Consider the following 72,089-nt stretch of genomic DNA (forward strand, 5'->3'; position numbering starts at 1 on the left):
TACGCACAGGGGTAAGAGGTAGGTGTTGGTGGGAAAGCAGAACAGATTTACGTCAACACACCATCTCCAGGCAAAAGCCTTCATTCCATCATCATATAAGAAACTAGTGCACACTTTTACTACATTAAAAGCCCTGTCTCCTAAAACACACACACACACACACACACACACACACACACACACACACACACAAATACCATCATATTTCTAAAATGTACACATTTCCAGATACTTCAACTAACTCACGATGGCTTAGTAACAACTTAGGCTAACAGAAATTCCAATCACTTCACACTCTGATTTTCTGGGTTATTTTGCCAGGAGCTTATCATGAAAAAAATATATACATGTATTTAAATAACCAGGTATTTTAATTACATAAGTATATAAAGCCTTAATGTTTCATTTAAAATATTTTTTATTGTTCCCCATATTGAAACCTTTGTAGCTCATGTTTCATGTTTGTTTACTACAAATGCCTAGATTCACATGAAAACCATTGAAAAATGACCTGTGGTCTTGAGTTTATATTTGGATTCTTTCTCTTAAGACTTTGCCTAAGTTATACTGGTATCAACCAGAGGCATTAGGAGAAACCCTTCAACTGGGATTGTATGCACACTGAAAAATATGTCACTAGAGATCAAGTTTAACTTTTTTCCTGAGGTTTACTGCCTATGGTTTTGGCTGTCCTAAACAGTAACATTTAGCTACCGATTCATGGCCCACAAGCAGAGATTGGAGGGCAACCCATTTCGAACAAAGGAGCTATACAGGGCATTGGTTCAGGAGACCCCTTAATGGCCCTAAAATGAGCCTAAACATACCTCCTGATATTCACTAAACAAGCATGGGCTCTTCTTTTCCACTTGTGAACAGCAAATGGGTTTAGCAATTGTGGCTATTATCTATTTAGAAAGTCATGAACAAAAATATTTGTCATCTTTCCCAGAAGAAAATGCTTGCATGATGCAATGAATGAGCATGTAATGCTAGCAAAATTCCTGGGAGACTTAGTTCTGTCTGAGCATTATGTTGTCTGTGTATCGTGGGATACCTTTCCAGCGTACCCAGCTAAATGAAGTTTGCGATAGACTGTTCTCACCACCTCACAGTTTCACTCCAGGGAAGTAGGATGCCACTTCCTCCCTTCCATTCCCAATCTCCAAGTCCAGAGCTCCTCAGAGATTTGGAAAAAACAAACAAACAAAACAAAACCTACAGACAACTCAATTCAAATGGGGATACCTAAAATTGTTCAATGTTATTCTGAATAGAGAATAAAGGGGTAGTAGAAAAACCCTTGGATAGTTGTCTCTCAGTTTCTCCAATTTTGTGCCTATTTTCAAAGGGCCCAAATTCTTTGCAGAGAAGGAAGTCAATCAGGATTTTGTTAAGTGCTTCAAGCAGGCATGTTCACTTTCCCTGGGAAAACTCAACTTCTTTAAGTATTTAATTCACCTTATCTCTCTATAGTGCCTAGAGCAGTGTTTTGCTCAATAAGCAGGTAGAGGGAGGATGAAGAACAGGGCTGATGGGTGAAATGCCGTTTCCCCTTCATTCATCCATATAGTGAAAACCTCTATGTGAGGCATCATCTGCAGCCCAAAGAGCATGGCGGAAAAGCTTGTCTACCCTCTGAAGGTAATAGGAAGACACATTCTCACAGAGTCCTGGAGAAATACAGAAGGATATTTATTAATTTCCAGGAGACCAGCTAAGGTCTTTTCTTTTAACAAGTAAACGTTTCTAAGATGCCACAACTCAAATGAGTGTCAGAACACCGCCAGGAGATTTCAAAGAATGCAAATGTATTTAATTTTTTGGTCTCAGAGAAGACAAAAATAAATAGATCAAGCAGGAGAATTTTACTGTTAATTCTATTGTAAAATAGTAACTTGATAACAAAGAAAAATGATCCTCTGGCCTGCTTCACCTTATTGAAAGAATGGAGGAATTTATTCATATAATCATCTTGAGGTAATCAATAGTTATAAAAAATACATCTTAACAAAGGGAAAGGGCCCAGCTGTTATTTAAATGTTGACAAGCATGCAGCCTCTAAGGGCAGGAGGTGAACAACCTCTCTGCTCACGAAGGACAAATAGACAATGTTACCAATAGATTTCATCTAATTGGATCTCCCCCTTTATTTTAATGGGAACAAGGGGTTATTAGAACTAGTATTTCTTGGGGCGCCTAGGTGGCTCAGTCGTTAAGTGCCTGCCTTTGGCTCAGGTCATCATCTCAGGGTCCTGGAACAAGTCCCGCATCAGGTTCCATTTCTCCCTCTCCTACTCCCCCACCCCACTTGTGTTTCCTCTCTTGCTGTCCCTTTCTGTCAAATAAATAAATCTTTTTTTAAAAAAATTAAAAAAAAAACAACAACAAAGAACTAGTATTTCTTTACTCACACAGTATCTACAGACTGCAGAGAACTGAAGAAGAGCTCAACAGAGAGCAGAACAACACTCCATGGAGAAAGAGCACTCTTTGCTAGTATTTGCTGTCACTAAGACAGATGTATAATCACGACACGTTAAAAATGGAGCACAACCATCAATGGTACACTTGGCAGAGGGGAAAATGCATTAAACAAATGGTGGGAGACTGCCACCAACATTCTGCCTACTTTGAACTTTCCTGAAATTTTGGACCAGTGCCTGAACTTGTGTTTTTAATTTTTAAGGTGCAGATAATTGGGTTTGCCCAGTACAGACGTGAGATCCAAACTTTACTTTGATTGCATCCCTTAGGGGTCTGCTGCTAAGTTTTGGTTGTGACGCAGAATTAAGTTCACAATTAAGTGTCAGAATCTCCCCACATTCCCATAATTCTTTACACAGTTACTCACCTGGCTGTTCCCTTCTGCTGCAGGAGGGGATGGGGCCATATCCTATGACTGGTTTAGAGCCTGAGCTCCTGGACAGGGCAGATATTTCACTTCAAGGGTATATGTTTCCTATTAGGGACACTCAATTTTTTGCTTTGAACCTCCCCTTACCTCTAGAATAGTTCTCTAGTTTCTAGATTTTACTCATGCTGATCTGGGTACAGTCCCGTTTTCACCTTTTCCATATGACTTTCCCCCAGCAATTCTCTCAAAAGCATCCATATTTCAAGAATGGATTTGGCACCCTTAAGGCATTTCTTACTGCCTTACATCACAGAGACCCACACACATGTATTAGCTTTAAACCCACTGAAGACAAGTCTTTGTTTTTTGAAAATTCTTAAAATCCTTACCACCTAGTAAATCTCTTAAACATGAAACAACATAATCAATGTTGGATACTCAGGGATTTCACTTTATAAAACATTTTTCAAAGTAATTTAGATTTCATTTCAAATACACTATATTAAACAGAACACACATTCTTCTCAAGTGCATGTGGGATATTCTCCATGATAGATCACATGTTAGGCCATAAAACAAGTTTCAATAAATATAAGAAGACTGAAATCATATCAGGCATCTTTTCTAACTGCAACTTTATGAAACCAGGAATCAATTACAAGGAGGAAAGTGGAAAAACCACAAGCATATGGAGACTAAACAACATGCTAATCTCCAACCAAATGGTCAATACAGAAATCAAAGAGGAAATTAAAAAGTACCTTAAGACAAATAAGAATGAAAATACAATGCTTCAAAATCTATGGGATGCAGTAAAAGCTGTTCTAAGAGGGAAGTTTATAGTGATACAGGCCTGCTTCAAGAAGTAAGAAAAATTTCAAATAAAGAATTTAACCTCACACCTAAAGGAACTAGAGAAAAGGACAAAGCCCAAAGTCAGTAGAAGGAAGGAAAGTTGGTTCTCTTATTACTATTTTTTAAGTACTCTCTACTCCTAACATGAGGCTCAAACTCACAACCCTGAGATCAAGAGTTATATGCTTGGGGCACCTGGGTGGCTCAGTCATTAAGGTCATGATCCCAGGATCCCGGGATCGAGCCCCACATCGGGCTCCCTGCTCAGTGGGAAGCCTGCTTCTCCCTCTCCCACTCCCCCTGTTTGTGTTCCCTCTCTCTCTGTCAAATAAATAGATAAAAATCTTAAAAAGTGGGGTTCCTGGGTGGCTCAGTAGGTTGGGCTTCTGCCTTCTACTCGGGTCATAGTCCCAGCGTCCTGGAATCGGGTCCTGCATCGGGCTCCCTGCTCAGCAGGGAGTCTGCTTCTCCCCCTGCTCCTTCTCTCTCTAAGAAATAAATAAAATTTTTTAAAAACATCTTTAAAAAAAGTTACATGCTCTACTGATTGAGCCAGCCAGGTACCCCAAAAATTGGTTCTTTAAAAAGATATAAATTTTTAGAAAAACTATCAAGAAGGACAGATGGCCCAAATAAATAAAAAAATGAAAGAGAATTTACAATCAATACTACAGAAATACAAAGGATCATAAAAGACTAGTATGAACAATTATACACGAACAAATTGGAGAACCTAGAAGAAATGAATTCCTAGAAATATAATCTGCCAAGACTAAATACATGAGAAAGAGAAAATCTAAACACACCAATTAGTAGTAATAAAATTGAATCAATAATCAGAAAAACTTATAAGTCAAAAAAAAAAACATTTAAAATTCTGGGACCAAAGGCTTCACAGATGAATTCTACCAAACATTTAAAGAATAATTATTACCTATTCTTCTCAAGTTATTCCTAAAAGCTGAAGAGGAAGTAATGCTTCCAAGCTCATTCCCAAGGCCAGCACTACCCTGATACTAAAACCAGACAAAAACACTACAAAAGAAAAAAAAATTACAGGCCAATATCCCTGATGAGCATTGATGCAGAAGTCCTCAACAAAATAGAGAAAATCCAATTAAAAATACATTAAAAGGATCATACACCATGATCAAGTGGGACTTATTTCAGGGATGCAAGGGTGGTTCAGTATCTGCAATCAATCAATATGATACACCACATTAACAAATAAAGGGTAAAAATTGTATGATCACCTCCAACAGATACAAAGAAAGATTTGACAAAATCCAACATCCATTAATGATAGAAACTCTCAACAGAGTGGATATAGAGGGAATGTACCTCAACATAATAAGGGCCATATATGCCATAGGAACAGTGAAAAGTTGAAAACTTTTAAGATTAGGAACAAAACAAGGATGCCCACCCCTGCCATTTTATTCAACACAGTACTGGAAGTTCTATTCACAGCAATTAGACAAGAAATAAAAGACACCTGCATTGGAAGAAGTAGAATGTCACTATTCACAGATGACATGGTGCTGTATATATAGAAAATCCTAAAGCCTCCATCCAAGAACTATTAAAATAAAGGAGTTTAGTGAAGTGGCAGGACGCATAATTAATATACAGAAAGCTGTTGCATTTTAGACACTAAAAACCTGCTATCAGAAAGAGAAATAAATAAAACAATCCCACTTGTAATTGCATCAAAAAGAATTAAAGACCTACGAGTAAATTTAATCAAAGAAGTGAGAGACCTCTGAAAAGCATAAGATGCTGATGAAATAAACTGAAGAGGATATTAATATGACATAAGGAAAGATATACTGTGCTCATGGATTGGAAGAATACTGTTAAAATGTCCATACTGCTCAAAGCAATCTACAAATTTAATGAAATTCCTATCAAAACATTAACAGCATTTTTCATAGAACTAGAATAAAGAATCCTAAAATTTGTGTGGAACAGCAATAGACCCTGAATAGCCAAAGCAATCTTCAGAAAGAACAAAACTGAAGGTATGATGCTTCTAGATTTCAAATTATACTGTAAGGTATAGTAGTCGAAGTAGGACAGTAGTGTCACAAAAACAGACACAGATCAGTGGAACACAGTAGAAAGCCCAGAAATAAACAGATGCTTATCCTGTCAATTAATCTACACCAAAGGAGGCAAGATATATATAATGAGGGAAAGTACAGTCTCTTCAATAAATGATTTTGGGGACACTGGAAAGCGACATGTAAAAGAATGAAACTAAAGCACTTACACCATATAAAAAATAAACTCAAGATGGATTAAAGGCTTAAATATAGACCCTGAAACTACAAATCTCCTCAATGAAAACATAGGCAGTAAGTTGACATTGGTCTTAGTGATTTTTTTTTTTTTTTTTTTTTTTTTGCATCTGTCTCCTCAGGCAAGGACAACAACAACAAAATAAACAAACGGGACTACATCCAGCTAAAAAAAAAAAAAAAAAAGTTTGCCTAGTGAAGGAAACCATCAACAAAATGAAAAGGCAACCTACTGAACAGGCTAAGATATTTGTAAGTCATGTATGTGATTAGAGCCTAATATCCAAAATATAAAGAACTCCTAAGATTCAATATCAACAAAACAATCCAATTAAAAAATGGGCCGAGGACCTAAATAGACATTTTTCCAAAGATGACGGACAGATGGCCAATAGGCACATGAAAAGGTACTTAACATTACTAAGCATCAGAAAAATGCAAATGAAAAACCACAAGGACAGACCACCTCATACCTGTTAGCATGCTAATATCAAAAAGACAAGGAGCAGAGGAGGGCAGCAGGGGGTGGCCCGATACTGCCAGGGAGAGCCCGTGGGTTGGCACTGGTGCAGAGAGAGCATCTGCCAGTAGCCCCACGAGTTCCCAGAGAACCAGCCCCCACGTGTGCGTGAGGCCCATGGTGCACATGATGCTGGGGGAGTAATGCACAGCCTCAACCAGTTGGGCGGGTGGCATCATGAGCAAGGTGTTCACCAAGGACCTGGACCCGTGCACCGAATGGCTGAAGAGCACCAGCAGCTGTCAGCGTCCCAGGTCAAGAGCCTCTGCCAGAAGGCTGAAGACACCCTGTCAAAAGAATGCTACGTACAAGAGCCTCGATGGCCAGTGATGGTCTGTGGAGACGTAGAGGGACAATTTCATGATCTCATGGAACTGTCTAGAATTGGTGGCAAATCACTGGTACAAACTACTTGTTTATGGGCGAGTATGTTGAACAGGGGATATTATTCAGTTGAACACTTATTCTGCTCGTAGCTCTTCCGGTTTGAACACATCACCATTCTCCAAGGAAATCATGAGAGTAGACAGATGACACAGGTATATGGTCTCTATGATGAGTGTTTAGCAAAATATAGAGATGAGTATGTTTGGAAATATTGTACAGATCTTTTTGACTGTCTTCCTTTCACTGCCTTGGTGGACGGGCAGCTAGTCTGTCTCCATGGTGGCCTCTCACCATCCATAGCTACACTGGATCACATCAGAGGGCTTGAGAGCCTGAAGTTCCTCATCAGGGTCCAGTGTGTGACTTGCTGTGTCAGATCCAGACGATCAGGGTGGTTGGGGGGTGTCTCCTCGAGGAGCTTGTTACACCTTTGGGCAAGACATTTCTGAAACATTTAATCATGCCAATGGCCTCGTACTGGTATCCAGAGCTCACCAGCTGGTGATGGACAGATGTAACTGGTGCCACGACCAGAACGTAGTAACGATTTTCACTGCTCTTAATTATTGTTATCATTTGTGGTATTCAAGCTGAAAGCATGGAACTTGAAGATACTCTAAAATGCTTTCTTGCAGTGTGACCCAGCACCCAGCAGAGGCGAGCCAATATTACTCACAGTACCCCAAGACCACTTCCTGTAATGAAATTTTAAACTTGTGTAGTGTTATCACAAACCTTATATTGACCTAATGGAAATGGGAAGAGCAACAGTAACTCCAAAGTGTCAGAGAATAGTTAACATTCAAAACACTTGTTTTCAGACGGACCATTAGGTGTGCCACATAAAAACACAAAGCCCTTTGTCAACAGCCATGACCACTTTAGAAACAACCGGTTTGTTGTATGCCAAAGCGATATTGCAGGTGAAGAAACCGGTTTCTGGCAGAGCGCTGTTTGTAGTTACTTTTGCTTTCTCTGAGAGACTGTGGACAATAAGACATAAACATTAACATCTCTTGAATACAGTTGAACTTCCATTTAGCTATTGGTTTACTCAGCAGGGCTGTAGGTAAGGATAGCAGCAAACCATTATTGGAGCTTAATGGACTTTTTCAAAAAGTAAGTACCAAGGCCTCCCCTCTACTTGGGAGTTTTGAAATCATCTTATTTTCAGGAAGTCAGAACCTGGTGAATTGTCTTCAACAGAACTGTTTTTGCCCCTCCTATAAGACAACATTCCTGCACAAGAGCACTGTGGTATGTTTCATAACAAGTAACAAGTGTTGGTGAGGATGTGGAGAAAAGGAAACCCTTGTGCACTGTGGGTGGGATTGTAAATTGATGCAGCCACAATAGAAAACAGTATAGAGTTTCCTCAAAAAATTAAAAACAGAACTACAATATGATCCAGCAATTCTACATCTAGGTATTTATCAAAAAAATGAAAACAAGAATTTGAAAGGACATGTGTACCGCTATGTTCACAGCACTATATGTAACAGCCAAGATATGGAAACAACCTAAATGTTCATCAGTGGGTGAATGGATAAGGAAGATGAGGTATTTATAGACAATGGATTACTATTCAGCTATAAAAACAATGAAATCTTGCCATTTGCAATACATGGATGGGACCTGGAGAGTTTTAATAATAAGTGAAATAAGTAAGACAGAGAATGACAAATATATGACTTCACTTGTGGAATCTGAAAAACAGAACAAATGACCAAACAAAACAAAAGGACTCAGATACAGAGAAACTGACGATTGCCAGGAGCGAGGAGGGGGGAGGGATGGACATAGTAGGCAAGAGAGATTAGAAAATAAGTAAGACATGCACGTGTAACATACAGCATAAGGAATATAGTCAATAACATCATAACTGTATGGTGACAGATGTGACTACACTTACTGTGGTGACCATTTTATAATGTAATGTATCTCGAATCACTATGCTATACACCTGGAACTAATACAATATTGTATGTCATTCTTCAATAAAAATAAAATACACTATGAACACTGACTTTATTAGTTCCTATGTCCACTGCTTTTATAAAAAGAATAATTATCTTCTAATGGTTTTCACAGTAGGTTTTGATTTTTGTGTACAGTTTCAATGCAACCTCATACAGGATTTGGAACCCCCTGAAAGACATCCAAATGCTATAGTCTTATGTGTATAAATAAAAATCACAGTGTTCTACATTTTACAATGTACACCATACAGTTGGTTCTGTATCTCAATTTTAAAGATATTAACTTAAGAGTTCTACATTTTTGCTCCAAATCTATAAATTATCTGGTTAATAAGAATCTAAACATCTCTCTCAAGTCTAGAGCAGGGTCTCTCAACCTTGGCATAATTAACATTTTGGAATAGATAATTGTTTTCTTTTGGGGGGGCGGGGCTCTCCTGTGCATGGTAGGATGTTAAGCAGCCCCCCTGGCCTCTGCCCCCTAGAAGCCAAGAGTGCCCTTCCATTACCCCCATTGGGACAAAAAAATGCCTCCACACATTGACCAGTGTCCCTGGGGAGAAAATTCCATTTCCTTGTGATTTCCAGATCAGTAGCAATGACATCACCTGTGAGCTTATTAAATATGCAAATCTTTATGTCCACCCTGACCTAGTGAACCAAAATCTCTTGGGTGGTACCCAGGAAAGTGCCACTTAACAAGCTCTCCAGATGATTTTCACGTGCATTTAAGTTTGAAATTCACAGAGGCCCAGGCCCAGTGAAAAAGGACAGGGCTTGGACTTCTGCATTTTTATCAAGTTCTGCAAATAATTCTGATACTGACTGGAGTTTAAGGGCTATTAAAGCAGAGTTACCACATTTGTTTGCCTATTAGAACAACTGGGTGGTTGGAAGGTGGGGCAGAGATTTTTGAAAGTCTTAAAGCTCAGGTCACATGCCAGACAGAATAAATCGGTCTTGGGGGGTGGGACACAAACAGCAAAACATGTGAAGCTCAAGTTTTGGCTTCACATTAGAATCACCTGGGGAGCTTTTGAAACTACTTGTGACTGGTCCCATTTTCCTTGAATTGAATCACAAGTCAAGTATCACATTCCCCCACCCCATACAATGTCCCAGATGATTCTAACGTGCATCAAAGATTGAGAACTACGGCTCTAAATTTGCATAACTATTGAGAGGCAGAATGATGTCATCAGGGATGCAGAACCTAGATTCCAATTCCCTGGGTTTGAACCCCAGGTTTACCTCTTCCTGTTTGATCTTGGGTAAGTTACTTAACCACACTAAGCTCTGATGTCCTCTTCTGTCAAATGGGGAAGGTAATGACACTTCTCTAGGGTGCCAGCAAAATTTCTAGTCATTTTTTAAAGCAAAATCTGATGATGAGATTAGACATTAAGAAATAGATCTCCTCAGAGGTAAGTACTTACGGGTAAATTTGGCATTCTTACTCTAAGCAAGACAAACCTGCTGGTATCCAGAGTTGTATTTCCAGCAAATAGGATTTGGCTAAAATTCTGGAAGTTGTGGATTTCAAAAATGCTATTTTAATATTGCCAGTCATCTGGCATCCATAAACAGAAGGCATGAGATGAAAACATCTTTGCACTGGTACTGCCTTTCATGGATTTGCAAAGCAACTGACCATGGCCTTTCTCAGGGAGACCCTTTGAGGCTATGTGATTAATGTAAGGTGCACTTACCCCAAAGTACCCCATTAATCTTCCCAGTTCCCTCTCTCCTACCCCCAGCAGTTCCCTGTACCTTGCCTCTTTCGAGTCTCTCCCATTTGCATGAACTTTTGGATGCAGAGCACAAGGTTGACATTTTGGCAGAGAATCATGACAGTCACTGAAGTCTTTCCATGGTAAATATAGTGCAGTAGAATCAGCATGTCCTAAAATATTTGTACAGATCTTCATGATTTTCTTCACTGTCTGCACAGAAAGTTTTACAGGTGTTAACAACTAATTGAAAAGTCAGAATTTATTTATAAAATGCCCATAAAAATATGTTGGCGTACGTGTGCAGGTCCTAAAAATCAAATTCAAATAAAATCAAGGCAAGTTCTGGTAAGAAGAGTCTGTGTCACCTTATAATTCTATTTTGGCTTGTTATTTTCGACAGATTCTGTGTCAGAGAACTTTAAGTCTGTGTCAGCAAGGCGTAGTAGAATCTGACAGAGGGATGTATAAACCCTGATGCACAACTTGCTGTTTGTGTCCTTGGATGAGTTCATCTCTCGGACCTGTCGTTTCCTTACCATTTTCCTGACAGAATTATTTTGAGTATTAAATAAGATGAAGAGAAGGTAACTCTGATGTCACTGCCCCCTCATCCTCTAGTTCCTGCTGGCAACAAATGGGTATGTTTAAGGCACAAGCAATAGCAGGTACAGACAAGTAGCCATCACAATGTTTCAAATTCTGGAATGTAATTCAAGCACTGAGGGGAAGGGAATCTTAATGATCCCAGTGAATCATCAAAGGATATAAAAATAACAACCCACATTGAGATTTTTTTTAATGGACAGATTTGTGTCACAGAAATTAAATCAAGTCTAATTTGCTACCAACCTTTGCTTCTGAGAAATATCAAGGCCCTCTCTAGGTGATAGGATTCAAATGGTCCTAACAAGAGCAAATGCCTATGGACACATTTCAACTCCAGAGGGCTCATCAGACCAGCCATGAGAGTCATTTCCATGGTGTCATGGTGCTTTGCTGAGTGCCTTTCTGTTAACTCAATGGTTAAGCAACAGATCCAGTTTTTAGTGTTTAGGAATAACATGGTGGGCTTAATGTTTGCTGTAAGCAAATACAGATGTTTGTTACAATTGCAGCTGAAACTTTTAAGAAGGAGTTCAAAACTTGAGCCTGCACTAGGATAAAAGAGATCAGAATCATGGTCATAAGTGTGTGGTCTTTAGACCAGCAGCTACAGTAACACCTGGGAATTTTAGAAATAGATATTCTTAGGTCCCACTCCACAGGAGTGGAGCTTAACAATCTGTTTCAATAAGCTGTCTAGATCATTCTGATGTTCATTTAAGTTTGAAAACGACTGCTCTAATGCAATGCTTCCTAAATCTTGGTGTTCATCACTAATAATCACCAGGAAATCTTGTTTAAAAACAAACAAGTCAATGGACGATCTCGTGCCAACCCTCCAGATTCTAATTCAGTTGGTTTGGGACCAGGGAATACATATATTAAAAAGATGCCTCTAGGTGATTCTATTGATTATCTGGGTTTGGAAACCACTTTATAAATTATTAGGTTTCAGGGGCTCACATTGAGGAGGGGAGAGAAGGAAAGGGGGGAGGGGAGAGAAGGAAAAGGGGGGAGGGGAGAGAAGGAAAAGGGGGAGGGGAGAGAAGGAAAGGGGGGAGGGGAGAGAAGGAAAGGGGGGAGGGGAGAGAAGGAAAGGGGGGAGGGGAGAGAAGGAAGGGGGAGGGGAGAGAAGGAAGGGGGGAGGGGAGCAAAGAACAGGAGGGGGGAGAAGGGGAGAGAGGATTAAATAGTTTTTCTTTAAGTCCAAATATACTGTCACTGAAATATCTTTATTTAATATTTTCAGAACTAGGCTTAAAGAACTTACATTAATGGCAAGGTGTTTAAACAAGGCCCAGTTTAAAAATTGTTCACTTTCTAATTTTTTACTGTAATTAATGATTAATTTCATCCTCACTAACTACAAGATTTGACTACATGATCCTTTTCTAACACACTTGAAATGTTTATCTTGGAGTCAGACCCTTTCATGACTTGTCCTAAGCTCTTAGGTTTGAAATTAAAAAAAAAAAATCCTGGTAACAACTTGTCCTCAATATTCTGGCCACTGCCAAGTTTTGTCCATCTTAAACACTGGAATGTGGAGCCCTGTGGAGCTAACTAAAGGCAAAGCTATTCCAGCTCCTTTAGCCGGAATCTTCTGCAATTTTTCTGACTCTCCCACATCCGATCTTTTTGTGTGCCTGAATAAGAAATCTTCTGTCATACAAAATATCTTCAAATGACAGCAAAAAGAGCTGTTGTGATATATTTTCGAATATCATAAAGGGAAAAGCGTTATTCCCCACACTTGGAGAAGAGAAGCATTACCTTTCCAGCAGTAATTTATCCCTGACACCTGATTATGAAATAAAGACCCCTTTCCAACTCTCTAGACCACAGGAGTGGCAAACTCTGACCCATCACCTATTTTTGTACAACCCACGAACTAAGGAAAGTTTTTACATTTTTAAATGGTTGAAAAAAATCAAAAGAATCATTTTGGGACAGGTAAAAATGATATTCAAATGTCAGTGTCCAAAATAAAATGGAAACAATGTTAGAACCTAGCCACATTCATTTATTGTTCTTGGCTTTTGTTCTACAAAGTACAAACGCAGTATCAGTACTACTATAGTATTGAGTATTCATGCTACAAAGACTACAGAGGTCATAAAACCCATAAAACTAAAAACATTTCCTAGTGGCCCTTTACAGAAAGAAAAAAAAAAAATGCTGACTCCTGTTCTAGACTCTGAACTCCTAGAGGAAAGAGACCCTCTGCTATTCATCCTTGACAGTTGTCTCCTACCTTAAGTATTTAGGTTAATGTTTTTCATTTTATAGGCACAGATTTTACAATCCACCTTCCTTCTGAAAAAGCTTATTCCTTATTAAGATTATATTTTTAACATCATTTAGAATAGGAGCTTTCAAAAGGATATAAAATAGAGATTTCCAGGGTGTGACCCACCTACAACATAGAGGAAAAATATGGTCAAGGCAGCCAAGGCTTACTGATTAATGAGAAGTGGAACTCACTTTTCTCTAAGGACATTTTCTGCCCTAAAACAAGGATATGGTCTTCATTAGCAACTTCTTTTTTGGTCATAAATAAATCTGAATCATGATAGCTTTTTCTGTACAAAGCCAAAAAGATTTTTAACTTTCAACTATTTTATCTCATTTTTTCTTTCATAGGAGGTTCTTATTTTCTCCTGCAAAGAATCCAATGAGAACATACTTATCAATCATGTTTCAGAGTATTGACATCTGAATTCTACTTAAAATGGAGAGAGGATGAAGAGGATGAACCAGTCTTAGAAAAACAAAGTAATGCCAGAGATCTAAGATCACATGAGAAATAAGATAAAGAAATAAATGAAAACCAACAGCAATCACTTTTCAAGGTGGTGGCCAAGTAAAGTCTAAAACAGATTTTCCTAACAAATTCAGCCTCCAGTGACAAACATTTTTTTTTTAAAGAGAGAAAGAGAAGTCAAGAAATACTTTTTAAAAAAAGATATTTATTTCTTTATTTGACAGAGAGAGAGAGAACATGAGTGGGGGGGGATGGGCAGAGGGGGAGAGAGAGAGAAGCAGACTCCCCAGTTAACAGGAAGCCCAGATGCAGGGCTCGATCCCAGGACCTGGAGATCATGACCCGAGCATAAGGCAGACGCTTAACCAACTGAGCCACCCAGGCACCCCTTTTTCTGGCCGCCTTGTTATGGAAAATGAATGATGGAAGTACAGCGTTCATTGTCACTGTTGATTTCAGGACAGCTCTCATAAACATCTCTACGTTTTTCATTGCTATTATTATTGGCATCTTCAAATGGTTACATGATAAACTCACAAGTACACAGAACAAGCTAGTTCTATTGCGTACAAAGTTACTAAAGAGTACGCTAATTTTACAGGCAGAATCACATTTTCTGCACTATTTTTTTGTGTAAATGCCCTGTGTTTTATGAAAATGATAGAAATCCTCTGCTACCATCTCAAATTATACGTCACCATCCCAAGAATTAGATACCAGAGAAAATTGCTATTCAGGAATACTATTTATACCTTTAACAGGTCGCATTTCTTTAAATATAGGCATTCAAAGAGTTATTGATCTGATTGTTAGTGGCAAGGCAAACAACCACATGTAAAAACTTGGTAGGAGCTTGTGTTAGGCTCCAGACGGAACAAGTAGCAGGTTAAATGTCCACATTTGTGGATTTGGGATGAATGCTTCATGGCCTGCATGCCAAACAACTTTTAGCTAGGCGTAAAATAGCAAAAATGGTTAAAGGAAAATAACAGATAAAATCCACTGAGTGCTTAAAGGATAAAGCGCTATTCCATCCAGCAGCACCTGTGGCAGATGGTAATAGTTAAACAAGTAAGAGGAGGCAGAGAGGATGTTGCCTACCCTACTCTAGCTCTTTATCCTCAAGGTACTCAGTCAGCTGGGGTGGGGGCCTGAGAAGAAATGGTTTCCAGGATAAGCACACAGTGCCTCTAATGTCTATGTTCTCATACCAAAGGCTAGCAGCATTGCAAAACTGGGGCAAATATTTTTCTGGGCTCTGTGCCTTGTTCTCTTTTGAGGCATGATAACCTCTCACGATGAATTGGTTAACATTGTGGAGGTATAGGAGTATCAATTTATGGATTCTCAGGAAGATTGGGAAGCCAGAAGACTTAAATGACAGGTCCTCACGTACTGTTTTGTACCTCCTTCCCTACCCCCTACACACAACAGTTCCAACTTTAAAGCAATGGAAAACAAAACAAAACAAAAAAGAAAATTCAGAACTGGGACTTGAGCAAGCAGTAAAATAGAAAAGGCTAATTTAAAGTCCAGGAGAGCTGAAAAGTCTTTGTTTTGTTATTTAAGGCTAAGCTCCCGAGGGGAGAGAAACAGAACAACCCTTATATTTACCTATTGCTTAAAAAACAAAAAGCTAAACTCATCTTTTGGTATACCCCATGATGACTGATAAAAAGTAAAATCTTATATTAATTTTTTATTTTTTTTGTGGGGGTTGAACCTTAATGCACATGAAATATACAAGATGGGTTACATATATATAAGCTTATAGACAATGGAAGGAGGTAGGTTAGAAGGAAACAGATGTTATAAAATTTTCATTCTCTACCTTTTATTTATGAACTATTTAAAAGACCTCTGTTGGGTGATAGACACTGGGGAGGGTATGTGCTATGGTGAGCGCTGTGAATTGTGTAAGACTGTTGAATCACAGACCTGTACCTCTGAAACAAATAATATATTATATGTTTAAAAAAAAAAGATAGCAGGAGGGGAAGAATGAAGGGGGCAGAAATCGGAGGGAGAGACGAACCATGAGAGATTACGGACTCTGAGAAATAAACTGAGGGTTCTAGAGGGGAGGGGGTGGGGGGATGGGTTAGCCTGGTGATAGGTATTAAAGAGGGCACGTATTGAATGGAGCACTGGGTGTTATATGTAAACCATGAATCATGGAATACTACACCAAAAACTAATGATGTAATGTATGGTGATTAACATAACATAAAAAAAAGACCTCTGTGAACCAAAATTGGTAAGACCTAATACTAACGGGTCTCAGAGCCATCTTGAATACTTCCAAAAAATGCCAAGGTTTAACACTTGCTTTTGATGAAAACAATACCATGCCCTCATCATGAGGTTTGCTAGGAAGAATAGTTTCTACACTATTGTAATACCTCAGAGAAAATCTTATCTTAATTTGAAATAGTGTTTTTTATAATAGAGGCATGGAATAAACCTGAAGGATTTTTTTTTAGACTATTTTTCCTCATGTTTGCCTATGTTGCTGGAAATTCACCAAGAGAAGTAAATCATTTCAGTCAGAACCCATGTTGAATATCCTTAGACATCAGTTGCCAGGTGACATTCCTTGATTAGTCTAAAGCCCAATGGGAGGACAGATCAACATTAAAAGTCCTTGGTTTGTCTAAATCCATAAATTCTAGGCTTTTGCTGTCTTCTTTTAACTATGGTCTATTTTAAAATATTCAATATGGGAGCAATTACCCCACTACTAAAGGTCATATATTCATGACAGATCTTTTGAATAAGGGAGCTTGTAAATATAATTTACATCCAGTGTTTCTGAGAATTAAATAAGTGGTATCTGAAAGTGTAAACTGATACTGATTAGTTCCTTTCTCCATGAAGCAGAGATCCAATCAGAGCAGAGTAAAAACCATAATACAGAAAAAATACCTCTGGAAGACCAAACGAATCTACAAAACCAAGACAATTAAAAAAAAAAAACCCAAAATCTAAAAACTAAAAACGATGTTCAAACTATTTGTGAAGTTTTATTTGTAAATATTAGTAGTATAACTCCCACTTGAAGATTACAGACTTTGGCATTTTGTGTTTGAATGCAGCCTCATCCAACATGGGACAGTGTGATAGCTTGAATGTACAATGTGGATTCAAGAGTGCGTGGATCCCAGTATTCCTGCAGTTTGTGTTGTCTCTAGTTCTTAGAACTTTTAAAAACCATTCGTAAACTTTTTAGTCTGTACCACAGCACTATGGAGGAGGCCAGAAGTTTCACTAATCAGATAGAAAGTTTCAGTAAAAGTAAAAGATTTTACCAAAGTCACAGGGCTTGTAAGTATTAGAGCCATTATCAGTCAAATCATATTCATTATTTATTTTATTCTCAAACACTCCTTTTCTATAATAAGAAAAGCATTGGACCCTCTTAAAAGTCTCTTCTCAAGCTAAAATTTTACGATTCCCCACCTCAGTTTTCTTGTCTCTATAATTGAGCAAACACTGTACATACTTATTGGGTATAAGGGTAAGATAATCCAAACCAAAGAATCGCCTATGTAGCAGGAATTTTTATTTTTTATTTTTTTTTTAACGATTTTATTTATTTGACAGAGAGAGAGACACAGCGAGAGAGGGAACACAAGCAGTGGGAGTGGAAGAGGGAGAAGCAGGCTTCCCGCTGAGCAAGGAGCCCGATGTGGGGCTCCATCCCAGGACCCAGCGATCCTGACCTGAGCTGAGGGCAGCTGCTTAACGACTGAGCCACCCAGGTGCCCCTGTAGTAGGAATTTTGAGCAGGAAATGAAGATGCCTCCAGGACTAACTGACCTCAGTTTGCATTAAGGTGGGATAAAACTCAGGAGTTTGGAAGGCTGGGGAGAAATTCTCAGAACTAAATAGTCACATTACTGGGAAAAAGTGGAGACCCCATCTCCCAAAGGCTAGAAGGGCCTTTCCGTGTTGAGAGTGATAAGGACTTGCAATAGGTGAATAAAATAGGTGAGTAAAAAAGAATATTCTATAGGGGCTTGTGCCAAGTTTGGAGAATGGGATAGAAATGGACAATGTCCTAACTGAAAACATCTAGTCTGATGGAAATTCTACCATATATGTTTTAATTACATTTATATGCCCAAAATAAATTAATAAGCAGCTCTAGATCCATAGTTTGTATGCTAAAAACAAAATAACAGCAACAAAAAAACCACAACAATCTTCCCTTCCTCCTTCCATTTCTCCCTTTCAATTTCCTTCTGTTCCTCTTTTAATATTGGATGAGAAGAGCCCTTCCCCCAACTAACCTTAATAGTTATTGGAAAAGAGTGAGCACCAAATTATTTGGGAGCATGTCTTGAGACAGTTATTCAGCAGCCACAACCTTTCAAACCAGAGAGTTGTACTAAACAAGAGGAAGGTTGTGCTCATAGTGAAGGAAACAACTTGAGTTACAAGCCACTTTGTACTAGTGAGGATTTCTTTGAAGTCCAAGCCACAGAAAACTTGAGAAATGAAAAAGCTTAAGTAGAACCATGAGAGACGATGGACTCTGAAAAACAAACTGAGGGTTCTAGAGGGGAGGAGGGTAGGGGGATGGGTTAGCCTGGTGATGGGTATTAAAGAGGGCACATACTGCATGGAGCACTGGGTGTTATGCACAAACAATGAATCATGGAACACTACATCAAAAACTAATGATGTAATGTATGGTGATTAACATAACAATAAAAAATTTAAAAAAAGAGAGAGAAAGCTTAAGCAGGTAAGAGTTTATCTATCTCACTCAATTAAAATCCAGAATAGCCAGTCTAGAGCTGGAATACTAGTGCTAAGTGCCTTCAGGGAACTAGGACCCTCTATCTGCTCCTTCATCTCTGGTGTATTAGTTATTTATTGCTGTGTAACAACAGTGTTACCACAAATTTGACAGCTTAAAACAACCACTCTTGGTATCTTACAGGTTCTGGGGGTCAGGAGTCTGGGGTTGGTTTAGCTGGATCCTCTGCAAGACAACAATCAAGATGCTGACCAGGGCTAGGTTCTCATCTGAAAGTTCGACTGGGGGAAGGACTGCTTCTAAGCTTACATAGCTCTTGGCAACCTTCAGTTCCTTGGGGAGCATTAGACTGAGGGCTTCCATTTTTTGCTAGTTGTTTTTATCTGGTTATTAGCCAGAGGCTTCCTCTAGTTCCTTGCCACATATACCTCCCCAACATGGCTGCTTGCTTCTTCAAAGCCAGCAAGAGAATTTCTCAGAAAGATGTTACAATCTTATGTAATGTAATCACAGGAGTGACAGCCTATCACCTTTTCTGTATTCTATTGGTTAGAGGCAAGTCACAGATTCTTCCTATACTCAAGGGGAAGGAATTGCACAATGGCTGAACATCAGGAAGTGGGGATCATGGGAGCCAGTTTAAAATCTGTCTACCACACTTAGCATGGGCCTAAGATGGCTATCACACTTCAAGACACCCTGTCTGTTCCAGGCAGGAAGAAGGAGAAAGGGGAAATATGGCCCCAGGAGACTTCCTTTTACATCTTATTGGTCAGAACTGTGTTGCACAGCCACACCATCTCAAAGACAGGCCAGGACCTCTAGTATTTAGCTTCTCCATCTTCTACAATAGAGGTAGCCAGGGGAGTTGTTTAATGATAACTAACTGCAGGATCTACCACTTTCTCTACAAGGTGGCAAAGGAAGGCTCAATGGTTTGGATGAGGACCTATGGATTTTGAATAGGAAGGGAAAGATTGGTGTGATTGGGGTTTAGTGATTTCCCAAATGAAGGCTACAAGACCATAACCATAGTTATGAGATAATCATAGTTGTGATGGGATTTATTTTCCTACCTCTCAGGCAGATGTGGGCTGGGGAAATGGGGAGCATATAGATATACGTAGTGTGGTTCTAAAACAATAAGTTTCCGTAGCACATAAAGCAAGCAGCCTCTAATTTTCTACTCAAAGTTAGTAGTATAAATGGACATTTGTTTTGTGTATTTGTATTGTATCAGCCTTATTTTTTGCAAATCTAGCAGGAGCAGATTCTAGCCTTTTTTGATGGTCTGAAAACCTGAAAATTCTTGTAAAAACAGGTGTCACAAAAATAGAAAAGTTAAATATTTTCAAAATTATTTTATAATTAATTTTAATAATTAATTTTATAATTATTTATGTGAACTTTGTTCTCATATGCATGACCTTAACATTTCACTTTAAAACTAATTACTTGATCTTTGGGATGTATAGCTCTCAATTTAAATGGACAGCATTGAAAAAAAAAAAAATCAACCCTCACTCTGCTTTATGCCAGAAAGCAATTAACTTAGCTGGAACTTTTCAGCAATGTGGTAAAAACACCTCAAGACAAAGTATCCTGGGAGATAAATGCTTGATTGTCATTAAAGAAAATAAAATTATCTTCTCATTGCGTGCTCCTTGGATGTGAAAATTGCTACACAAAGACTAGCCTTAACATTGCCTGCAATATTTTTTCTCTTCACTGCACAATTTATTTCATGATGGAATCAAGTCACACTCTAGCCATATCAAGGTACTTTATGAAAAACTAGAATATTCTGTCAGTTTGAGAGATAAGTGGCAACACAAAAACCCTTGTAATTCAGTTCCCTGGCTTCTTTTTATTGACTTTCCAGAAAAAGCATACCAATTTTAAATGAAGCTCTTTAGTTTTTCACTCTATTGAAATATTTCTAGTTTATCCTTATGTGGACCAGTAGACTGGAATATATTTACACGTTCTCTTTATCTAGCACCTTTCTTCTGAAACTCCAATGCTGATTAAAACCCTATCGCTAATGCTCCGGGCAGCATCCAGACAATGTTATCCTAGAGCACTAGATCTGTTAGATCTGGTAACAGCTTTCTCCCCCTGTAGAAACAATGCAACACTTTCAAGTAAAGACTAAGACTGCCCACAATGAGAAGATAGGAGACTGTAAAATAAAACGAGAGGATGACTTGTTCACGATACCCTTTGGGGGATTTTAGTGTTGAAGGCACAGGTGCACTTATTCATTTGGAGTTCACGTTTTGTATAAGAGATCTAATTGACAATAGATTTCAATTTCATACCTTGGTGGCTTTTCTCAACACCTAATTCTTGACATTAACAGATCAAAAGGATTCAGGGTACGCTGAGATGTGCTCTGATGTTACTGAACATCAGTGTTCAGTTGGACCCTGGTGGACTGTGTTTCTCTAGCTCCTATAGAAACTGTGTTGAAAGGGAATAAGAATCACATCTCAGGGACAAGATGAAATTTCAGGTAGTTTAGAAAACATTTTAGGACATGGCAGCACCTCTTGGGGAACTTTCTTCTCTGAAAGTGTTATGGGTACAGCCACCTCTGTCTTCGCAGCTCTTGTAGTGACTGACATTTTAGTAGGTTCCTCCCATCCTTCTGTTTTATATGAGCAATGACTTATTACAGTTCATGCTTTAACCAAGTACTGCCAGTTTAGTGGCTTAAAACAACACAAATTTATCATCTTACAGTTCTTTAGGTCAGAAATCTGACATGGATCTTATTGGGTTAAAAATCAAGTTGTTAGCAGGGCTGTGTATCACTCTGGAGGCTCTAGGGGTGAACCTGTTTCTTTGCCTTTCCCAACTTCAGAGTCTGCCCACATCCCTTGAATTGTGGGCCCCTCATCCCATTTTCAAAGCCAGCATCATTGGGTCAAGTCCTCCTCACATGGCATCACTCTGACTTCCGTTCACTGACATGGGCCCTTGTGATTACACTGAGCCCATCTGTGTAACTCACGATCATCTCCCCATTTTAAAACCAGCTGGTCAGCAACCTTAATCCCCCTCTGCCATGTAAGGTAGGACTCACAGGTTCTGGGAATTAGGATGTGAACATCTTTCTGCCTACTATAGCTCTTAAATAGTATATGAGAACAGAAGTGCTTTTATTTTTTTTTTTTTAAAGATTTATTTATCTAATGACCTGAGCAGAAGGCAGACGCTTAATGACTGAGCCACCCAGGCGCCTCAAAAACAGAAATGCTTTTAATCAGCCAGTCACACTGAGGAGCAAAATCTCAGGGATGCACTGATGTCAACATAGCTTTGGCAGCCAGCCCCACCCACATAGAGGGTTCACAGTATGGATGTCAACCAACTGTCCTTCTCTCTTTCACCCCTTTTGAATTAATATAGTAGAGAGTTACCGCCACACTTACTTCCTCCCATGTGTTGTTAAGAATCCCTGTAAGTCCATGTGACCAAAGACTATGAGCTGTTAACCAAAATGCTAACTTTTCTTCCTTGGTCCTCAGAATACTTTTCCCAGCCTCTTTCTAAGTGGGGCATGGTCATGTGATTAGACTCTGCATTCCTTTATATTTTCTCTCTTCCCCCTCTTCTGGCTGGATGCAGTGTCCAGTGGCAAGCTGTAAGGCTTTAGGGTAAAGCAAGCTACTAGCTAGAAGGAGTCTGGCTCTCCAAATACCTACACGGAGAAGAAACCTCTGTTGGGGTGCACTTGGGTGGCTCAGTCATTAAGCTTCTGCCTTCGGCTCAGGTCAAGATCCCAGGGTCCTCGGATCGAGCCCCGCATCGGGCTCCCTGCTCAGCAGGGAGTCTGCTTCTCCCTCTCCCACTCCCCCTGCTTGTGCTCTGTGTCTCTGTCAAATAAATAAATAAAATCTTAAAAAAAAAAAAAAAGACACCTCTGTTGGACTGTGAGGTGAGTAAGAAATTCTCCGTTAGTATTTTAAACCATTGGGATTTTGTTGGTTGGTTATAATAGCTGACCTAACTTATTTAAATACAAATGAGTCTTGGTTCTCATAATAACTTGCCATCAAAGTCTCTCAGAATACCAAATTTATGTAAATATTACAAATCAATGAATACATTTTTATCCTTATGATTGTTTTTACATAGTTTATAAAAAATTAATCTTTAAAATATGTTATTCAAAATGCTTTGTTAGCATAATGTCTATAAACAGAAGACATGTTTGTTATGTAATTATGTTGCTACTTAGGACATTAATATAAGTTATTCATACTTCATTTAAATTTAAATACACAAATATTCTTTTTAAAGGAGTTTAACGTATTATATTGTAATGACATTCAGCCTCACTCCAGAATGTAGCTAATTTAGATCATTTCAGAGAAAATGATAACTGTTCTCTTGTTACAAAGAGCATAAATGATTTCTAATTTTTACCGACTAAAGTTAATCACTGATGTTAATAATACTTTATACATGGATAACACTTTGCCTCAGTATACTTAATGCCTATTGTTACAAATGCTCAAAACATTCCTGTGAGCCAGGCAGGAGATAATGTTTAGCGTGTGTGTGCATGCACACCCATGAGCACATGTGCATGTTTCTTGCTGTCCAGTATCTATAAACAGATGAAAGGCAAGTCTTTTCAGGGCAGATGTTTTCTCATAAGCCTTGTGTAAACTCTGCACAGGAATTAGAATGAAACAAAGGCCTAACGATAGAGATTTTTCACACTGATGGGGCTGAAGTGAGAGACTAGCAGTAAGTACAAGTATCTGGGGGCAGCAGAGTCTAGGGCATGGCTACAAATGTCTTGTTGGGTTGGTACTAGAGTCTGAGGTGATCTTGGCCATGCCTTGCTTCTCATAGTTGTTAAGGACTTCTCACATGTTTTCATTGATTCTGGGGGCTACCCAATATTCTAAAGCATGCTCTTTCCTTTAAGTTGGCTTGAGATGGTTCCTATTTTTGGCAACCAAAACCTTCACTGCCACAAAGTGTTTGAAATTATCATCTTTGGACTAAACATTTTGTTGAAAGGGAAGGCTGGTGCCAAAAGAAGGGGAATCTCTAGCATTAAAATCTGCTCAAGGAATCTAGTAGCAAAGATGCCTTTACGGGCGTCAGCCCCAGTTTTTTTTTTTTTTAAAGATTTTATTTATTTATTTGACAGAGACCCAGCGAGAGAGGGAATATAAGCAGGGAGAGCGGGAGAGGGAGAAGCAGGCTTCCTGCCGAGCAGGGAGCCCGATGCGGGGCTTGATCCCAGGACCCTGGGATCATGACCTGAGCCGAAGGCAGATGTTTAATGACTGAGCCACCCAGGCACCCCAGCCCCAGCTTTTGATATTCCATCTACCCACCAGGACTTCTGGTGTAAAGCTCTGTTGCTCTGTAAAGCACAAGGTGTTTAATTTTTAGTCATTCTTTAAACCTCAGTTGACCTGTTCCTTTACTGGTAATGCTTTGAAGGCTTCCTTCTCTGTCTTCGGAGATGAGTATACACACTTTGTGCTCCCATAGCATGCCTTGCATACACCTTATTGCACTTACTACACTGCTACATGATAATCAGACTCTCCATAGACTGGGAGCACCCTTGAGAGGGAGCCTATACTATTTGTTTGTATCCCCAGGCCTGGTACCAGGCTTGGAACATAGTAGGCACTGAATGAATATCTGCTGAGTGAATTATCCAAACTAATGCCCTTAATATGTTCAGAACAATGCAGTATAAGTTTTTGGATTTCTATTTCCTCATAGCTGGTTTCTACCATTCTTAAGGTGAAAAGCTCCATGGTGTGCCATTGTTTCATGTTCTTTTTATCTCAGCTTGGATTGGCCCTACATTCTTTTATAGTTGTGGATGTTAATATCATCATAAGGTCAGGGACTGAATCTAGGATGCTGGGACTATAAGAGAACTTAGGGATCAATGATAAACTGATGATTTTTAGAAAACTGGATCTAATAATCTTGATTCATATGCCTGTTAGAACCCCTGCATCTGCAATCGCAAATCTGGTCTCCAATTTCCAGCCCAGTTCCCTTACCCCTGTACTACCTTGCTCTTTCCTCATAAAGTCATGTGTGCAGTTCCCAGTAGGATGTTTGGCTTGTCCCAGAATGCAAGGGGCAGTGACTAATATTTGCTGTTCTCTTACTAAATTACAGGCATGATACTAGACACTTGATACATCTTATGTTTGATTTTTCAATAACCCAATAGAAGTAGGTTTTATTATCCATATTTTACAGATGAAGAATCTTATAACTCTGTTGGGGGGAGTTCCTCAAGAATACAGAGCTGAGACTCAAACTCAAACCTGTGTGACTCTGAAGACATGGCACAATCACATTACACACACAGCATCCTTCCTAACATGGAGGAATGTTTAAAAGCTATCTGAGTTTTTCTGCTCTCTGCTTACTATGTCCTGTATTTGTGTGACTGAGTCCTGCTTTTCCGCAGCAATACGCTCTTTTCTGGTCCCTTTCAGCAGGTCCTCCAAACTATTTCAGCACTCACCCTTTTCCTACTTCTAGTCATGCCTTCTTCCCCCCGAATGATTTTAGGTGCCTACCAAATAGTCACTGTTTCTCCAGGTTTTCCCCCAAAGCAGATGTTGCTCAGAAGATATCTTTTGATGCCAGTGGGATTTGGGACAAAAGTCCTTGTTAGTAGTAAAACTATAAACATCTTTCCAGAGTGCCTTCTGGGATGTAAATATCCTTCAGAAAGTCTTGACCATAATGGGAGACTGGTTAAAGGTTAGTTTTCTTCACATTTTCCACCTGGCATTTATGTAACATCTTGTTCTCTCTTAGATTGTCCCAGTGTTCTTTTTAGGGGATTTGGGGAGAGTCTCAGTGAGTCTACTCTAAGGTTTTTATACATATTGTTCCAGATATGGATGACGGAAAAAAAATTAAGAGCTCCTTGTAGTGTCAATAAAAATCAGTCAGATGAGGTTCTTTTTTTTTTTTGGTGGTTTCTAAAAATGGAATTCCTAATGACTTTCCACATTCTTCAAAATATGGATGTGACAGATAATTTAAGTGTTCTTACACAAATGGAATGCTCAGTAAATTCATTCAATGTCAGGATTCCTGGGGACCGGCCACTAAAGTTACAAATCATTCAGCCTGTGTATGAAGTTGATGTTATCCTCATTTTGAAAAATACAGAAAGCGAAGCTTGCCAAAGTTAAGTAACATGTCTGAGGTCACACACGAGTGGGGTGTGAATGGAGTTGCATCCGGTTGCCACAACCATGCTCTTTTTCACTCCACCATCTGCCTCTGCTATTGAACATTTTAGATTACTGGAGCTTCTCATGTTTGATCAGTTCTTGGCCTAGAGCTGCCCTGGATTTCTGAGGACACACACTGGTTAAGTAATTGTCCTTTTTCTTTTCTTCCCAAACTGAAATGACACCCTGCAAGCAATAACATTATATCCAGACAAACACTTCTCCAAGTGCTGGCAAAACAAAACAAAAAAACAGGGACTCCCACATTAAAAGCTATTTAATTTAGGGCTCTTGTGGTTTGAAAGTAGACCATTTCTTCAGAGAAATCCTTTCTTAATCTGCATGACAATGATGTCCTAAATTTGATATTTTCTTCTTTTTGCAAGTCTGTAACATCCTGAAATGGGATAAAATGGGATGAGGAATTGGAAGGGGAGGCATTGTTCTAAGTAAACTTTTCTGACTTTTTACATAATTTTATTGTTTTTGCAAGGATGAAAGGCATTCAGAAGATCTTTGCTCTCTCTTCATAAGATAGCCCATATTCCCAAAAGGGAAATAATACTTAAAAATGGAGGGAGGGAAATTATTTCTCATTTTCTAATTTTTTAATAAACTAAATCCCAAGAAGAGTTGCCTTTGGGTATAGTTTTGCTAGAAATAAAGCCATCTGAGGATTTAGTCCTCCTAACGGAATACGGCTATTCCTTTTGTCCAAGCAGTTTCTGTGAAACTTAAGAATGGTAAAGAGGAAAACAAAATAGATTTGGCAAAGCTTCTGTGACTGCTCAAATAAACAATTTATAAGAGGTGATGATGACATGAGATCTCTGTATGGGCAGGTTAGTAGCCGAATACTTTTCTATGCACACTGGGCCAACAATGAAAGAATTGGACAAGTGCATTTGAAACTTATTTCATCTGTCTTAATGAGAAACAGATTATTGTCAGAGTCCAGATAATTGGTCTATATGAGTGGAGAGATCTTTTCATTAATTCCCAACCTGCGTAGCTAAGTACAATTAAAAAAAAAAAATAACCCATGAGGGGTTATTTGCCACAGAATTGTGGCAAAGAAAACAAAGAAAATATAATTCAAATAATTTACTAAACCAGATAAAGATTTCAAGTTTTACCCAATTCTTATATAAAGTTCTTCTGTGCTGTAATCTACGATTTCAAATTCTTTGTGACTATTGCGATTTTTTTTTAGTATATTTCTAACTCATCTTGCCATAGACTCATGTATTATTCAGCACATGCATACTTTGAGTCAAGGCATGCTCACTGTGAGGAATACAAATAGCAGTTGAGTTTCAGAGAAAATAAGAAAATGTTGAAGTTAAAAAAATAAGTTGCTTCTTTAAATTCCGTTGGTGAACCATCCAATGATTCTTGAATCCTACATAAGATGACGGTCTTTCTTTTTAAATGCACAAAGATTCAGCATTGATAGAAAGTGTTTGTTTAAAAAAATGTGCTTTTTCAGCTTTGCAAGGATCTTGAACGAACAGCAAGGCAATTATAGTCTTGCAAAAACACAGCCCCATGAATCCCGAGTTGGGGTAATAGTGTATTTTAGGTTATTCCATCCCAGAATGGAGTCGACTACCTCAGGCCCCACAGCTTCTGTCCCCTACCCCACTCCAGTAGCCCCCTATATAGAGAACCAGCTAGGAGAAAAATGCTCCCTGGTGGGAAGCTTGCCAACAGCATAGTGACAAGCCCAATGGGGCTTTGTAAGCATCCCATAAGGCTTTTAAAACATATGCACTATAACCATCAGAGCGGGCAGATTTTTCTCACCGGTTACTTTCCACTCTCTTAAAGATTGAATGTGAAAGTCTCCTCTGTAAAGAATAATCAGACGTGGTAACCGCAGTGGTAAGATACTATGTCAGTGAAATATGGGGGTGGGGAGATAACCTAGATTTTAGTGAAATGAAGCATGTCTGAATATCACAAGTTTGTATGATTCTCTAATTTAAATCCTTGTTCCCTACTACCACGGAAATATCTTCAAGAGTCTAAATACAAAAATGTCTGTGACATGGTACCTCCCATCAAGAAACCTATCCAGGGAGAGTGGCACATTATGAATGATATATTGTAAGTTCAGGGATATATACTGTCTCCAAACAGCAGCATATATATGCTATAATCTGTGTTTTGGTGTGTCTGCAGCAGTTTTAAATGAATATACAATTATAATAAAGGCTGACTTGTCATTACTTTTTTGAGTTAAATACACATAATTCACACAAAACCAGAATGTTTCTTTAACTTTGGGATTTTAAGTCATTTGTGCTATCATTTTCCTCTTTGGGAAATGAGCTCAGAATTTTAATATCCTCAATTAGAAACATGGCTGAACCCACAGAAAGAATTTTTAGGATGATATCTAACACACAAAATGGGATCATCATCAACCACTGACCAGCAAAATGTAAAATGCAATGAACAAAGTTTTGGAAATAAGTGGGGGAAAGAAATAAGGATTTAGTCAATTTTGTACAAGGCCACAAAACCACACAGGTACTCATTAATCACTTCTCAAGTTCTACTCATCAGCTAGATATCGGTATTTCTCTAAACACCAAATTACCAAGGAATCATTCTAACCATGCAAGTATAGAGTAGGGGTTGACTAGGGATTGGTGGGGAAGTTCTAGACTTTTTAAGCTCTGCCTTAAGTCCTTAGAGGAGAAAGCAAGTTGAAAAGAAGGAAGTAGAGCAGATCAGTTCCCTCTCTCCAGGGTCAGGATTTAGGGGACTATTGTGATTCTTGAGTACTAATGGATGGTGTAGAAGATATTCCAGTCTAAGTAGTGAGTGGCTCTGATAATATCGCCCTAGACATCCTATGTTGTTCCTGATAACAGTGGAAATAACCCATTTTACTTTAATTCTCGTTAAAAAATCAGAGAGCTATAGACACACCTAAAAGCTTTAATTTCAGAAAATGTTTTTCATATGAATCTGAAAATTATTTGATGTCTAACAGTCAATAATTCTCTAGGATAAGAATGCCAACAACGAGTTAGGAACCAATTTGAGCTCCAAATTATTTTCGGATTTCAAGTGCTCTTTGTTTGTTAGATGCTGCTAAGCTTTATTTTCTTTTTTTCCAACAGCTGCTACCTACAGATTCCACATCTGTTTCTCTGGTATGTCCTTTAAAAGAGTTGCTACTTCTTCCAGCTGAAACTAGATTTTAATGAATGTTACAGGAACAAATCACATGCCTAATGAGAGTGCTACTTCTCCCAGGTAAGCTGACAACACAACTTTTAATGAGCATAATCAGAGAGGAGATGCCAATTCTATCTTCAGAAAGGCAGATCACTGGGAGATGACAATTTTTATCTAGCCATTTTCTGAACAAAGTGACAAGGAGGCCCCATGCACCAGGCGGTACCTTGAAGAGAGGCTGCTAATTGCCACCCACCATTCACCCAAGGACGTATGACTAACAGACTCAAATGACAATCAATGAGACAGTTGGTGAGGAGGAAGATTCCAAAGACAGCTTGCCCACCAAATGAGACTGACGGGTGAACAAAGACGTTGACTCTGAACAGAAGCAAAACAAGCACATTCAGGTGATTTAAAGCAAGTTTTTAAATTCAAAGTTTGGGGGTTAAAAACATCTTCCATCCTAGCTGAATACACCAGCACTAGCCTTTGTATAGGTCTAGAAATGGAAACTTTTTTCAAAATAAGATTCTATAAAATATACACAAACTGAATGAAACACCAATGAGTTTAATTCATTTTACACATATTAAAATTCTTTTCATGACTCTTGACTCTTTCACTTTCCTGTTCCCTACCATGTACGTGCACTTGTCTGTTTATTTTCTGAATAGTTTTGCAGTTTATAGAAGAACAGTTGTTGAAACTTTAATTCACTGGGAGACCTTGACCAATTCACTTTGCTTCCCTCTCTGTAATGGCAATAACTGATGAGACCATTCCTGAAGTAGCATCTGTCTCTGTCATTCAATGATCCCTAGTGAGGAAGACTTTTGTGTGTTAGCTGTGCCCCCACTTCCTCCTGGGGCCTCAAGGCCACCGAAGGGCCAGGAAGACCTGATGAATGTGAGCAATGTTGAGAAGCAAAGACAGGATATCCCTCTCCTATTATTTATACTCAGGTAATGGACAGCAGGGTGTCTGATGTAGGTTGGTGTCCCTGTCACCGTCACACTAGACCTACATTTCCATTGGAATCAGGCTTATCTTACATTTCTACAAAAGCTAAGATGAAATTTTTTTTTTTTTATTATTGCACCTTAGACTTGGAGTCAGAGCAACGGAGAAGTAGAATAACTTAGAAGTATCTCATTAGGATAGATTCAAAGTGTCTTGGCACACATGATTAAGAAAATGAAAAGATTCTTCCATCTTGACAAAACCCAACCCGAAAATGTGCAAACAGAAGCCATAATCAGGATCAGACTGGTGGCAAATCTTGTTCTTTAAAGGGATTTAAAAAAAAATGAGGTGACGGGTGTCTGGGTGGCTCAGTCAGTTAAGTGTCCAACTCTTGATTTCAGCTCAGGATATGATCTCAGGGTCATGAGATTGAGCCCCCACATCGGGATCCACACTCAGTGCAGAGTTTGCTTGAGATTGTCTCTCTCCCTCTCCCTCTGTTCCTCCTCTGGCATGTGCTCTTTCTTGTGCTCTCTCTCTCAATCCCTCTCTCAAATAAATGGATAAAGTCTTCAAAAACATTTTTTACAAAATGAGAGGAGTTAATTATTTAAATACACGAGTAATATATGTTCATTGTAGAAAAGTTAGGAAACGGAATAAAAATTAAAACAATATAGTGAAGAGCTCAGGCTCTGGATTATAAAACACTTTAGTCTGGAAAATCAGCACGAATGCCTTATAGCTGTGTGATCCTGGTCAATTTACCTACTGTCCCTAAATATCATTTCGCTTGCTTGTAAAGAGAATATAAAATCTATATTAGAGAAATGTTGTGAGGACTAAATTTAATAATGTAATTAAGGCAGTTACAGAGTTCCTGGCAAATAGCAAGTAACCCACAGAAGGGAACTGTTTTTCTTATTATTGTATTATTATTAGTCATTATACTCAGTGATAACTTTGGCTCAGCCACCTTTGAAGTAATTTTATGATGACATTAGCAAAGTTCCCAAGGTTCTGGCATTTATAAGACTTTTGTACACATGGGTTATTTTCTATTATTCTTGCCATTGGAATTGCAAGTGAAATTGATTTTTCCCCCTACCCTTCGAAAGGCAGAATTGAAAGCTATACTATTTGGCAGGTGTAGATACTATATCTCAGTTGGCTGGTACTGCCAACTGGTACATTGATATCATGAGTAAACACAATTCATCAAGCAGAACGTGAGAATTTATTGAATGCCTACTATACCATAACTGCACTTGTTTTAACATTGTGTTCACATACAAAATCTCAATTGATAATACTTCTCTCTTTCCAAACTCTTCCAAAGGCTCTATACTGTATGCTGAAAAACTTCTGACTTTGAGGTCAATGGTCAAGGCCTTCCAGGACCTAGCTTTCTCTTCCTCTCACAGTCCTTAAGTTTTAGTCAAAATTACCATCTTTTGGGTTCTTCAAATGTTGCAGACTCTTTCATATCCCTGCTAATATTCTTCCCATTTCTTGTAATATGTTTTCTTGGCCCTCCACCTTAAACATAAACCTACCCAAGGCTCCAACTCCAATAATCCTCTTTTATACTTCCCTAATCTGAATTTGTTAACCAGTCTGAACTTTTTTTTAAAGATTTTATTTCCTTGAAAGAGCGCGTGTGTGAGAGAGAGAACGAGCAGTGAAAGAGAGAGAGGGAGAAGACTCCCTGCTGATCAGGGAGCCTGATGTGGAAATCGATCCCAGGACCCTAGGATTGTGACCTGAGCCAAAGGCAGATGCTTAACCGACTGAGCCACCCAGGTGCGCCGCCCCCAATCTAAACTCTTACAGGATTTATTATTTTCCACTTCTTTTATAGTTTTGTTTTCTGTACTTATTTCTTTTATAGATTATAAATAAGGTCCCTGGGGGGCAGAGACCCTGTCTGGTAATGACTGCATCTCTCAGATGGTATCACTTATAGAAGGAAAAACCCTAAACATGCATACCGAATTGATTCTACTTGATACTTATAGTAACTTTGCTAACTCAGCCAGGAGGGCATTACTAACCTCACTTTAGCAGATGAGAAAACGAAGGCTTGAGAAGCATAAAAGGAGATGTGCCCTAAGCTCCATTAGCTAGTGAGATAGACTAACCACAATCTTTAGGTTCCTAATGTAGTGCTTCTTCTGTTCCATCACACTAGCTGGTATCTTAGTTCTGCACTATGATAAGACAGGTAGAGTTACTGAATGAGTATAAGAACTGATCCCTAAGTTATTTAACTGCCTACCTAAGAACAAAGGACTAAGCACAAAATAGTGCTTAGGAAGGAGCTGGCCTCACCCTATCGCAGCAAATCACAACAGAATTCAAAGAGAATTGGACAAAGTCAGTGCAACATCACTACTTCTATGTGCCACAGAATTGTCTTCTATAGAGATTTTAAAGTAATGTTTATTTAGGTCTTCATTTATTTTTGCCTTTTCTCCTCAAGCAGAAAGCCCCAGAGGGCAAGGACATTTTGTGTAAAATACATTTTACACATATTCACATCCAAAAGCCTTGTAATAGATAATCCACACATATTCCGTGCACTGCCTTTGTGCAATGTGTATTTCTAGGAAAAACAGTATTTCACAACATAAAAATTCAATGAAAGTAAATTCATGTCAGTATGCTAGGACAGAAGGAAAATATCCTTACTGGCTATGATAAAAAGAAAGGGAACCACACAATGAAATGAATTAGTAAAGAAATCCTGTACATATCTCACATATTGGGAGAATACATTTTAATATACTAGTATCAGGAAATTTTGTTCATTCACACATCCTTCACAAATGAGTTGTATCTAGAGGACCAGGAAAAGGCAAAGTGTGATACCCCTTATCTTCTACTAGTGGTTCCTCACTACCAGGACTGACTTCATGAGCACATAACCTGTTTGGTCACCTGTGCTTAGAAGGGCCCCATGCTTGGCTCAATACTCTGCTGTCACCATCTTGAAATTCTTAATTTTTGAACAAGGGGCCCTGCATTTCCATTTTGTACCAGGTTTTGAATTATGAGGCCAGTCCTGTTTACCAACTTTCCAAGTCTGTGGATACCTTATAATTCAAGTTCCCTTTCAAACTGGCCAACGAGGGGTGGTGGGGGAAATACCTTGTTCTCTATGCCCACCTACAGGAAACCCTTTTCTGAAGAGGCAAAAAAGACCACAGGACAGTCAAAAGCCAAGAGTCTCTCTGGAAGTGGATGTCTGGGGAGTCCAGAAGGAATCATATGACTGGGAGTACTGGAATTCACAAACCTGGGTTTCCTGTAATGTTTTAGAAAGCATTCATGACAGAATACAGTAAAAGATAAGCACTTAAGTGTTGTAGAAAACTTCTTGTCATTTCTACGCTGGCCAGAATCTTATTAGTGTGATGTGTCTGGCTTTAGATCTTTATCTTAAAGAATGAGAAGCTTTAAAGGAAAGAGACAGAAATAATGAAAAGAGTAGGAAATGGAATCCATTAAAAATGTTAAAGGCCTTGTATTAAATTTTCAAGAGATGTCTCAAGTTCATAGCTTCCACCAAGTGTGTGAACAACTGGCATTTGGACAATTGTTTTCCCATTTTTGCAAAGGAGATTCTTCTCCAATAGGATGGGCCTTAGATGATGGGAACCTTTGGTGCACTGTATGACAAGAAGCTGGTCTGACTTTAGTATAGGAGAGGCAAAGCCTTCAGAAAGATGGCCTAATATGAGCTTCTGGATTGGAAAAGGGTGATGATCAGTATGTCATGATGGAAAAACAGATAGAGGTAAGGATGCCAACTTGGAATAAACATTTCAAAATTGTTATAATTAGTTGGTGAGAAGAAAATCAGTAGGATCAGTGAGGTTCACCAAGGGTGAAAAAAGTGACTAATGAGAACAAGAGAGAGAAAGAGAAGCAACAGAATTAGTTACTAACACTCAAATTGATGATTTAGAAGTATGCTGAAATTTCTTGATACTGAGACAGAGAGCATAAGTGCTTAAAAATTCTAAAAGTCTTTCTCTGTCCTTTATATGCCCCCTTGCTTTACAACTATCCTTCACTTTCCCTGTGCACATTTCTCCAAAGAGAGCTTTCCCTCTTCTACCAGAAAATTGATGGGTGAGTCTGGTGATAGCAGCAGTATGTGCTTTTCTAACCAAATCCAGGGCAACAAAAGCACATCTCCTTTTCAGACAAAACTCTAAGGAGAAAAGACAGACTCAATCAATGCTTCATTTGGTATCTGCTTTGTTTAAAGAGATTTAGATAATCATCTTAAAAAGATAAATTCTCTTTTCCAACAGATTTAAGGGTTTGCATTTGGGAAGAGAGGAGGGAAGGAAGATAGTGGGGAGAGAGAGAATTAGAGCTGGAGGAAGAGAGAGAGACACCATAATGTATAAAATGTTAATTTAATTCCGTAAGTCCATTTATAGCTATATTAAATATTGTTTTTATGAGAAAATGAATGGTCATGCTCAATTTGGGTCTCTTTGCTTTCCTTCTCTCAACCATATTAACTTCCCCTTTCCTTTATGAAAAAGTAGTAATCAAGTATGGCAATAAGTGCATATGATCAAGACATTCTTTTGAATATGAGGCTTCTTAATTATGTGGGAAGAAGATACAGAGGGAATGACCTCTGAGAGGAATAAAAGACAGGAAATGGATGGTGATGGAATGGTAGCATAAAACTAATGCTTAAAATGGAAAATGCAGGATGCAGGATGAATAAAAAAATGAACAGGAAATAGTACAATAGTACAATAGTACTATTGTACTAATTGGTAGTACAATTATGAGAGGAAATGGATGGGCCTCGAAAACGTTATGCTAAGTGAAGCATTATTTGGGATGAGACACTGAAGAAAGAGGCACATCCTTGGACTTGTATTATATATTTAGAGAAGATAGCTCTGTTGCTGGATGCATAAATATAAAAAATACAAGTTTTAAAAGCATAAGAAACGTAAAGAATCTTGATCAATAGTTTACTAATTTGATTTGATGGAACTGAATAAGTCATACAGCGACTCTTAGCTTGTGTTCCAAACCCAGTAGGAGTTAAGAAATTGCTCATAATGTAATTCTCAATGGATATTTGCAGACATTTTCTATCTATTTGACATAATTTGAATCCAAGGCACAGCTAAGAGTAGAAATCAAACAAGGAGATTAAAAGTAAGCAGGTTTTATTCTCTGTTGCTCTAATGTAGTTTAGAATGCATCAGTGATGGCACTAAAGATGGAAAATAAGTGCATATTGGAAGCATAAATTTTTAAAAATTCAACCCTCAACTATTTATCTATATGAACTGATATTCACAGGATTTTCTCCTGAAAAGAATGCTGTTAGGCATGTTAAACAAGTGTTCAAAGAGATTTCCTATGGACTGTTACATGAAATACCCTAAATTGTCTCCTGCAGTTTTCTCTCTCCCTCTCTCTCTCTCTCTCCGTGTGTTTGTGTATACCTACCCTAACTATGTTAACCACAAAGCATGGTAACAAAATACAACCATTTCAACATTTCTAGTCTTGGAATCCCTTAGCTCACAAAGTCTTGTCCAGTTTCTATGTCAGGACTGTTCCTCTTCCTGTTCTTTTTTGGGGATCATACTTCCCTCCTCACAGATTTAGACACATGCCCCAGATGGCAACTGTCATTCTCTTACATGACTCTACTTCCCCAGCTAAGTGCTGGGAATCAGACTCTACCTAGTCTACTCATTGCAGTGTCCAATCATTCACCTATACACCACCTCTGTCCTTCAATAGTGACTGTTTCAGATAGGATGTAAAAGCCAAGTTAGCCAAGTAGGTCTCCTTTCCAGGTTTTTGGACCTTGAGTTAGGGGGAGATAGTTCTCGCCTCTCTGGTCGCAATACCGTGAGTATGTAACCCTGGAGCTACTGGAAGTCATGACTTATAGATCCCTGTAGAGATGTTATTCTGAGAGCATGAAGCAAACACGAAAGAGAAGGAATTCCTCAAGAAGTTAAACAGGATTGCCATATGATTCAGCAATTCTACTCCTCTGTGTACACTCAAAAGAGGTCAAAGTAGGGACTCAAACAGATACATGTGCACCAATGTTCACAGCAGCATTAGCATGACAGCCAAAGGATGGAAATGCCCAAATGTCCACCAAGAGATGAATGAATAAACAAAATGTTGTGTATACCTACAATGGATTTTTTATTCAGCCTTAAAAGGAATGAAGCTCTGATACATGCTACAACACGGATGAGCCTTGAAAACATTATGCTAAGTGAAATAAGCCCGACACAAAAAAAATATTTTATGGTTCTGCCTATATGAGGTACCTGGATTAGGTAAATTTATAGAGGTAGGAAGCTGAATAGCGATTATCTGGGAATGGGGGAGGTGAGGAATGGGCAGTTATTACCGGGTACAGGTTTTCTGTTTGAGATGAGGGAAAAGGGCTGGAAGTGGTTAGTTGTAACGGTTGAACAATGTTTACATATTTAATGTCACTGAATTGAATGCTTAAAATTATAAGATTTATGATACATATATCTTACCACACCAAAAAAAAAAAAAAAATGAGAGAGAGAGATTACAAATCAAAGTCAGTTCTACCCCTGTCTTTTCTGTTTTAGAATTTGCCAAATGTTTTCTACCTAGGCTAGTACAGGGTTTATAGCACTTGAAATCTCAAATTCTAACACAACCCTAAAGAAAATCTTCCCATAATTTATATGGCCTCAAGTCCAAAGACAACCCTGTGTGTATCCCAAATGGCAGTTTTTCATCATTCCAAAACTTATTTCTCTACTTGCAGATGAATTTGAAGGCAGAGACTATGCCCCCTTTTTTGACAAAGGACAATGCTCTAATGCTCCACATAAAACAAGTTCTCCATGCAACACAAAGGACTAATTGGCTATAAGTTCCCTAACTTCACATACTCACTACATGAATGTATAGAGGGTGTCATTTTTTTTGGTGGATTTATTTCTCAACATCTGTCTTGGTTTTTGTACAGTCTCTCACTTAAAATACCAGTCCAAGTTGTTGGCTCCAAACATGCCAGGGTACACCTTTGGTCTTTTGGCTACTCTTGGCAGTCATTAATTCAACCTATTTCAAGTCCACTAAATTGCTGAATGAAAGGCTGACATTTTCTTTACCTATCACTTCCATCTACTGTATCACATCCTTCCAAGAGTTCTAAATATTAGAAGTTGGCATCACTTATAATTTTAATTGTATTGTTGTTATGTCCTTGAAATTAGCACTTCTATCTCCCATGTAATAGAATATAATTTAAGGTACATGACTAGGTGAGGACTTGACAGAAAAAAAAAAAAGTTACTCAAATACATTTTACTTTGCCTGCCCTGCGATGAAGAACATCAGTTTTCAAACCTGCCAACCTTTCAAGCTGTTAAACATTTAAAAGCTAAGTATATTTTATGAAAGGGGTGGAAATCGGAGGGAGAGATGAACCATGAGAGACTATGGACTCTGAGAAACAAGCTGAGGGTTTTAGAAGGAAGGAGGTGGGGGGATGGGTTAGCCCGATGACGGGCATTAAGGAGGGCACGTACTGCATGGAGCACTGGGTGTTATATGAAAACAATGAATCATGGAACACTACATCAAAAACCAATGGTGTATTGTATGGTGACTAACAAAAACACATAAAAAAACAAAAATAAAAGCTAAGTATATTTTAAAATGATATATAATGGATGCCCTAGAATTCTATTTTTAAACAGTCAGGTAGTATTTATTTGGTTCATGTACACATTTGCAAAACCTTTGTAGGCTCACAAACTAATCAAGATAGTTTATTTGGGACTCTGCTGTCAGTGGTGCTTTGGAAATAAGTTAGGTTTCAGCTCTCAGTTCAATAGAGCATGCCAGGTCTGAGCACACATGTCAAGGCTTTGGGGGGGTAGCTATTTTTTGTTACAATCTCTGACACAGAAAAGAAAAAGACTTGGATACCAAACCAGAATCACAGCAAAGTTGTCAGTCATAGTAAGACTACTGCAACACACTGGTTTTCCAACAAATCAACACTTGTATGATTTTCCATGCAAGGTGGTATTGGTAGTATGTTGCCCAAGGTCATGTAAATATTTTTTTAATCTTTACAAAAATATTAATGTGAAAAATTTCAAACATACACAAAAAGTAGGGTGAATAGTACAATGAGCCCACTATATACCTGTCATTCAAGAACTGTCAACATTTTGCCAGCAATATCTATTGGAAGCTTTGGAAGAGGGTTATTATATGATACAAATGCTTCTAGTACTTTAACTGGAATTTATTAGTTCTTCTGATTCAAGCTAAATTTTTGGTTTCTATCAAAATTGATTAGGCTCCAGTATACATCTATGAAACACACAATATCTGAAATATGCCAAAATGTACATCATTCTTTTGGTAAAGGTCTATGTATTTCCTCTATTTTAATCACATATCATCAATAATATTTCCTTAATCAGGCTTTTTTTTTTTCTTCCTTCAAGTTTTGTTTAGTTGGATCAAGGGCTTTTAAACAAATTACCTCATGGAGAAGACCTCTAGGAAAGACAGTGGAGTAGGAGAATCCTAGGCTCACCTGGTCCCATGGATCCCATGGATACACTTACATAACACCCAGATCAGTGTAAATAACCCAGACAATGGCCCAAAGACTGTCAGAACAGACTCCCTCCAGCTAGATGTAAAAAAGAGACAACATCAAAGACAGTAGTAAGGGTAGAGACAAGGTTGGGAGCCAAACTGACCTGTGGGACTGCCCATGGGAGGGAGGGATGCCACAAGTGTGGCGAGGGGAGAGGAGTAGACCCCACACCAGGAAGATGGATCCCCATAGCATTTGGCTTTGAAAACCAGAGGGGCCTAACTTCATGAGTTCTTACCATCAGTGGGGCTTAGCACTTGGAACTTTAAAAATAAGCAGGCTTGGCTCTGGGACAGACATAGGGCATAGAAAACTGAGTCCCCACCCTTAAAGGCACAGCCCAACAAAAAGCTCCACTGAGATACAATACAGAAGCAACCATTTGAAAAATGCCTGGGGTACATAAGACTTCTTTACTAATTTCAGAGCATGTGCTGGAGGGGCAGAGATCTCTGGGAGACTTCTACAAGCACAAAAGAACTGACAGGCACCATTTCTTTCCTCTACCCCCAGGCTAGATACATGGACACTGGGGGAACCAGTACAGTGCAATAGTCTACCTAGTTTGCTAACAGCATACCCCCTCCATCTGGCCTTGGCAGTTTTCTCATGTTGCTGCAGCTCCTCTACACAGCAGACCCATGTGGACCTTGCTGGATGTGTGCCCCATCCCTCTGTTCTCCTGTGAATCTGCCCTATCCAACATACCCTTGGCAGGAGTCCATCCAAAGTGGTACCACAAGCCTGGCAGTATGCAAGCAGTCCCAAAAGAGGCCAGGGCCACTACAAAGGGACTTCTGTCCTAGGGAGAGAGGATGATAACCACACACCCTAGGTCTAACTGCAGCCCCAGCAGTGGCCTGGGGGTGGACACTTTGTCTGACTGCAAGCCCTGCCTACCAATGAAAGCCTCTCAGGCGGTAATACAGGGAGAGTGACCTACAGTTTGGTGCTACCATAGCTCTGGCAAATGCCTTGTCTGACTCACTTAAGCCAAAGTGGCCCAAGACAGACCCACTAACACCATAGGGCCAAACAATGCCTACAACAGGCAAAGATAGCCACTGTAGATGACTGGACTGAAGGACAAAGTGGCTCAGCCACAATAGTAAGGCACATGCAACAGACATAAGAGACACCCCTGAAGTGCCAGTTTCTGGTGAACAGGGGACATTGCACTGGAGGGCACAGGACCTCTTCTTCATAAGGCTACTACTTGCAAGAGCAGGGGATGTAGCTAACTTTTCTACCACACAGAAACAGACACAGAGGGTGAGACAAAACAAGGAGACAGAAGAATATATCCCAAATGGAAGAATAGGACACAGCAAAGAGAGCTAAATCACAGCAAGAGAGCTAAATGAAACTGATATCAGTAATATGCCTGATAAAGAATTTACAGTAATGGTAATAAAGATACTCATTGAACTTGATAAAAAAGTGGAGGGCATCAGTGAGACCCTTAAGAAGTAAAAAAAAAAAAAAAAAGTGAAGTAAAAAAAGATGAAGAACTCAATAAATAAAATTAAAAATACAATATAAGGGATATATAGTATGCTACAGGAAGCAGAGGAATGTATCAGTGACCTGGAGGATACAGTAATGGAAATAAAAATCAAGCTGAACAGGTGATTGACAAACATACTACATAATTAGAGTAGACTTAGAGAACTCAGCAACACCATCAAGTGTAATAACATTCACATTATAGGGATTCCAAAAGGAGAGAGAGAAAGGGGGGCAGAAAATTTATTTGAAGAAATAGAAGGAAGAAAACTTCCTTAATCTGGGGAGGGAAACAGAGATCCAGAATCAGGAGGCACAGAGATCCCCAACAAATTCAACCCAGGGAGGTCCATACCAAGATACATAGTAATTAAAAGGGCAAAAAAAAAAATATTGATAAAGAATTTTAAAAGTCCTAAGAGAAAAGAGTTACCTACAAAGGAAATTCCATAAGGCTATGAGCTGATTTTTCAGCAGAAACTTCACAGGCAAGAAGAGAGGTGCATGATGTATTCAAAGTCCTGAAAGAGAAAAATCTGTAGCCAAGAATACCCTACCCAGCAAGTCGAGCATCCAGAATAGGAGAGATAAAGAGTTTCCCACCCAAAAGTTAAAGCAATTCATGAGCATAATCCAGCCTTACAAGAAACGTTAAGGGGAACTTTGAGTGGAAAACAAAAACCATGAAAGTATGAAAAATAGCAAGCGCAAAAGCAAAAAAATTAAGTATATCCATAAAAATCAGTCAAGAGAACAAAAGGATGTAAAATATTCCAAATATCTGAAACATGGAGGGGAGAGGAATAAAGAAGGGGTTCAAAATTAAGTGACCATCAACTTAATATAGACTGCTATATGCCGAAGATATTACATATAAACTGAATGGTAACCACAAATCAAAAAACAGTAATAGATATGCAAAAAATAAAGAGTAAGGAATCCAAGTATTTCACTAAAGAAAATCAACTAATCTGAAAGAAGAGAGCAAGAAGGAAACTATAGAAACATGAGTGAAAAAAATAACAAAATGGCAATAAATACACATATCAATAATTTCTTTGATGTAAATGAAATCAATGTTCCAATCAAAAGATGGGGAAGAAAAGACCTATTTATATGCTACCTACTAGAGACTCATTTCAGACCTCAAGATACATGTAGACTGAAAGTGAAGGGATGGAGAAATATTTATTATGCAAATGCAAGTGGAAAGAAAGCCAGGATATCAATACATGTATCAGACAAAAGAGACTTTAAAACCAAGGCTGTAACAAGGGACAAAGAACGACACTATATAATCATGAACAGCACAATTCAACAAAAAGACACAGCAATTTTAAATATTTATACACCCAAATATATAAAGCAGTTAACAACAAAGATAAAGGAAGTGATGGTAATACAATAATAGTAGGGAACTTTAACACCCCCACTTATATTAATGGGTACATCATCCAGACTGAAAATCAACAAGAAAGTAGAAGCTTTGAATTACAACGGAACAGGTGGATCCAAGAGATATATCCAGAACACTTAATCCTACAATAGCAGAATACACATTCTTTTCAAGTGCACATGGAATATTCTCCAGAATGGATCACATATTAGGCCACAAAGCAAGTCTCAACAAATTAAAAAAAAGACTGAGGTCATACCATGCATCTTTTCTTTTCTTTTTTAATTTATTTGACAGAGAGAGACAGGGCAAGAGAGGGAACACAAGTAGGGGGTGTGGGAGAGGACAGGGAGAAATATAAGCTCAACTCCTGTGCAGAGCAGGGAGCCCGATGCAGGGCTCGATCCCAGGACCCTGGGATCATGACCCAAGCTGAAGGCAGATGCTTAACCACTGAGCCACCCACGTGCTCAACCATGCATCTTTTCTGACCACAATTCTATGAAACTAGAAATCAACCACAAGAAAAAATATGGAAAGAATACACATACATGGAAGTTAAACAACATGCTGTTAAACAATGAATGGGTCAACCAAGAAATCAAAGAAATAAAAAATTACATGAAAACAAATGAGAATGAAAATACAATGGTCCAAAATCTTTGGGATACAGCAAACACTGTTCTAAGAGGAAAGTTTAGGTTTATAAACAACCTTAACTTACATCTAAAGGAACTAGGAAAAGCACAAACAGAACTCAAAACCAATTAAATGAAGGAAATAATAAAGATTAGAGCAGAAATAAGCAAAATAGAAACTAAAAAGGCCATAGATCAATGAAACCAGGAGCTAGTTCTCTGAAAAGATCAAAATTGAGAAACTTTTAACTAGACTCATCAAAAAATAAAAAACCCACAAACACACCCCCAAAACAACAACAAAAGAGGACTCAAACAAATATCAGAAATGAAAGGAGAAAAATAACTGACACCACAGAGCTATAAAGGAATATGAGATTATGAAAAATCACATGCCAACAAATTGGACAACACAGAAGAAATAAATTCCTAGAAATCTATAACCTCCCAAAACAGAATCAGTAGGAAATAGAAAATGTGAACAGACCAATTACCAGCAATGAAATTGAATCAGCAATCATAAAAATCCCAACATACAAAAGTCCAGGGCCAGACATCTTCCCAGATGAATTCTACTTAACATTTAAAGAAGAGTTAACACCTATTCTCAAACTATTCCAAAAAATAGAAAAGGAAGGAAAACTTCTTAAATCGTTCTATGAAGCCAGCATTGTCCTGATACCAAAACCAGAAAAAGACACCATAGAGAAGGAGAACTACAGGCCAAGATCTCTGATGAACAAAGATGCAAAAATTCTCAAAATATAAGCAAACTGAATCCAGCAATACGTTAAAAAAAAAATCCGTTCACCAAAATCAAGTGGGGTTTATCCCTGGGATACAAGGATGGTTCAATGTTTGCAAGTCAATCTATAAATGCGATACATCACATTAATAAGAGAAGGGATAAGAACTATATGAGCATTTCAATAGATGCAGAAAAAGCATTTGACAAAGTATAACATCCATTCATGATAAAAAAAAAAAAAAACCTCAACATAATAAAGGCCGTATATGAAAAACCCACAGCTAACATCATACTCAGTGTGAAAAACAGAGCATTTCTGCTAAGGTCAGGAACAAGACAAGGATGTCCACTCTCACTGCTTCTATTCAACATAGTACTGGAAAGCCTAGCCACAGCAATCAGACAAGAGAAAGGAGTAAAAGGCATCCAAATTGGTAAGGAAGAAGTAAAACTTTCACTATTTGACACTCTATATAGAAAACTCTGGACTCCACCAAAACACTACTAGAACTGATAAATGAATTCATTAAGATCACAGGATACAAAAATCAATGTACAAAAATCTGTTGCATTTTTATATACTAATCATGAAGCAAAAGAAAGATAAAGAAAGCAATCCCATTTATAATTGCACCAAAAATAACATACCTAGGAATAAACATAACCAAAGAGGTGAAAGACCTGTACTCTGAACACTATAAAAAACTGATAAAAGATATTGAAGACAATACAAACAGTGGAAAGAGATTCCATGCTCATGGAATGAAAAAATATTGTTAAAATGTCCATACTACTCAAGCAATCTACACATTTAATGCAATCCCTAACACAACACCAGCAACGTTTTTCATAGAAATAGAAAAGACAGTCTTAAAATTTGTATGGAACCATAGAAGACCTCAATAGCCAAAAAATCTTAAAAAGGAAAAATAAACCTAGATGTATCACCATTCCAGACTGCAAGTCCTACTACAAAGCTGTGGTAATCAAAACAGTATGGTACTGGCATAAAAATAGGCACATAGATCGATGGAAAAGAATAGAAAGCCCAGAAATAAACCCCTATTTATATGGTCAACTAATTTTTGACAAAGGAAGAAGGAACATACAATGAGAAAAGCCTCTTCAAAAAATGGTGTTGCAAGAACTGGACAGCAAAAGAATGAAACTGGACTTACACCATACACAAACTCAAAATAGATTAAGGACCTAAATGTGAGATCTGAAACTATAAAATCCTAGAAGAGAGCACAGGCAGTAATTTCTGTGACATCAGTCATAGCAACTTTTTTCTAGACAGGTCTCCTGAGGCAAGGGAAACAAAAGCAAAAAAAACTTTTCGGACTACATCAAAATAAGCTTCTGCAGAGCAAGGGAAACAATCAACAAAACTAAAAGACAACCTACTGAATGGGAAAAATATTTGCTAATGACAATTCCAATAAAGGGTTAGTATCTAAAATACATAAAGAACTGATACAATTCAACACCAAAACACAATCCAATTAAAAATGACAGAAGCCAATATATGGAAGCAGTGCAAGTGTCCACTGATGAATGGATAAAGATGTGGAATATATAAACAATGGAATATTACTCAGCCACAAAAAATGAAATCTTGCCATTTTCAGTAACACAGATGGAGCTAGAGAGAATAAAGCTAAAGTCAGTCAGAGAAAGACAAATATCAAATGATTTCAATCATATGTGAAATTTAAGAAAAAAACAACTAAAGGTAAGAAATAAGAGACACAAAGCAAGAAACAGACTCTTTAATTATAGAGAACTGATGGTTGCCAGAGGAGAGGTGGGTGGCGGATGGGTGAAACAGGTGATGGGGATTAAGGAGTGCACTTGCTGTGATGAGCACAGGGTGATGTACGGAATTGTTGAATCACTATACTGTACACCTGAAACTAATATAGCACTGTGTTAACTAGAATTAAAATAAAAACTTAAAATGGGCAGAAGACATGAATAGACATTTCTCTAAGAAAGACATGCAGAGGCCAATAGATACATTAAAAGATGTGCAACATCACTCATCAGTAGGGAAATACAAGTCAAAACCACAATGAGCTATCACCTCACATCTGTCAGAATGGCTAAAATAAAAAAAAAAAAAGATAGGAGGAAGGGAAAAATGAAGAGGGGGAATCAGAGGGGGAGAGGAACCATGAGAGACTATGAACTCTGAGAAAGAAACTGAGGGTTTTAGAGGGGAGGGGGTGGGGGGATGGGTTAGCCCAGTGATGGGTATTAAGGAGGGCACATATTGAATGGAGCACTGGGTGTTATAGGCAAACAATGAATCATGGAACACTACATCAAAAACTAATGATGTAATTTATGGTGACTAACATAATATAATAAAAAAAATTTTTTTAAATGCAAAAAAAAAAAGAATGGCTAAAATAAAAAACACGACCACCAATAAGTGTCAGTGAGGATGTGGAGAAAAAGGAATTTCATGCACTGTTGGTAGGAATGCAAACTGAGGCAGCCACTGTGGCAAACAGTATGGAGGTCCCTCAAAAAATTAACAGAATTACCCAGTAAATCCACTACTCGGCATTTACCCAAAGAATATGAAAACACTAATTCAAAAAGATATGTGCACCCCTGTTTTTTGCAACATTATATGTAAGAGCAAAGTTACGGAAGCAACCCGCATATTATCGATAGATGAATGGATAAAGAAGATGTGGTATATAGGTATACCACACATATCCATACGTACAATGGTATATTACTCAACCATAAAGAATGAAATCTTGCCATTTGCAACAACATGGATAGATCTAAAAGGTATAATGCTAAGTGAAATAAGTCAAAGACAAATACCATATGATTTCACTCATGTGAAATTTGAGAAACAAACAAAATGAAGCCAGACTCTTAAATATAGAGAACAAATTGATGGTCACCAGCCTGGAGGTAGGTTGGGGGATGGGTGAGATAGATGAAGGGGATTAAGAGTACACTTAGCATGATGTATACTGATTGATGTATAGAACTGTAGAATTACTATCTTGAAGAAAAAGTTACCTCCTGTGCCAATTTGCAGTCACTGGCTTGCCTCCACTACAGACTTAACGAGTAAACTTTGACAGCTCTTCACTCTCGTCTACACACAGATGAAGCAGGTTGTGAAAAAATAAGACTGTAAAAAGTACCTTGTTCACCAGCGTAGTCAGTCCACAATGGTTTAAAAGTGGCTGCTCAACAATCCAGTTGTCCATTAGCAGATGAATGGATAAACCAAATGTGGTATATTCACACAATGGAATATTATTTAGCCCTCTAAAGCTCTGCTATATGCTACAACATGGATGAACCTTGAAAACATGTTAAGTGAAATAAGCCAGACACACAAATACAAATATTGTAGGATGCCACTTATGTAAGATGTCTAGAATAGGCAAATTTAGAGAGAGATAAAGCAGGGTAGAGATTACCCAGAGCTGAGGGTGTGGGGAATGGGGAGCTATTGGTTAGTGGATATAGACTTTCTTGGGATGATGAAAAGTTCTAGAGATGGATGGTGCTGATGATTGCGTAACAATGTATATACTTAATGCCACTGAACTATACACTTAAAAATGGTTAAAATGGTAAATTTTGTTATATATATCTTGCCACAATAAAAAAAGGTAGCTTTTCTAATAACAAATCAAGTTTTGACTTTAAAATGATGAACTTTAGACTCAGCAATTCCACTTTTAAGAATTTAGCATGAGGAAATAAGGCTGCTAAATAATCAAAGAGACTAAGGGTGTTTTTGATGTGACATAATGGTGACAATGAAATTTCCAGTGATTGAGGCTTACATAAATGATAGTTTATATCTTCAGTAGACTTTTGTACAGCCATTAGAATTATAATTTTTAAATAGCATAGTAAAACAATCAAGGGTATTTTGTTAGGGATAAATTTAGGTGAAAATAGGAACACATACATTGTGTTGCCCCTAAAATTAGCCCTTCTGTTCTCCCACATAAGAAATTTAAAAATAATTTTAAAAATTTTCAACACACACATCAAAAACTGAGTATTCCATCAAGGTGTGATCCATGGTTATCTCTGGAATGAGATTAATGACTACATTTTTTTTCCTTTTTAAATTTTTTTACTGTAATCATCTAGTGACTCAGGAAAGAAGTGAAAATAAATATACTTAAGCAACTTCTCCATTGGACCTAATCTCCCATTTTCAAGCCCAAGCATGACCACAACCAATGGATAGACTACCGGGTGCTCCCCTCAGAGAAGAACAAGACTCCAGCTCCAGGCTGAGCATCCACCTCCCAACCCTCCGTTCTCCTACCCCAGTTCCTCCTCTCTTGGAAATTTTCATGTTGTTGCTGTCCCTGTTTATCTCTTTCACCAAACTGTGAGCTCCTCTGAAGGCAGGGACTAAGTTGTAGGAATCTTCTTATTCCTTCTAGGTCCCCAGCACTGAACTTGGTAGGCAATTGACGGGGTAGGCAATTGATAAGTGACGATCAAATAAACATAGTACCTGTGCCTTCCCAAAAAAGGCTCAGGCTAGCAGGAGCGAATTCTAGCATATGTTTTCTCCTAAGACATTTCTTCCCTTGGACTTCCACACACTATCTGTTATACCGTGTCGGAAAGAGTACAAAAGGGAAGGAAGATGAGCACCTAGATAGCAAATTAACAGAACTTTAGTTTAGGAACTTAATAAACGATGGACAAAGGAGGGAGCAGAGGGAAGAATGTGGATACAGACTGTGTTTTGGGAACAAGAGCATCTACCCGTCAGTATCTAATGCTTGCTCAAATATTCTTGCTTTTATCATTTAGATTATCAGTGCTCATTAGGAGAGTTTAATTGGTACATTGGTATGTAAGGGACACAAAGTTCTTTTGCCTCTACATGGTGGTAAAAATCCAAGCAATTTACCACACCATTAAATAAAGTAGTAACGTTTACTGACCTCAGTGCACCAAGCACTGCTCTAAGCACTCTAGAAGTATGATCACTTTTAATTCCTACAATAACTCTCTAAGTACTATTATCTTCATTGTACAGTTGACAAAACAGACACCAAGAGCTGAGGTTACTTTCCCAGGTCATGAATAGGTAATAACAGAGCCATATTTTAAACGAAGACAATCTGTCCCTAGAGCCCAAGCTTTTAACTACTAAGCTTCACTGTGAGAGATGATCCACGATTGTCAAGGGCAGATTCAGCAGGGCAACACAGGAGATACCATCAAATTTTACAGACCTATCTACCTTCTACTGGTCTCTTTTAACTGGAGTGAGACTCTTAAGTATGTCCTGAAAGTTACCTTCAAAATGTACTCCCTGGACGTGAAAACTCTGACTATATTTCTTCTTGTTGTGTTCTCTTGTCTTGACTATAAATCTGGGCAGCATCTGGAACCTCTAGAGTTTTTCCTGCTCAAGTATACCCTACTATGAGTACAAAAGGCTCCAAATGTCCAGTTTGTTGGCATTATTTCAGGGTCAACATGGACATGCAAAGTGTAGAGGGAGGCAGGCTGGTATGCTTGGGTGAGCCAAGAAAACTTTCCTCTCAAGTGGGTTCAATGGATTAACCCAAATTAATCTGTCCCCTCTCAAACCTTTGCTATGATAGGGTTGGCTGTTAATGATGGATTCTCAGAGGATGTACCTATATGCCGCATAGAAGCAGAGTATAAAAAAACACAAAGTAGTGAATATTTCAACACACGCTCAGCTGCATTAATAGTCAAGAAACGGGGAGGCAAACAATAGGATGTTTTATAATTATGCCTGCTGACATTTAATAAAATCAATATATACACTCTCAAATATTGCTGTTAAGAGTTATGTTGTCAAATTCTTTGAAAAATAAATTTTGCAGTGCCAAAATTTAAAATGTCAAGTCACTTTGGTCTGGCAATTTTATCTCCAGAAATTTATTTCTAAAACAAACAAAAATCTCATGTAAGTGATATGTGCCCTCTCACACATATACACAGATTTGTTATTACATGATCATTTCTAATAGTGAAAAATTGTAAACCATTTAACTGGTCTTCAGTAGAAACACTGTATAAATAAGCCATAATTTATTCAATCAAATATAATGCTGCCTTCAAAGGATAAGATGATTGACATATAGACACAGAATGATGCACATGACATGTAGTGTCATGAAATAAGTAGCTTTTAAAACATTGTTCATATAACATACCTATATAAATATTATGTAAAAGAGTTGAAACAAAATTATAAGTTTTGTAGATTAAAAATCACTGAATATTAGCAATTTTATAAAATTGACACTAAGTTTAGCAAGATTTTTGAATAGCTGTTTTTTGCATTCCAGAAATGACTATTTTGTTTTATTTTTTCATTCTGAGATTGTGTAAAGCGGATTTTAATGGGCCCTGTTTTATATTCACTCAACAATAAGTATTTCCTGAAATCCTGTTACTTGCTAGGCATCATTCTAGACTCTGAAGATTCAGCAGTAGGAGAAAAAAGGGGCGGGAAAAATTTCCTTCCTTCACAGAGGTTACTTTAAAAAAGCAAGACAAATGTGCTATTAGGACCCTGGGCATAATCTAGAGTAGAAAGTTGACAAAAGAGGAACTGAAAACCCTGTGTATGATAATGTAAGGTGTACGTGGGGAAAAGATATTTGCAGATTATGTTGCCTGTTTGTTTTTTAATAAGTATGTCAGAGTTTGCTACATTACTTCCTTTCTCCCAACACACAGACTACATTTTCTGGGCTCCCTTACCATTAGATTGGGGACATGCGGCTGGTTAGGGCCAATGAAATGTGACAGAATGCAAAAGCAGTCCCTCTGGGCAAAGGCAGGTTTAGAGCTTGAGTGTCTCTCTGCTCTGTCCCCCTGTCACGGAGAGTTTTGGAGACATGTGTTCTGGAGGACATAGCTATAAGGTGAAGAAGGGCTGCCAAACTTTTATATGGGAAACCACTACGAGGGGGAGTGGGGAAGGGCTCTGCCAATTATTGCAATGTAGTCAAACTTAAACTTTACGATTCTTGAGATGACTCTGGAAGACAGACTGGGAAAGGGAGAATATGAATCAAGAAGAATGCAACACTGGGAGATGACCCTGTTACAAATTTCACATCTTCTCAGACTCTGGGAGAAACTACATTTAGAAGAGTTTTTTTTTTTTTTTAAGTTCTTTATTTGAGAGAGAGAGAGAGAGAGAGAGAGAGAGAGAGAGAGAGAATGCACATGAGGGGGAGAGGGAGAGAGAGTTTTAAGAGACTCCACGGTGAGTGGGGAGCCTGACAAGGGGCTGGAGGTCATGACCCTGAGATCACGACCTGAGTCAACACCAAAAGTCGAGCACTTAACTGCACCACCCAGACACCCCTAGGATACAGTTTTAAGGGTTTTTTCTTCCTATAATGTGATCTCTGAATTGTCCCCAAACTTTCCAAAACTCTGTCACACAGGACACACCCTTGAGACACTAGTAGAATGGGGAATTAGAAGCCAGAATTGGGCACAGAGGTGTGGTCTTCCCTGCCCTACTTCTAAGGTCAGAATGGCACTAACCAGCTCAGACAAAGGAAAGGGGAAGGCTTCAGGTCCCTGACAGTGCCTGAAAGTCAAGTGGACAGAGGGCCAGAACCAACTACAGTATACATTTTCAGAGTCTGGTGCAAGGAAAAAAGTAGGTTTCAGTGAGGAGAAGTGAGTTATTTGCCCTAATATACTAGAGGAATGTAACCTTTAGAGAAGCCCAAGAGGAGACTAACTCCCATCCTTAAGTGGATATCCAGTGAGTTAGAGATTATATGTTGTCAGGAAAGATCCATACTTGTTTGAGAAATGAGATTATACAACAGGATGGATTTAGTACTTTTGCTTTTTCTACTTCCATAATTTTAAACAATGAGCATGAATAAATTTATCAGGTTTTATTAAGTATAAATAGGAAAATAGTGAGGCATGTATGATGCAAATTACTAAGTAGTTAAGTAGATTAGCCGTTAACTTGGAATGAACCTGCAATTAAGATTTGCCACCATAAATTTGTCAATCAATCACTCTATATCCTTTGCACATAGTACGAATGCACTACCGAGTTTAATTTGGAAAACTATGAGTAATTTCGGAGATGATTGCAGGTTGCTACACTTGATAAGCTGTCACTTGCCATTGTTGAAGCGGTAGGTTTGTGATTCAACATTTTGAGAGCTCTGGGGTAAAATGTACTTTTAAAGTGCTTATTAAAATATTGAAGTTGGGATAGTACTGGACCAAGACAATTTATATTCTTTTGGGAGGATGCTTTACTTAAAGCATTCTCAAAGACTCCTTAATGCACTTACATCGGGTTATCCAGCATATCCTTTTCTTTGGAGCTTAGCATACTGTCTGGTAGAGAGTGTTGCCTAGCGACTGAACCCTGGAATGAACACCACCCTGAGATCAGGGAGACCTGTGTTTGGCTCCGAATCCAGACCTACCACTCAAGTCATTTCACCTTTCTTTACTTACGATTCCCTATCTGTGAAATGGCAAGTGGTGAGGTGGTTACTGAATGGTTTTCTAAGATTTCTTCTAGGTTAGTTTTACAATTATGTGAGCCATGAAAACATATTATATAGTACAGAGATAAGTTGGGTAAGAATCACAGGACAAAAAGACTACGCGATTACCCTTTTTATCAGTCAGGATTTTCAGTTAACACAATTCACGCTGGCTGGCGTGTGCGCAACAGAATTTATCAAAAGATATTAGCTACCTCAGTGTATCTTAGGAGAGCCTGAAGAGCAGGTATAGATGTCATTTGACAAGGAACCTCATAGCCAGAATGAACATCCAACTATATATATTGCAGGTAGTTACAGTAAAAGCCCACTCCTAATGCTACCTGCCCCTGGATGCTAATCATGCTTGGTGCTGAACACCATGATCCCCAGAACAGAGGCCTCCACACTTGCCAAGTGATCGATCTCTCTGGGCTCAGGCATCTCCTGTTCCTCTTCTACATCCAATCCTCCTGAAGGTCCCTCTAATTACTGGAACCTAGGGTGCCTGTTTTTTTTTTTAATTTAAATTCAATTAGCCAACTTATAATACATCATTAGTTTCAGATGTAGAGTTCAATAATTTATCAGTTACATATAACACCCTGTGCCCTCCTTAATGCCTGTCACCCAATTACCCCTCTTCCCACCCACCCCCTCTCCAGCAACCCTCAGTTTGTTTCCTAGAGTTATAGTGCACACTAGGAGAGATCCTGGGAAAGTTTTGCTTGTAATATTTCCTTGGAAAGATAGGTAGCATCTTTCTCCTGATAAATCTAAGGAAGTTAGTACTCTCCATTGACACTCAGAATTCCAAAAGATCAAGGAAGTTGCCCAAGGTTACACAGCTAGAAGTGAAAGAACTGGAACCTAAATTTTTTGTATCCAAGTATAGCACTCTTTCAATCCCTGTCTAGATTGTGGCACCGTTTAGGTAACCAGCCTCAACACACCCTCCCCCCCCTCCCCCAGCTCTTCATTTGCATACAGCTTATTTTTCTTTCTCTTGACCTCAGTCTTGGTTCCCAGCTTAAATCTTGAGGCAGGAAACATAGGCTTTGGGGAAGTGCACTCATTAGTTGTCATATTTGCAGATACTAAAATCGGCAATGTTCCTGCTATAATGGAACCTAATGGGACCATAATTATATGGCAAAAATCACGATGAATCCGCACCCGTTTATGGTCCGGAATATGACTAACAGCCTAGCTTCTGAGATAGTAAGCACATCAGATCTTGGGCAGCCCAGGATCAAAGCCCGTTTTTCCTGAAAGTGAAGCTATTAAGTAGCTATAATTCAAATATTGCTCCTTATTAAAAAATTATGGTATATTCTTAGCACATTTAATGAATGAAATTTTTATTTTAGGTGCTAGCAATGCACAGTTACTAACTCATTCATTTTAATATTTAATAATGAACTCATTTTTGCAATCTAAGTTACAGAGGAATAAAGAAAATAAGAATTTAAGAAGTAAAATTGACTAAGGATAAAGATATTTTTAACTTTTTTCAGAAAGGAGAACACTAATATTAAGTGAGTCTTTTAAACACTCTTGAAGATGGAATCTTCTAAGAAAAGAAAGTGAGGCCATGTAAAGTCACTTCTAAGCTGCTACTCAGGGCAAGTCAACTGAACAAAGATGGCCTTGTAGCCATGGGTTTGGCAGTGTTCTCTCAAATACTTTTCCTAATATTTTCAGACAACTCAACCTGGTTTATGCTGTGAAGAAAGGAGTGTGTGAGGGGGTGGTCAGCAATCCCCAGATTGCGAAATTACAGCTAATTACATCCTGTGAAACAGCTTCACTCCCTGAAGGAAGAGGAAAAAGACTACTTAGATCATCACAATCTGCAATTTGCTCTGTGGATTTCAGGCACAATCCAGAGACAGTTTCAAAGTTTTTTAAGTGAAGAAGACTTTAATAGAGGAGAAAGGCCTTTAACCACATAACCATTAAGCTAAAACTATATCTCCTTAGATATAGGTATTTGTCTGCAACTTTTATATATAGCAGCAGATGAATATGGACACCAAATCCACTTTTATTTCTTTATCATTTTCTTGTCACGGGGCTTGGCCTTCAGTGGATATATACCTATACCCAAATCTTGGGGTAGAAATACTAGGGCACCATTTCTTCAGTTATAGAATGCTAAGTCTTCCTTTAGATTATGGAAGGGATTCTAAAACCTGTGTGTACCTGAAAGCTCATGAAAACAGACCACTGGACCCTACCCCTGAAACTTCTGATTAGGCGGATCTGGGGTGGGGCCTGAGGATTCACATTTCTAACAAGTTCCTAATTGATGTTGACAGCCTGGCCTGGATAGCACACATAAGAACCATGAGATTATAGTATTGCTTTAGAATTCAGTAAATGTTCCTTTGCAATTATATCAGTTGAGTTTTCCTGGAAAGTAAGCACTTCTTCACATGCAGAACATTTAATGGCAACAGTGAAAACTTATTGAGTTACGTACAGCATGGATTCTGAATTATGGATTGCCAGTCAGTTTATAGCTTCATTCAGACCAATGCCTTACTTTGTACAGCCCAGAAGCAACAAAGATTCTTATTTACCAAGAGGAAGTCACCAAGAAGAGAGGAATGCAGAAGGAACTCTGGAGTTAGAAGAGCTATATGCAAATTCCAATTCTACTTATGAACTTCATCAATTCTGGGCAAATGACCTGTACCTCATCCTCTGTGAAACTTTTGTTTCCTTATCACCAAACTGGGGATGATGCCATCTGTCCTGAAGACCATGTAAATTTTTAATTCACATCCCAAGACCATTAGAAAATTTTGAAGACATAGCAGAGCTTTTGGTTCTTCTTTTCCATGGTCTCATTTGGTACACTTTGTGGTCTCTTCAAACAGTTGTCCTCGACGTTCACCATTGTAAGCGTCCCCAAGTGGCTCTGAGTGTTTTTAGAATCTTTGTTCTAAGGATTCTCCTTCCTCAAATTCATAGGTGTTTTCTGTTGCGTAGTATCCCAATATCCAAGTGAGAAGAGCACCAGAACTGTGCATAGCCCATACAGCAAACAGGGAAAAGCTAGAAGGTGAAGTCTTTAATGATTATACCATCGTCACAAGAAAAAGATTAGAAAAGCATGGAGCCAAAACTCAGAAGACCACTGCCTTGGATACCCAGAATGGAAGAAGGAAAAACAAGTGGCATCAGACCAGCTATTATTCATCATAAAAGATTCTAGTGGAAGGACAAAACTTAGGGAATAAAGAACACCAACCTGATAGAGTTCCTTGAAATGGATTCTCAGATCATCTTATTCAAACCTTGTATCCTCCTTTGACAGCCCATCTAACACTGTGCCTAACTCATAAATGAAGAAAATTAGATTATAAAAGGTTTATGTCAAGATGACACATTAAGTAACAGAGCCAAGACACCTATCTGGAGACTCTACACCTTATGTTTTCTCATGATGCCACACTGCCACAATCTTGTAGTAGGATAAGCTTTTCATCTAGGACTACTGTTGTGCATCTTATTTTATGAACTGAAACAGGAGGTAGGTGAGGCACACGTGTTCTGCATATAAAAGGGACCCAGAACTTTCTCACCAAGACACAGCTTGGATAATGGGTGGCTACTAAGTGTTCATGGAATCAACAAACCCAATTCCATAAAACTTTTAGGTTCTAATTGGGTTTCATCAAGGTCATGGCTGCTCCTCTCTGGCTGGATTCCTAATCCTGGGTCTGCTGGCTGTTTATTCAATGCTGGTGTACTGAAGAAGTAGGCTGGGTAAGGGGTGAGGAGTTTTTTCTCTCATAATCCCACCGTCCTTTCTTTTAAGTTGTCTCCTCCAAAGGATGCTCGGTTACTAGTGCTGTAATTTGACCCAAGTCATTTAACCTTTCTGAAATCTAGTTTCCTTAGCTCTAAAAAGGACAGTGGCATAGAGGACTTCCAGGGACTCTTTAGACTTCATTTCTAAAGATTGAGGAGCCTGACTGGAACAATCTGCAAACAATGAGTCATGGAACACTACGTCAAAAACTAATGAAGTACTGTATGGTGACTAACATAACATAATAATAAAAAAAATCTGAGGAACATTTTATGTCCCATCACTTAAATTTTGGGTTCCATAAACCTAAGCACTCATGTGAGAATCATTTTGGTCTCACTTCCTGATTAATGACCACTACCCTTCATTTTCTGACTGTCTGAATTCTAACAAAAACTAAATTTTATTGAGTATTCACTATGTGCCAGTTACATATTTTTCTCTAGATTTATATAGTGCTCACCACAGTTCTATCAGATTTGCACTTATTATGCCTGTTTTATTGATAAGGAAGAATGAAGTTGTTAAATAACTTGCCGAGGACCACAGAGGTAGTAAGTAATGAGGCCAGGATTGGAAGCCAGGAAGTGTGGTTACAGAGCCTGTGCTCTGAAATCACTATCCTTTTTGCCTCAGAATGATTCAACATGATTATTAGATGCCTGTTTAGAGTTTCAAAGTTAAGAATAAGAGATAACGCTAGCATTCTTATTTTAAAGACAGCACAAGGAATGACTCCCAATTCACTTACTTCATAGTGTCCCTCATACATAGTCCTAGAGTGATATGCAGTTCAGTTTAGATCCTGAACACCAGTAGAGAACTTATATTCATAAGTTATATGCAGGAAAGAAACTAGTGTCTATGGGGCATCAGGTTGTAGTGACCAAAACTCCCTTTCACATCCAGAGCCATTCTTTGTCCTAGAAAAGGAAGAAATGTGCTGCAGCATTTCACCTGTCAGTCGCTTTGGCAGCCTTCCTGGAAACACTGCAGATTGAGCTCAGTTGGTCAGCTCCTCCCTAACCGCCCTTTCCAGATACCGTAGTGTTCCTTCAGACAGCAAGATGCCATCCATCAGGGATCTTTCAGCTGCTTCAACTAAAATATAAAACCCCACTGAAGAAAGATAGTCAGGAAATAGCTGGCCAAACTGGGACTGTTACTTCTGCTGCTGGTAATAGAACCCAGGGACTGTCTGCTTTTTCCAGAGAGAAGTAAGGAATGCTGGGTTCATGTTTGAAAAGGTCTGAAAAGGATTGTGTATTCCACATATATGCTTTGCTATGAATGCTTTCTGAGATGCCATTAAGAGTCTGGAGGGAACCCCAGATTAGCTCAGGTTTTCAGTCTTTTCCCAAGTAATTACTTCCCACGTAGCGGAAAAAAAGTTTCAAGATCAAATGCTTCAAGTTTAGAGAATCTAAGGAGCACAGATAGCTAAATATACTCTTTAGTCTACTAAGAATACTCTAACCCAGGAGAAGCTGGGCCCAGAAGCAGACCCATCACATAACCTGCTATGTTGTCCTCCAGGATTGTGATTTGTCAAAGATTAGTGGTCTCTGAAAGCAGCAGACTATTTTGTAAACAATTTTGTCATCTTTCTGTTTCCACTCACAGTATATTAGGGCTGGATTAAAACATCACAAGGTATAAAATTAAAAAATATTAGATGGAAAACAAAACAAAACACCACAAGGTGCCTCTCTACCTAAGACATAAGATCAACAGCAGCAGAAAGATATTCACGGAACCATGTCTGAGGGGAGATACAGCAGGGGTGCTCTTCCCATTTTTCATCCTGTTTTCAAGTCAGCAGACTCATGTTTCTTTTTCTGTTACATATCCTTTGCTCAGATTGGGAAGGACAGGAAAGAAATATCTAAGAACAATTCACAGTGAATCAGTATCACATTGATTTTGCCAAAAGATGCCCCCCACCCCAATTCTGACTTCCTTTGGTCATCTTTATCAAATTATTAATTGTACAATACCCAAAAAGCATACAATTTTTCCCCTTGGTGAGAGCAAATATTCCAAACACAGAACAATACTTCATAGGTGAGTGGAATAAGGACAATGAAAATATTTAAAGTGGGGAAGAGGAAAGTATTTTATTTTGACATCAACTAATACTCAATAATTGCAACCAGGCGGCAGTAAGCAAAAGAGCAGGTCAGATAAAAGAGGAGTTGGAGGTAAGTACCCAAGCAACAACAACCACTTGAGGTGCCCCTAGGTGATCTAGATCTCCAGGCCCTCCCTAGAGATACTAATCGAGTTTTCCTGGAAAGTAAGCACTTCTTCACATGCAGAACATTTAATGGCAACAGTGAAAACTTATTGAGTTACGTACAGCATGGATTCTGAATTATGGATTGCCAATCAGTTTATAGCTTCATTCAGACCAATGCCTTACTTTGTACAGCCCAGAAGCAACAAAGATTATTTACCAAGAGGAAGTCACCAAGAAGAGAGGAATGCAGAAGGAACTCTGGAGTTAGAAGAGCTATATGCAAATTCCAATTCTACTTATGAACTTCATCAATTCTGGGCAAATGACCTGTACCTCATCCTCTGTGAAACTTTTGTTTCCTTATCACCAAACTGGGGATGATGCCATCTGTCCTGAAGACCACGTAAATTTTTAATTCACATCCCAAGACCATTAGAAAATTTTGAAGACATAGCAGAGCTTTTGGTTCTTCTTTTCCATGGTCTCATTTGGTACACTTTGTGGTCTCTTCAAACAGTTGTCCTCGACGTTCACCATTGTAAGCATCCCCAAGTGGCTCTGAGTGTTTTTAGAATCTTTGTTCTAAGGATTCTCCTTCCTCAAATTCATAGGTGTCTTTCATCAGATGGCTCCTGAGTTGAATGCCCCTCATTCTTCCAGTGAAGATGTGGTTGGCGCGGGGGCGGGGGGAGAAGAGACTGATAGACCTGGAAGAACATGCTCGGACTTTTGGTCCTTTGAGCTGGAGGGTTTGCAATAGAGTCTGAATCTCAATGGTAGAGGTTCAGAAAATTGCTTCCACGTATTCACCCAAAGGAGGCCAGATCCTAAGAAGTTAGACATTCCAAACAGACTAGTACATCACAGAGTGCTAGAAATCAGTCAAGCAGATTAGAATGCTGTGTTCTCTTCCCACAAGATAGCCAACTTAAGAAACCAAACGAAAACCAGAAAGTTGCACGGGAAGGACAGCAAAGCTGAGGGAGCTGGTCTGATGAGTGGGCCAGAATGCTCCAATCTGCCTATGCTCTCTCCCCCACCAGTGGAATATGGCTGCCAGGGAGAAGCAAGCCAGGGAAACTTTTTAAGTATGATAATTTGTACTGTTTTTTAATGTTTCCCCTATAAAGTACAACCACATAAAAGAATACTATTGATGATGCGCCCATCATCTCTTCACTTTAATACACCATTACTATTAGCAATTTGATATGTATGTTCAATTTTTTCCCTTATATATACACATATCCCAGATATCAGCTCTGTTTGCATCCTCTTCTCTAAACTCCCAGTCAATAAAGAATCTACTGGCCCACTCGGATTAAAACATATTAACAAGACCATCAGTATACTTGACAAGAGGGATGGAATAGAACTGCTTTTAAACTTTATATTCTTGCTATAAAGTCAAACTTGATTCTGGTCAAGCCTCTGGTTTCAAATCAGTAGGCGTAAACATGTTCAATACCAGGGAAGGAATCAGCAAATTGCAGCACATAAAAATTCTCTAAGACAGATGTCTCAGTCTCAACAAACACATGGCAAATTAAAAAAGAAAAAAGGGAGAAACATAAATGAAAAGCCACGTAAGGGATCTATCAACCAAGTGCAATGCACAGATCTTGTTTCAAATACAGGTTTTATGTAAGGCTCATTATCTGAAAAGCAAAAACCTAGACCAGATGCACATAAGGTAAAGGGGAAACAGAACATACCACCACGGGGGAAGAAAAGTGACCTATTTACAGAGGTAGGCAGAAACAGAGGGGGAGAAAAAAAACAATGGAAATACAAAACAACCAGTAAGCAATTAAGATGGCATTAGTAAGTCTTCACATATCAACAACTCTACATGTAAATAGATAGAACTTACCAACAGGCACAAAGCAGCTGAATGGCAAAACAAAAAACCATATGCTGAAAGAAGGTCCTAAAATGAAGGGGTCAATTCATCAAGAAGGTATATCAATCATAAATATATACACACCCAACACTGGAGCACCTGAACATATATTAGGCAAACACTAACAGAACTGAAAGGAACAGTGGACAACAGTAGAGGACATCAATACCTTGTTTTTAGCAACAAATAGATCATCCAGACAAAAGCCAGTAAGTGACCCATGGACTTTAACCATACATTAGACCAAATGGATCAAGTAGACATTTCTAGAATAGCCTGTTAGCTGAATACATGTTCATCTCAAGTGCACATGAAGCCCTCTCAAATATACTTTGAAACATTCTTATGAACAATGTTGGGTCAAACGAAATACATACTACAGTATTCCACTTATATAAAATTCAGAGTCAAGATAGTGGTTACCTTTGTGTGGGATGGTCACTGGAGTGGGCTGGTGTTTCTCAGGTGCTGGTCATCTTCTGCTTTTTCATTGGTGTCCTAGTTACATAGATACATTCATTTATGAGAATTTATCAAGATACAAACTTGTACATCTCTGTTATGCAATAGTAACATTTATGAGATGATATGAACATTGCTATTAGAGGATACTAAGGAATTGCTGGGCATTTTCTTTGTTGATAATACTGGTGTGGTGTCAAAAAGTCTTCTATTTTAAAAATACATATGGAAATATTTATGAATGAAATGTGATGCTTGAGATTTGCTTTAAAAAGTGAGGGTGGAAAGTAGAGTTTAGATTGGCCATGTGTTCATTGTTGAAGCCAGATGATGGTTACATGGGGGTACATTCATTTATTCTCTCATATGTATTTGGAAATTTTCTTACAAAAGCAACTGTAGAATCCCTTTGGTTATCTCCCATTGGCCAATTCCCTCTCTCGGCATGGCCTTGAGGCTTTCACTGCTCACCATATTCCCACCTTATAGACCACACAACTTCATTTTCCTTCTGCAATGCAGCTCACTTTATGCTCTTAATCTGAGCACCAACTCATCCTGCAGGCCCCCTTGAGGGCTCAGCGTCCAACAAGAGTTTATAAAAACAATCAACAGAGGTGGGTCTTTTCCAGAAAGGAGGGTCCTATTCCAACCGCAAAGAAAAAAAAATTTTTTTTTTCCCATACTATTCATTTACTCATTTGTTCCTTTGTTCATTCTCTTTCTCTCCCTCCCCAAATATGCATGTATAGGTAGGATGAGTCTTCTGACTTAGGTTTTGTGAGAAGTATTGTTAATGGCATCAGAAACATAGTGAAGTTCTCCCCAGTGCAGACCTCTTCTACTGACCACTAATCTAAACCATTTCAGGAAGATTCTTCACAAAATTTAGGTCAGAAAATGATCTCTGTAACCGTTCCCAGTTCTGAGTGTGCATCTTTTTTGAGTCTTCATTGCCTTCCACACTGGCTGTATTTGTTGAAATTTCCTGAGAAATTGTGGATTTGCAGAAGGAGAAAGGAAAAGAGCACTTAAGACTCTATGGAAAAAACTAATGATGTAATGTATGGTGATTAACATAACAAAAATTAAAAATGTAAAAAAAAAAAAAAAAAAGTCTATGGAGTAACTGGGAATTTCTATTAAGAGCTCATCCCGTAAGAGCAACAGGCAGGTCTAAGACCAAATGGAATGTAGGGAAAACATTCACCCAAATGAGATTTTGTTTTCTAGAAATCGGGGTGGTATGGGATAATTTACTTCAATTGGTCTCAAAGCACACATTCTCAGCTTAGAAACAAAGTACACAAATGGAGTTTGATTTAGGAATTAATAAACATGTGATTTGGGGAAAATTAAAACATTTTATCAACCTTTATGAAGTCCTGGCCTCCGGTTGCGTGAAACGGAACTACAATGCACTTTATCACCTCAGCTTAGGATTTTCTGTCCCAGTGTCACCTGACAGCCAGCCGCTCACTCCACGGGGAGCCTTCAGTTCTATTCCTGTCCATGTGAGGTCAGTACCCCCTCAGCCATACATACTGCTGCTTCCCACCCTCCAGACCACCTTTGTTTATGGAGACTCTAGGCCTTTCTGAGCGAACATCAACACAGCCATCTATTCCCACTGCCCTGAAGCCTTCTTCCTGCTGAGACTGTATTCCTCACTCCTCCCCCCACCAGCCCCCAAAACTACAAGAAAACCTTTCTAATGTTCAAATGAGGCACCAATTTAGGTGACTACCAAATTTTTTGGAGAAATTCATTCACCTTTACGAAATCTGGATAGAAATAATTGTGAAGCAGGAAAATCCTCCAAAGAGTTTAGGATAGGAACTGATAAACAAGGACAGTCCTCAGATTCTTGCATGTTCTTACACATTTGTACTATTCAACATCAAGCTTTCATGCAAAGTTGCTGGTGTCTGGGAATAATACAAATAGGCAAGTTTAAAGCAGCACAGATTTGAAAGATAGCTGACCCCACATTCATGTCAAGATAAGTCAAACAGACTCCCACTTGCAGGTGAAGGAGTTCTCATCTGATGATCATCAATGGTGCTTTGGGATAATCTGAGTTTCAACATGCAGGCAAGGAGGTGACCAGCTTAGCGCAACACTTTTAATGGACCTGGGACAAGAGTAAGGACTCAGTACATGGCCACAAAATGGGTGTGAGTAGCCCACACAGTTCTGTGTAGCTCCTGATGAGATAGATGTACATGTTAGTTTCGTGTGACAGGCAAGATAGGCAGGTGGGATTGGGGTAGCATTCAGAGAATGGGTTCTAGTCAAATGGCCAAAGTCGGCTAACTAATAACAGTGCTGGTGACATTGGCTTCCGCAAGGATTCAATGAGTTAGTATGTATGAGCTCTTAGAACAGGGCCCCCTGCCTCATAGTCAGCATACAGCAAATGTCAGCTATTTTGAACTGAGGGTATAAATATCCAGGAAGAATGATCCTGGTGTATTGCTTACATGTTAAAGGAAGATTCCATCATATGCGGAATTTAAGAAACAAAACAGAGGATCATAGGGGAAGGAGAGAAAAATAAAGATGAAATCAGAGAGGGAGACAAACCCTAAGAGACTCTTAATTATAGGAAACAAACTGAGGGTTGCTGGAGGGGAGATGGGTGGAGGGATGGGGTAACTGGGTGATGGACATTAAGGAGGGCACGTGATATAATGAGCACTGGGTGTCCTATGCAACTGATGAATTACTCAACTCTACATCTGAAACTAATGATACACTGTATGTTAACTAATTGAATTTAAAGAAGTTAAAAAAAAATAAACAAGGAAGATTCCAGGAAAGCATGGTAGAGTCACGCCTTCATTTTGTAGCTCAGAACTCATTTTAATGGAGCATGAAGAGAAAAATCTTAAATGTCAGGGGGAAGAGTTGCATGGCATAATAGAAAGAGTACTGGACTCGGAGCAAAGAGGTGGGTTTAAGTCCTAGGTCACTGCCAGCTCTGCGACATCAAGCAACTCATCCCTTTGGGCTTGTAGGGAGAGTTGATAGTTATGGTTGCTTCTAGCTTAACTACGGTTTGCTGCCATAGAGCGTTTATATCTCTGTTAGAATAAGCAGCTGGTTAGGCTTCAACAGGATGCCAGGAGGCCAAGAGAGGTAGAGTCACAGCCTAGCAACAGGGAAGTTAGCAATCTGTCCCGGCAGCATTCCATAACCAAGGTCCCAAGAAGCCAGATCAAACCGGACATGCCCAAGACAAAGAAGGCCCGAGACCCTGACCAAGTAAGGGAGAAAAGGCGTGAGACCCTGCTCTCAAAAAAATCCACTCCCCAAATAACAAATAATCCACCCCTTAATTAACAACTGTCAATAAAAGAGACCCAAACCCCAGGGAGGCAGCTTCCCCATCTCAAGAATGGCTCTCTTTAATCAACCCTTTGCCTGCAAGGAAAGAATTCAAGGATGGGCCAGACAGTGGTTGAGGCGTGCAGGATGACTAAGAATCTTCCCCGACTCCTTTGGGGACAGCTGCGTCAAAGCTCCAGGGCCCGTGATCTCCCCAGTCTACCCAGCAATAGCACTTCTTTGATTAGGTGCCTATCTAGGAGGAAGAAGGTGGTGTCACTTTGGGCCCCTATGCCCCCATTCTCCTCTAATTTAAGTCATGTAGGCTCATTTACTCATACTTAAGAACACAGACCCAAACCAAAATTTCAAGAAGCCCCCAAAAGATAAACTGACACTAAGAATTTGACAAATATTTCTCTTAAGATACCAGATCTTTGTCTTCCAACTTCTTTAATAAGGCAGAAGAGACACACACACAATTTAGAGACCGGGCTACACTGCTGACAAGTTTCCTTTGTTCCAGATGCCACACATTTCCAGACACCTGGTCAGGGTTTGGGCTGTAGGGCTGTGGCAATGCAGAAGCACACAGTCCTCTTTGAGGACCGAAGCCACTGAAGCTGGCTTTCTAAGCACCTGATTGTCACCAGCTAAACTAAAGCTCAACCATTAAGAGGAGTTAAGTTACTGAATCCAACAGCAGGGAAGGCAGACCTAAGAAAAGATTTAAGCTGATGAGCTAAGTTTCATACAAAATATGCCTTCAAGAATAACTCCTAAAGGGCATTTATAACCATCTTTCTGAAATCATTAAAAAAAAAAAAAAAAAAAACCCACCCTGACATAGGTTGATATTTTCTCCTGCTAATTCCCTTCAAGAGGCAGTGCTCATTATCAATTCAAAATTTAAACTGATGCACTCACCAGGAAGGATAAATGAAATTCCATAGACATTATTATGCAAATTCAGCCTTAAGGTTCTGCCATTGGAAGAAATGTTCAGTTGTATATAACCATCTTGGCATATCCACATAAGACACAGATTTATAGAACAGGACTGACTTATGAAAAAAAAAAATCAGGCAAGACGATATTTTTCAAGTACCATAAATGAATACGGAGATTTATAAAAGCTGACAATATTCAAAAGACAAGACCTGAGTAAGCATGGCATCTATTCTTCAGGTTCTCACACACATTTCAGGGAAAACAGCTTAGGAAACCCCAAACCCTCTTTTCACAAAGGTTTCATGTTCCTGGTAAGGGAAACCCAAACCGTTTCAGAATCCAGTTAGTATTTACATAGCACTATGTATTATATAGACATCGAAGATAAGGAAGGCAAAGATTCTGCCATTGAAGCAGGGAGGAGAGAAACAGACAAGTGAAATACAAAGTAGAACATAATGTGGTCTAAGAGGGAGATTAAACTTGGGGAGAAAAGGTTTTGCGGAAAAAGGTGGTGTTTCAACACTGTTTTGAGAGGTAGGGTTAGGACAACAAACACACGGAGGGCAAGAGGTGGTTTCAGTGCCTGGCAAAAGTGAAAGCCTGGAGGTAGGGGAGTATCCTCCCACTGGGCTCCAGGGTATGAACACGATGGCCTGATATCTGGATTGGAGGTGCTTAGCAGAGCACTGACTCAGAGATAGTCTGACAATTATTCATTCTGCAGACACTGTTCCTTCAGGACTTTATGTCCATTAGGAATTGAACCATCTTTAAGTTAACCCAGGTTGAACACTGGAAGAAGGACCGGATAGAAAAGAAACCGAAGATGTGAGGAGAGAAGGGATGGGTGGAGACGGGTAATGGAGAAGTAGGGAGGAAGTGGGATCCGTGGACTGGAACAGGGCTTCCTGTAAGGCAGGCCATCACGGTTTCCCCAGAGCGGGTGTGGGCAAACTTTTTTCTGTCCAAAGCTGAATGGTAAATATTTTAGACTTTACAAGTCACACATCTCCTGTCCCAGCTACTCAATTCCGCCATTATATCACTAAAACAGACAATATATAAATGAACAAACATGACTGTTCTGATAAAAATTTACCAAAAATGGGAGGCAGACCAGATTTGTTTAGCCCATGGGCCATCATTTGCTGGACTTTTTTTCCCCCCTCAAAGGATCAGCAAGGAAGAATACTCTAGTATTATTTGGTAGAGATAAAAGAAATTAATGGCTTTCTTTGACTTTTCAGTCAAGTAGGAGGCTAGGGTATAGGTTAAGAAATACCGGTGGAGGACAGAAGGAAATAGATCTTAGAACAATCATCATGGGGCCAAGTAGGGATGAAACACCCAGAAAAGCAGTTTGAATTCTTAAACGGAGCCCGTGAACACTACTGGAATCAGAACAAGAGAAAATCTCTTTAAAACAAACAAAGACAAAAACAAAAACCCAACCAACCTGGGACTTGGCTAGTTCTCAAAAGTTCTGTATGTGTGTTATATAACCTAAATACAAAGATTAAGCCATGATTTCAGTATACTGACAGTTTACTATCATGAAGTCCAAGAAGAAGGGATTTCGTGTTTCTCTTCACAAGTCCCGTTCACAACCCACATCCCCACAAGCCAGGCACCGCATTTATGAGACAAGCAATCAAGCACTGGCTGGGACCCAAAGAGGAAATGATGAGGTAATCAATAAACTAATGAATATTTCTCAGCTATCAAGTTACCAGCAATAAGAGCCAAGGCTGTCAAGGAAATCGAATTCTCTAGTTTCTCTCTCTAGTCGTGGAGGCAGAGATCACCAAGGCAGAGGAAACATGGGATGGTATTTCTCCAACACTAACTCCAAACTTTCAAAAGATACCTGACACCGAATGTTCCAGTGACAGGAGGAAATTGAGAAAAGCAAGCAGCAGACTCTCTCATTTCAAAAGATGGCTTCTTTTAAAAAAGGACTTGGGTTCTTCGCATTTCCTATCAGGACCCAAAGCCAGTTCCCACGTACTGTGAAGAAGAGTGTCACATGCCAGTCAAAGCTCGCCTAGGCAGGGGAAGATCGGCAGGCGCCGGTGGATACACTTCCATTTGCTTTTAATGATACCCTGGAGGAATGGACACAGCTTTCAAGCATCTTGATCAGGAAAGCAGTTAAAAGTATCACACTGTGCCCGCGAATCACCACAGCTGGAAAGACAAGAATAGTTGCCACCTATTTGAACTTGCTAATTTGCCTAAAACTGACAGAGCAAGACTTGTCAAAGAGGATGCTTTGGCACTGTCAGTCTCTCCCTAAGAGGATTTCCGTCATTCTGCCTTTCGTCCCTGTTGACTAAGAGCAGTGTAGAATACAGCTCTTCTGCATTTGTCACCTCAAATCCTCTGTTTCATGGAGTAATAATGCAGATCTTGACTCCACAGTTACAAAGTGTGGTTTGCACGCTCTGTGGTAATGGCAGTTGTAGGCATCGGGTCAACTTTTGGAGTTGCTTCTGCATGGGGAGATGTGGAAAAATCAGGACCCCAGAATTGTTCGATGCCACAACACCACACATTTTGTTTCCCACTGTCATCAGTGGGGTACTTCAAGCTTACGGCTTGGGAACGTCCATCTCAAGAGAAGCCCAGGAACCATGATAAATAGCCTAAGACAGAAAAGTAGCAGAGACTTAGACATTGGGGCTTGAGATCTATTTGCAGATTAAATGTACAAGGTTTGCAGCAAGCAACACTTCTTTCTTTTTCAGAAAAAAAAATTTTTTTTTAAAAGATTTTATTTATTTGACAGAGAGAGAGAGTGAGAACAGGAACACAAGTGGGGGTGGTGGGTGGGAGAGGGAGAAGCAGACTCCCCGCTGAGCAGGGAGCCCGATGCGGGACTCGGTCCCAGGACCCTGGGATCAGGACCCGAGCAGAAGGCAGGCACTTAATGACTGAGCCACCCAGGTGGCCCTGTACTTCCTTGCCTTCTGTATGTTATTCCTGATCTCACTTCTATTGCTTGCTTGTTGTTGCCGTGTATAAAATAGAGCAACTCTGTTGCTGTTCGTTCAGTGTTAGGACTATAGAAAACTTAGGAGTTGGACACACTGTGTCTCATGAACCTTAAAGGAACAATTGCCCCAGTTTTACAGAGAACTCCAACTTAGGGAAATGGGGGCCTTGCCCGAGATCACACAGCAGTGGTAGAATTCAAGCCCGGGTGTGTCTGGCCCTAACTCTGTGCTCTGATCTAGACATGGGCCAACGGACCCTGAGGAGGCTGCGCAAAGACCTTGGCTTTTCCTCCCAGGATGGGAGAGGCCAGTGTGTGCACCCAGAGACCCAGCCAGGCACCCTGGCATCACTGCCGTAGAGAAGGCAGGAGTCATGAAGAAGTGTTATATATATATAAACTTATATATAACATATATAATATATATATAAACTTATATATAACACATACATATATGTGTTATATATAACACATTTTTGTTTTAATTTTTAAATTTAAATTCAATTAGCCAACACACAGTACATCCTTAGCTTCAGATGTAGCAACACTTCTAATTCAATAAGCACTAGCTTCCTCTTGGTTAAAAAAAGAATAGTTTGCATCTGTACAGTCTACACCGGGAAATGCACTGGTACTTTGCAAGTTGCTTTCATGTACAAAACCTCATTTGCTTTGCATAGCAGCCTTAGGAAGAGTAAATACCATTTACACTTTTCAGATGAACCCCCCCAACACACACACACACACACACACACACACACACACACACACACACACAGTTTCGAAAACGTTAGGAAGTACACCTAGTGTGACACAGCTAATAAATATCAACACCTGGCTTGGAAACCTCTTTTTCTGATTCTGAGCCCAAATTTCCCTCTAGTATTAGGATGCTTCTGTTCTATGTGTTGCTTACTTAATAGACATGCAAAGAAACTTTTCAGTTTTCTCCTCTGGCTCCTGAGAGGTGGTCTTTAGCAGGGTCCTCGTCCTATTCCCAGGGTAATTAGTACAACTTGAAATAGTAAATATAAACCCATTCTTCCCTAGCAAGCAGCAGGTGGATTTAATGGCTAAAAAAAGTGGTGAATCTCACTCTCCCGTACTGTGTAAAATCAGTGACTCAAATGCTTTAACAAATAACAGCGACATAAGAAAAAAAAAAAAAGAGAGAGAGGAGAAATGCATAAGGGTCAGTCAGAGTCCCTGCACAGGAGTGAAAGGTTATTTGTAGTAAACTAGGGTCAGAGAAAACCGACTGAGAGCCAGAAAATACAATAAGAGTGGTAGACACACACACACACTTGTATGTAAAATTTAAAAGGACGATAAAAAACCAGAAGGAAACAAACATGTAATAAAAACTGCTATATTCATCATAGCAACGATGTAGGAGAGAAGAAAATAAGTCTCTAAATGCAGACCATAGGGCCCCAAAGAGGAGAAGCAACAAAGGAGAGCAGAGGGAGGGGCAGGTGGGGCAGACGGTTGAAGCCTGGAAGCTCAGGAGGAGAAACTGTAGTCAGTACAAAGGAGCAACTCTCCTGAAAGAGAAGGCATTTTCTCCATTGCTTTCTGTATTATTATTTTTAAATAAACTTGCTCTGAAGGGCTGGGGGAGGACTTTTGACAATCCTAGCTGTCAGTCCCTCTGTCGACAGTTGCTATTTTTTCCTATTGCTCTTTCATTCCTTCCCTGCATCTCATCTCATCTCGTAGGTGAATGAGCTGCGTGCTTCCACCCCTGCAGTGTGGCTGGTCCCTCCTCACACCTGAGCGGCTGCTCTGGGGAAGCAACTCTCGTAGCTCTGGTGGAGGAAACCACAATTCCTGCTAAAAGAGAGGCCAGGGCCAGAGTTTCATGTGACATTAGTCATGGCAGACTGCAGTTAAAGGAATCCGATGTTTGACTACAGAGAATTACTGCAGACATTGGCAACAAACCCTAGAATCAAACAGGGTGGGAGCTCTTTGCTACCTGGGTTTTGAGAGTAACGACTAGCACCTGCCTTGTGGGCTCAATTTTTTTTTTTTTCCCTTAAGGATCAAGATCGGTGTAATAACAGTGACATACTAGGTTCTATCCTATCATTACTAAAGTCACTAAATTTCAAAACATTTTAGTAAGGATCTAAAATGGAATGATACCATGCACACAAAAGAACTTATCAACCTGTCAAAGGTTTTCAATGATCTAGCCTCACTAAAATGCAGAGTATTTTGAAGTGTGATAAGCCTAGGTTTTGTTTTGTTTTTGTTTTTTTTTTTTTTTAACCTGAAATTCCCTTTTTTAAACCATCCGCCCACACTATATAATCCATGTAAAGACATGCTATGGATGTCATTTCCTGTTAAGTCTTCGAGTAAACAGCTCTGGAAGGTGCTTCAGATCAAGACATCAATAACTTAATGGTAGCTTTCTTCAGCTTGCTTTTACAGGTACTCATCCTGACACCCCACCCCCAAAAGCCACAATCACCAGCAAGACAAATCCAGGTCTTTGCTGTGAACCCTCCAACATCTATCAAATGGATAAGGCCTCCCACACTCCTCTTTTTGAGTTAATCCTGACAGATAAGAATTACAAGTAAAAACATCCAAACGTGGACTTCCTCCCACCTCCGTAGTGTGAGGGCCTGCACTCTCCAGTTGAGAAACCTCACAGCAAATTCTAAATTCTTTTTAGGATTTTTATTTATGTTTCCTTTACTGCATTCTTGAAGACTTGCAGGTAGAACTGCACTTCATTTGGAAGTTCCCATGTGTCTATTGGAACTCTTTCAAAAACCAAACCAAATTCTACCAACAGCATTTACTGATCACTAAAAATGTGCACAGGATGATAAAACAAAAGCAACTGGAATTGTACTAAAGTGGTTACACACCAGATATTATAACATCAACTGTGAGTATCACAGGAGGAAAAACACTCAAACAAAACCACCTTACCTCTTTTGCTTGCAAACCAAGTGGGATGAGGGAAAGCTCATGCCTGAATTCAGAGACGGACTTTATACAGCAGAGGGTTTGTCTGAGGACCAGCAACATAAGCATCAGCTGTGAACTTGTAGAAATGCAAATGCTCAAACACCCCCACCTGAGTCAGGACCCCTGGCAATGGGGTGGTGCCCAGCAATCTGCTTCATAAGCCCTCTGGATGAATGTGATACCTGCACCAATTTGAAACCACTGGTATAATAGCGATGGACTGAAACTGAAGTAGAAACATCTGCCACTTAAAAATTGTACCATTTGATGACTTTCAAAACAACACTAGATTTTTTCAATGAAATTTTTAATTTTAGAACAGTTTCACATTTACATGTTGCAAAGATGGTACAAAGTTCCCATACACCCCATCCCCAGCTTCCCCGTTGTTAAGATCTTGCATTAGTATAGAATCGTTGTCATAATAAATAAACCTATTTTGACACATTATTAGTTAATTACAGCCTATATTTTATCCAGATTTCTTTAGATTTTGCCTAATGTCTTGTTTTATGATCCCATCTGGATACCAAATTGCACTTAGTCATCATGTCCCCTTAAGATTCTCTTGGTTGTGAGAGTTTCTCAAACTTCCTTGCTTTCAATGGACGTGACTGTTTTGAGGGGTACTGGTCAGGTATTGTAAAATTCCCCTCAGTTAGGATTTGTCTGATGTTTTACTCAGGATTAGACTGGGGTTACACATTTGGGGGAGGGAGACCACAGATGTAAAGTGACATTCTCATCATATCAATGGTACAAACTATCAACATGACTTATGATTGTTGACGTTACCTTTGATCACCTGGCTGAGGTAGTGTTTATCTGTTTCACCATCATAAAGTTATTCTTTTTGCCCCCTTTCCAAACTACTTTCTTTGGAAGTAAATAACTATAGGAGTTATTCAGAGGGAAGGTATGTGTGACCTACATGAAGGCGGAATATCTACATAAATCAGCATCAGAATTTCGCACCTGAAAAATAAGTAAAACCAATTTTCATATTTGAGATGTTTCTAGAAAGAATTAGAAGCACAAACTGGGTGAATAATCAACATTAAAAAAACCATAATGACTAGGAGTTGTGGCTGCCTATGGAGGTAAAAACATGGCTGCAAAAGGGCAGACTGATGCAGAAAAATCACAACCTAGTCCTTCGCAGGTGGCATTAGAAATGTCTCTGCTGTGACTTCTATGTCTTTTACCTCCAGATTATCTTTCCAGTCTATGATACTCCCGCCCTCTACCACAGATAATTCTCAACCTTGGCTGCTCATTGACTACCTGGGGAGCTTTGTGGGTGAAGCTTGCATATTGGCATTTAAAAAGCAACCCAGGTGATCCAAATGTGCAGCTGGGGTTGGAAAACCACTGCTCTCAGCGTGGTCATCCTCCTCAGGTGATAACTTTTAACTAATGAACAGAGAGGGGAACCAGAGGATATGAGTAGAGGGCAGAGCATGAGTTTTCAGAGCACTTGCAGGTGCTGCTAAGATAGCACAGTGGTGGTGGGAATTAACTTGAGCAGACTATGAAATTCTCAGGAAAGAGACCGTCTGGAGGCGGGCAAATGAGAAAATACAAATGGTGTTCAGAGATGCATAAGGCATGGCCCTACTCTCAAAGGTCTCACCAAATACCATGAATCGTGAGAAGAGGAACAGGGATGCCCATGGTGGTAGCAGTTCGGGTAGAGGGGGAGGAGTA

At 39.1% G+C, this 72,089-nt stretch overlaps 1 pseudogene; it reads left to right on the forward strand.

Moving 5' to 3' along the window:
- Positions 1-6,709: 6,709 nt before the first annotated feature.
- LOC112825235 (serine/threonine-protein phosphatase 2A catalytic subunit alpha isoform pseudogene) lies at positions 6,710-7,620 on the forward strand (annotated as a pseudogene).
- The last annotated feature ends 64,469 nt before the right edge of the window (positions 7,621-72,089 follow it).

This window comes from Callorhinus ursinus, unplaced genomic scaffold (genome assembly GCF_003265705.2).
Source record: "Callorhinus ursinus isolate GAN/ISIS: 27379988/994484 unplaced genomic scaffold, GSC_fseal_2.0 scaffold12, whole genome shotgun sequence".
In the NCBI taxonomy this organism is placed as follows: domain Eukaryota; kingdom Metazoa; phylum Chordata; class Mammalia; order Carnivora; family Otariidae; genus Callorhinus; species Callorhinus ursinus.